Source organism: Ambystoma mexicanum, chromosome 4p, assembly GCF_040938575.1.
Source record: "Ambystoma mexicanum isolate Mex_15411 chromosome 4p, UKY_AmexF1_1, whole genome shotgun sequence".
Classification (NCBI taxonomy): Eukaryota; Metazoa; Chordata; class Amphibia; order Caudata; family Ambystomatidae; genus Ambystoma; species Ambystoma mexicanum.
The window spans coordinates 149,869,539-149,941,627 of NC_090927.1; positions in this window are offsets into that span (position 1 = coordinate 149,869,539).

Genomic DNA, 72,089 nt, shown 5'->3' on the forward strand with positions numbered 1-72,089 from the left:
TGATGATATTGGTTTTATCGCTGTTGAGACACAGCCCATTTGCTGCCATCCAAGCTTGGCTGGTTGTGTATATTTGAAGGAGGGCTGCAGCATCCTGGTCATATATGCCTGAGAGTGGTAGGAGGACCTGCGTATCAGCATAGTTGGTGTAAGCTATGCAGAGGGAGTCTAGTCTGTCAAAACGCGGTTTAGTAAACATGTTATATAGGGTGGGAGCTGTGCAGGAGCCTTGGGGAACTCCACATTGGATGTTGGAGGGAGCAGCGTTTGCCTAGTCTGTGAAGACCTTCATGGCTCTTCCTTCAAGGAGAGATTTGATCCAGGAGGAGGCCTTGATGGTGAAGTGAGCTGCATGCGTGAGGTGGGAGGTGAGTCTTGTGGTCCACAAGGTCAAAGGCGGCCGAGAGATCCGGGAGTAGGAGGAGGGCAGTCTTGCCTTTGTCCATGATTGGCTATTTGATTTTTAAGATCCAGAAGTGCAGTTTCAGTGCTGTGGCCTTTACGGAACCCTGATTGGCTTTTATCAAGGATTGTGTGGGTCTCTAGGAAATGTTGGATCTGGTTGTGGGCTGCTTCATCAAGGATTTTGAGGAGAAATGGGACAGTGGTAATGGGCGGTAGTTGTTAGGAGCAGAGGGATCTAGGGATGTGTTTTTTTTTTTTTTTTTAGAAGCGGGCAAACCCATGCTTCTTTGAGACTGGAGGGGACAGTACAGGTTTTGAAGGAAGCATTGATGAATACCTTAATTAGAGGAGCAAGGCAATCAGCACATTCTTTGATGATTTTCGGAGGATAAATGTCTCCTTTGCATGTCGAGGGTTTGAGCTTCTGGAGGAGTTCGAGGACTTCAGTTTCTGAGACGTGGCGGAATGAGAAGGAAAGGTTGGGGGTAGTTTGGGAAGGGATGCTAGGCATGGCATGGGGTGGGGTGGTTGACCTTGGGTTGGGCTCTGAATTGGGCTTGTATTTCTTTATTGGAGTGTTTCAATTTTGTTGAGCAAGGCTGCCTATATGCTGGTGCACCATGCTTCATCTTTAATGATTTCATCAGAGCTGGCAGAGGGGGTGATGAGGTGGTTAAAGATGGAGAACATTTCCTTGGATTGTGAGTTGTATTGGAGATCCTAAGGTTAAGGGATTTAGATGTAGCTTTGAATATGGCTTCTTTATATTGCAAAGATAGTTTTTTAAATTCCTCCTTAGTGGAGTTGCTGGGGTTGGATTGCCAGTTGGTTAGGCCGTTACACTTACAGGTACGTAGGGCGTGTAGTTCATCTGTGAACCATGAGTTGGTGTGCATAGATTTTTTTCTTTTTTTGATTCAGTATGGGCTATGGTGTTGACAGCTCTGGTGAGGGTGTTGGTGTAGATGTCTGTGAGTGTGCTAGGGTCATTTGGGAATGGGGGTTTACGTTCTGAGAGTTCCAGGAAAGGACGAAGGTTGTCCGTGGTGAGTTTATTTGAGCTTCTGACCTGTGCTGGGGGGGGGATAGGAGAGTGCTTAAGGGGTGGGAGTGGTGGGAATTTTGAATTGGATGCAGTTGTGATCTGTCCATGGGTAGGCAGAGTTGGAGATGAGGGTGCAACCTTTGCAGTGGGTAGGGCTAGTAAGCCTTTGTATGAATCCTAAATCTTTTAGTTCTTTGGCTAGGGCTGTGGCTGCTTTGTCTTTAGGTACGTGGAGGAGATGTCCTTGGAGCTCTGGTGCTGGGTCGGGGGGCCGGTACATTAGGTGGATATTGATGGTACAGTTGGGGGACAGGGATAGTTTGGCTGAGAGTGGGTCTGTGTTGCCTTCCCATGGCTGGTTGCAGGGTCTGATGGACAGTGCATCTTTGGTGATGAGGGCTACGCCTCCTCCTTTACACATCAGTCTATCTTGTCAGAGAATGGAGTATCCGGCTGGGTGGGTTAGCGAGATGGCTGGGCCAGACGCATCCTGGGGCCATGTCTCTGTGATGGCGAGTATATCTAGGTCCTGGGTAGTGATAAGGTCATGGATTTCTAGCGCATGAGCGGAAAGGGAGCATGCATTTATAAGGGCACAATTAAGAGTGGGTGAAGGACTGTTCTATTTATTACCGGTTGTGAGGGGTGGCAGATTGTCAGATGGAGTGTGAGATGTTATAGGGGGTTCCTTGCTAGGTTGAGGTGTGTTTAAGTGAGGAGTCTTAGGGATGAATGCCGGGGGCCTTTGGAGAGGTGTCGGGATTACTTCTTTGAGGGACGTGGGGGCCTTTGAATGTGGTGGTGTACTTGGTAGCATAAGTGTGGTAGGTGCAAGAGCTCAGTCGGAGGTTCCTTCTGGTCGTGAGACTGGGAAGGCAGAGTGGTGGATATGGTGCAGTGCGAAACCTGAGCCTGGTGAATCTAGATGCTGAGTCTGGAGGCTGAGCGTAGCAAGGGTGCTTCTCCAGGGAGACCAGTCATCTGGGGACGAGGGGGGTAATGTGGGGTGGTAGCAACGGAGGCTGAATGAAAGGTTACCATGTTTGGGAGGGATTCGAGGGGGAGGAGGTGGTGAGCATTAGCACAAGCAGGAGCTGTCCATTGATGGTGGTGTGGTATGTGTGCTGTTTTGCAGGTGGAGCTAGTGGAGCTATGGAGGAATGCATTGGAGGGACTGTGCCAGGGAGCTAGATGCGTACCTCAGTCTTAGGACAGTGCTGGCAATGCAGATTTAGGGCATAGGGAGCAGACTGGTGCATAGGGATGCAGCACAGATCAGGTGCACAGAATGTAGTCTGGAGCAATTGGAGACTAACAGTTTAGCACGGATGCAAATTAGCAGAATGGTGTATAGCACAGATCAGGGGATGCAATGCTGTCTAATGCAGTTGGTGGCCAACAATTTAGCACAGTATGCAATTCAGCATTGTGGTGTGCGACACAAATTGGGGGCATTTAAGCGTTCTAATGCAGATGGTGGGCAACAATGTTGCAGGAATGCAATTATTTGCAGGGTGGTGGGCAGCACATTTCAAGGGGCACTTGGTGCAGACTAGAGAAGTAGTAAGGCTGCAGGTCATGGGCACAGGATGCACATAGGTCGCTTGGTCAGTGTTTAAAGGGAGGGCCTGATAGTGAGGACTGGGCAGTGCAGGTGTGAGACGTGGATATAGGCATGATGGCCGGTCCGCGTCAGAGCCTAGCCAGGATCAGGAGGAGGGCTGTTATGTTCCAGGAAGCGGTGGTTATGTTGTAGGATCTTTGCCTAGCTAAGATAATTAGGACAATGGGCAAGGAGCACACAATGGAGGAGAGGAGAGGAGAGGAGCTGGGAGCATGGAATGGGATAGTGGCCAGGTTTGGGGGTAAGGGAACAGCGGATGAAAGGCTCTACTTACAGGAGCAGAATGGCAGTTGAGCGGGCAGAAGGACCGGCCGATGGCCCGTCACGGACATGCACAGACAGGCAAGTGCCTTTAAGAGGCGGGCCGGCTTGCGCCTTCCGGTGGGATCGGTTCGCACTTGTAGAAGGTGTGCGCCAATGATCGGCATGCTGGTTGTTAGGCAACCTGGAAACAAAATCTTGTGGCGGCCATTTTAGGCAAGCTACGTTAATTCCACGTTGGTGCTGGCATTAAATATACTGCGAAGCGGAGATTCACTGCCTGAAAATCATGAAAGGAGGCATGGGTGGCCTCACTGGCAGTAGAGGGCCATTCCTATCGGCAGGGCAACTTCTTGTAAGCTCGAGATCAGCTTAACGGTGTCTATGCTGAAGCGTGGCTGTCTCCCTCCTGCAGCTGAAGATGCAGCGGCGATGGGGTTGGGCTCCAGCCCACCCGGTGATTAGCTGGTGAAGAAGTGCAGGCACGGACAGACAGGCTATGCACATCCAATCTAGCAGCTCACATATCTGTCCACACTGAAATCCCTGACCTAACTCAACACCTATGCCATTAGTATACAGCAACAACCTACATAACATTTTGGTCCAGCTAGGCAAACATTGAGTCTCTGGCACTAGCACTCTATGCTACACTACCAACAGCAGCTGCCCACACGCTGGATCTCCAGGCTGCGTACTGGAGCCTAGCCAGCCCATCTAAGTCCTAAGCTGGCAAAATGCACACACGCTTCATAAAATGAACTCTTAGAATCTCCCACACATGGACCTCAGTCTGCAAGGGCGTTCCAACCACAAAGCACATTGAGGCCATACAAATGGGGAAAGGGTGCTATATAAATGACAAGTACAATACAATACAGTGTTCATGATATATCTTCTGAGAGGAAAATACTTTTGTCCTGTAGCCTCTTTGATTGGGAAAAGCAAATTCAATTAAATTGGCATATTTCAATTTAACATCTGTCTACTTCCTGTTAAATCGCTTTCCATTACATATGTTAATGAGCCCCTCCCCCACCTGTTAAGGCCTTATGTCCAAACATGCAGCAGCCGCAACCCTTTGGATAACTGTAGGTGGCAGTGTCCAGGGAGCCTATCAGACTAGCATTCTATTGCCTAATGGACACTGACAATGGTGATGAGTAGGGTGAGAACGTTTCTTCTTTTATAGCGATTCATGGCGGGTTCCACTTGGTGCAAACGGTGCAGTAACTGTCATGGGTGCCGACGTGACTTTTGATTCAGTATCAACATTTTGTTTGTTCACTTTCAGAATCCTTAACCATAATGCACAGTGGCATATGATGCAGAGGTGGGGCGGAGGAAACGCTACCCTTTGTTAGCCCACACCCTACATGTCTGATCCAACAGGTCCCCCACTATGGGAAGGGCCCTGCAGTGGCTTCTGGATGCAAAGAGATCAGCACACATCTTCCAAAACAGAAATAACACTTCATGATGTATTGTGCGCCACCCTGGTGTAGGCCTGTTGCTTGCAATAAAATGAAATGCACATTGATAACTGTTTGCCATGATGGTTAAGGAAGTAGCTCAGTGTGTTAATCGCTTGTTACATAGATCTGTATTCAGATGCCAGATCAGAGTATCAATTTTTGTCTAAAATGGAGTGCGGCAGTATTTTCCGAGGGAAGACTATCGGTTCCATGTGTTAATTCCGCCTCAGCAATGTCGCCATATTTTTGCGGTGAAATTCACACATGGACCCTGCGGGGGACACCCCCGCAACCCACGCATCATTTTCTAATGTGCGGGGGACACCCCCACTCCCACATAATATCCCCCCCAAAAATACCACCTGCGGCGAACCAAACGGCCATATCTATGGCAATATTTTTGTTGGGGATATAATGTAGTGATACCAGAATATCCTACTCATTTACTGTTGCATTTACTCCTATGTGCCGAATGCACCAGATTATAAATGGTTGGTTGGTGGTGTTCATGCCTATTCATGGATCCCCGTAGGACACCATTGGGGATTTAGAGCATTTACCACAGGCAGTAATTCGTTCCAAGTTAAAACCTGCTTTTCTTTTTTCATAATTTAGTTGAAGTAAATTAACAACTCTGTAGAGGGCACTACAGTGATAGAATACCCTAGGCACTAGGGCAGAAAAATATGAAACCGCAGACGAATCAAGCGGTACTTCCTGGTACTGCGGACTGGCCACTGGGCCACAAGAACGTGGGTAAATATTTTGTTAGATGATAAAGAAAGGTACAAGTGTTGGAGTGAACCATGTCAAACATGATTTGGTGAATCAATGATTTAATTCAAAAACATAAAAGTGCAATGGGAGGAATACAGATGTATATACAATTAAGCCAATCCATTTCAGACCATAGTAAACAGTTCCAATATATATATATGTATTTTTTCATTAGTAAAGTGCACACAAACCCATAGGCATCGAGGCGCTGTTAGAGGAATCATGTTGCATGTGGCCCAAAGTCAATGAGCAGGAGTACACAGGTGTATAGACAATTGCATATGGAGTATACAGAACATAGGATCCTGAGGGGATAAATGTCAAGGTATACAAGATTTAAGCAAACAACCAGATTTTGAAGGCTCTACGGAATGCCCATAAGGATTGCTGTCCCCTCAGAGCATGTGGGATTGAATTCCATTGGTTAGCTTCAATGACTGGAAAGCTTGTCTCTCCGGCATTGGTGTGTTTAAACTTGGATTGAGCTAGTCTATGGAGTTCTGGTAGGCCTAGACGAGTGGATCTTAGCAATTGCGTGAGCCAAATAGGGCAGGGCAGATTTGGAGATGCACTAGATGTGATTGTGTGTTTTGAAAGTTATTCTTTCTTGGAAAGTCGGAGCCAGTGTACTGCTCTTTGTGCGGCCGAGAGGTGTAGAGATCTAGGAAAGTGCAGGGCAGCTTGCAGAGCATTGTTTTGAATGGTTTTAAGTTTTTGAATGCTGTATGCAGAGGTACGGGCAAAAAGTACATTACAGTAGTCTAACCTAGCGCCAACAACTGCGCATGTGATCGTTAGACTTAGCACAGATGATGGTCCGACAAGGAGGAGTTTGGTCTTCTTGTCATTGAGACAGAGGCCATGGGTCGCCATCCAGGTTTGGATGGTTGCGTAGGCTGTGCTTAGAGTAGCTGCGTTGTTTCTCTAGTTGCCAGAGAGGGGCAGGAGTCCACCTCCTGGACTCCCTCGACATGGTATACGCTATGGCGAGGGAGTCCAGGAGGTGGAAGGGTCAGCTTTGTGAATATGCTATATAGTGTGGGGGAGACGCATGATCCTTTTGGTACTCCACAATTACATGGGGAGGGAGCAGGCACTTGCGTTTTAAAAGAAGACTTTTATTGCTCTACCTTCCAGGAAGGAAGCGTCCAACATGCTGCTTCAGGTGAGAAGGGTGGTGCGGTGGTGAGGTAGTTGCAGAGAATGTTATGGTCAACCAGGCAAAAGACAGCGGCTAGGCCTAGGAGGAGAAGCAGGGCAGGTTTCCCCCTCATCCATGATCTCATCAATCTGGTTTTCGAGGTCTAGGAGTGCTGACTCTATGCCGTGGCCTGGACGGAAGCCTGACTGTCGGACTCCTAGGATGTGGTTTGCTTCCACCTGGTATTGAATTTGGACATATGAAAGGGGACTGTGGTGATAGGCCGGTAGTTGTTGGGTAGAGCAGGATCAAGTGATATTTTTTTAGGCGGGGGAGAACCCAGGCTTCTTTGAGGCTGAATGGTACCCTACCTGTCGAGAACAATGATAAATGCTGTGATAAACGGTGCCAATGCTTCTGCACAATCTTTGGTGGGAGGGCCAGACCATAAAGCCCCATTGGATATGTATACATATACAATCAATGAACAAGAAACCTTAGACTTCCTAAAACGCTTGAACCTGTCAAGATGCACACACGTGAACTCTACCTGGGAAACAAAAAGAAGTATGCATGCAATAATTCACACATAGGATCAAGATCATCAAAACGTGTATGTTCCAATTATGGACGAGCAATGAACCTTTGCAGAATAACAAAACCATTGTGTAATGTATACCATTCAAATTGACTGGTAAACAGCTAGTAAGTAGGTCGTAATATGGTAGCTGTAGTCCACGTATAAACCACTACAGTCCTTCAGGGCTTTTATGCGCCACCATGCGGAACTCCATAATAAAAGGAAGATGATGAATATAAAATATGAATAAGGAAATTAATCCCAATAGTAGATGTACTAAAGCGATTAGCCATTCCTACTTACTGAGACTTCTTGGAGAGTGCTTAAGTAGGATGTGCATGGAGGATCAAGCCTATGTTTACTGAGGGTATAAATGCAAAATGGACCACGTGAATAGGGTACGTGATGTAAGCAGTGAAGGGCAGTCGGGTACGAGTGATTTGATTAATTTGATTAGTTGGTTTTGAGATAAGGGAGAGGAAGGCAGGGCTAATCTTTCTAAACATGGAATGCCCTGTAATGGGGAGGGGAGGGACAAGTTATCCCTGCCTTGCATTCTGCTCATTGACACAGCAATGTTGGAATGTCCCCCCCCCCCCGTAAACCCGCACCACCAATGTGTGCCCTGCACTAACAAATAGTTGCTGTCAGGATTCTGCCAGGAAAGAGGATTGCTGGGGAATGTCATCTAATACTAAGTTTGGCTATATAGGACAAGGCTCCTTGAAGGCAGGACAATTAAGTTGGGTGATATGAGCATAGAGAACGTCCACACTATCACTGATTGGGGATTCACTTCTCAGCTTTAGCACGTGGGCCGCTCAAGAGGCCAGGAACGGTGACTCTTTGGGTGACTGTGCCAGTGTCAATACAATGCATAGAGAGTGGGAGAGTAACTCTTGCCAGAGTCATGGCAACGGCAGTGGGGCAGTCCATCGTTTTTATGCTAGGATCTGGGTCATGTGTAATCCTCTTTACTTGAAAATGTGTGCTTCTTTGTCATCGATTGCTGTCCTGTGGGGAACTCCACTAGAGATAATGTGGACAAAACTAAGGGTACTCTGGTAAACTAAGGAGAGAGTGGGTGTCTATGCCTTCTGTTTTTGTGTTTTTGTCTGTGGAAATCCCTCCCAGAACATAGCATGCTTTTCCACATGAAAAACTGCTAAGACTTGGCCTTACACCTTGAACTTTTGTGAACTCTTGACTGACATAAAGGTTTTACAGAGCCAACACTTAAGTAACACACAAGGCTAGACTTCTATGGTATACATTGCTCTATACACATGAACTCATTAAATTAATTTATGATTCAACTTTTTAATGATAACCGTTCAGGCAATCCTGAAATACAATTGCACAGATTAGAACTGAGCAACCTTTGAATCTTACATTTATTTGCGTTTGTTTATTAGCATTTTCAAGAGTAACAGTAACATAAAAAGTCCCCCCCCCCCCAACAGGACGGCCCCCCTCTTCCCGGTCCCTCACCCTCCTCTCCCCAGTTTCAGATGGCCAGGCAAGTGTCCAAACAGATAATGCTAGAGATATTATCAATGAATTCCCAGGACACATAGTTTTTGTGGGCAGTATGGCTCCCGATAGTTTACTTTATTATTTGTAGAGCGCACCTAACCCTGAGGTATCTGGGCACTTGTCCTCTTGCAGGATCATAAGGACCGCCCTCCACTCTGTCAAGAACTTAGCACTTACCCCCTGGAGGGAATAAGTCTGCCATTCCATGGCAATGAAATGACACACTTTAGCATACTAGTCTTGTTCGATCGGGGGCTCTTTTGCCTACCAATGTTGCGCTATTGTCCGATTTCAATAGTGTTTAACCGAATATTATCCGATTTCAATAGTGTTTAAACAATTAGTTAGCACTTCAGGGGCTGGTTTGGGAAATAAGTGAACATCTGACGGGTTTCTAATCATTGTGCAAGTGAAATGTGCATTGCATTTGTGGATACAAGCAAAAAGGGAGAGAAAAGAGATCCCGATCCTGTTATGGGTGTTGAGATAGAAACAAGACTGTGCACTAGTTAATTATGAAATAAAACACCAGGCTATGTAGCTCGGTCATGTGCATTCAGTGATGGACGTGCGCTTGGATGGAAACACAATGGGCCGAATGAAGCAGGAATTGATAGACCTTACGATGCAAAATGGACAACTCCAACTTGAGAGTATCACACCGGAATTGTATTGGCCCATGATCTGACACATAATTACACTTGAGCACGATCTGGAATGCTCAATCCCTATTGAGCGCTGCCAGGGTTAATATCGCGTAGGCCTTCCTCTGGGGTTTCGGCCCGGTTCAAGGTTCGAGACCCGCCAAGCCCAGTATGCTTTCTTTCATGTCTCTCTTGAGCTGACCACCAAAAATGTTCTTCATATTGTCATTGATTGCCTCCCAGTATTTCACTAGTTTTGGGCAGCCCCACCATATATGGGCCCAGTCCCCTCATCCCCCACACTGCCGCCAGCAGTCCTGAGAGGATCTTCCACTGATGGAGTGCAGCCGTGCTGGAGTGTAATGCCTCTGGATCATGACTCTGTACCATACCTCCCTAGTTTGAATCACCCGTGTGAGTGTCGGGATATCCTTCCACAGCTGTTCCCATTCCTCCATTTCTATGGGCCCCCCGATTGTTTGCTCCCACCTAGCCATATATGAAGTATGTGCACTAGGGATGCTAGATATTTATAAATGTTGGAAACTAATTTATCTCCCGGGTTGGTATTGAGATATTTTTCAAATAGCTTAAGGGACTGTGTCGCAGCCACCTAGTTGGTGGGGTAGGTTAATCAGTGTCTGAGCTCTAGGTATTGTAACCTGTCGCCTTCCCTCAAGTCCAGCTTCCTTTTGCACTGTTCAAGCTTGAGTCTTAATTTTAAACTAAACCGTCTAAACACGCAGGATTGTATACACAAGTAATAAATGAGATGGTAGTCTGGCAAAAAGACATTTGAAGCCTGTGGCCCATCACGACCCATTTCCCCGTTTTGTATTCTTATTAATGCAATCAAATAACCTTGACCAATCTTGATGCTCCTCTGTGAGTTCCCATGGGGAATATCTGAGCACATGGTGTGATCTCTTGAAGATAGACCAGGTAAACACTTTAAATAAAAAGTAAAGCTTTTGGTTGCAATACTGTGCAGTAATGCAACTCTTAAACATATAGTGCCTGCTTCTGATGTTGTCTAGAAAGAAGTGTGGAAAGCAGACCTTCTCCCCTCCAGTTTCCAGCCCCACCTTTCTCCGGTGCGTGGAAGGATTGGAGGGTGGACGTCCTGCTTTCCAGCAGCAAAAGCTGCTAAACTCTTTTATTGTTGCAGCACTGTGTGCACCAGTGTCACTGTGCAAACTTCCGTAAAGGCTGCCACTTTTCTAATTTGATTAAGTCCGTTTGAGCCTTCTGTAAATAAGAAACGTGATGTTGGCGCCTGGTAAATGCTGTTCTTATTAAGAGAAAACATGCATAGTGTATGTTAACGACACCTCACTTGTTTTTCGTAAATGCAAAACCAGTGTTCTGCAAAGAGACCACCCTTGCAGAGCATACCCTGCATTTCTGATGGTTACTACGACCATTGTCAGCCCGTAAACCAGGCACATACAAAAGCCCAGGCTGTCCTGTCCATTCCCCACATTGTTTCTTTTTCTGAATATGATGCATTTAGGAAATGTGGTATTCCTGCTGGAACACATTTCTATTTTTACACTGATCTTTTATTACATGTGTAACACAGAGAGAAATTGTAGTAACAGTTAAACTAAAATTCCTCCTGTGCAAATCCAACACCACAGTTTACTGGCATCAGATTAATGAGCTCTCCTTTTACATAGTTATTCAAAGCCACACAGCCTCACTGTAGTACAATTGCAAGGTAGACAAAAGGGATAGCTCAGAATGTGTGCAGTTACTAGCATGTGTGTTTTTATCTAATGTCAATGGTGGCTCTGGGGGGGGCTTTGACCAGTGGTAAGGCCCTGCTAAACTGTGCTGAAAGGCCCGAGCATATCTAAGCCGCCCCTCCAGAGCCACCATTAATGCCATTAGAATACCAGTCAGAAATCATAGGTGAAAATGGCCATATTTGTTGTTGTGGGAAACTGCTTCATGCCTGCCAATTTTCCAACAAACCCACCCCCGTACAAATCAGATGTCCGCTCAACATAGTGAACGCGAGTCGCTATTTCCACAGCTTTCCAATGGGCATCCCGGGAACCAGCCTGATGGTTGTGGCGAGCAGTAGCAGTGGTAAGTGCTATGTGATGGGAAGTGTGGTGGGCGCTGAGTGTGTACTTCAGGGCACAGGGAGAAAAAAGATAGCAGACCTGCAGGAGAGATGCCAGTTCCTGGAAGGTGGAGTCTTACTCTGATGTAGCCCGCGTTCCTGGCTGGTGCCTCTAGTGCAGGGTCTTATTTATATACAGCAACACAGGACTGTCGCCTGGACATGTGCCACCCAAGCAAATGTTGCATGCTTATGTTTAGGAAGATCCTCGTTGGAATGGGCCATACAAGCCACCCTAATAGAAGGCAAATGAGTTCCTTTTGAGAGTAGTCTGTTGTGCAGCACTCTATCAACCACTTCATCCTCTTTCACCTGGTGGGACCTGGAGGCTTCTCTAGCACATGCTATAACTTTTGCATGCTTGGAAATACAATCTGTGCACCATTGACTGCTTTGCTTTACAGGTGAAATGGAAAATGAAGGCTTGCACAGATTACTGGTGATAAAGCTGCACGCATGTGATGTCCAAATCTCTGGAAATAAGAGCGGAATTAAGTGTTGTGGTGTGTAATTGGAGAAGATTCCAGTGTCAAGAAAAATGTTGCGAAGAAAATGATAAATGCAGAGATTCCATAGGTTTAACATAGGATTTTTTTCTTTTACAAATTCACATGTTTGTTCAAATTACAAAATTTAAATTCTTTTTAAAATTCATGTGTTGTGTTCAAAATTTAATCAGAATAAACACAAGCATAGGTGTGGTCTACAAGTGCAAAACTGCAAATTAGTCAAAAAACGCAATACAACATAACACATATATTCATAGGAAATATTGTCAATACTCCCTTAAATAACCATGAAACAAATCTAACATCAACACATAATGACACACACGCCACACATACCACAATTAAACTCACATTCACGACATACAACAACCAGTGATACTTAAGTACTATATATGGACTTGTGCGAACAGCGCCTACAGTTGTCTGTAAGGCACTTTGTCCTGAACATCAATTCAGGTCAACACGAGGTAAGCACCATAATATTCAAAACACATTGTGCCACTACTTTATAGAACGCAGCTAAAAGATGAATTTGCGTCTACATATAGTGCTTCATAAGGAACATAGTCTTGATGCTGGAAATATCTATACAGCTTTGTCACTGTGACTAGCCTACTTGAGTTTCATCACTCTTTGGAGGTTATTTGGTGGTCCTTGAATGTTGACAGACCTGGCCTTCTACAGGGCAACCAACCACTGTTCATCAGGTGGAGTGACTCGTTCAGAAACATCTTGAATGTCTGCTCTTGTTGAACATTCAGAGTCTGGTGTGCTTACATGTATGTTTCTTTGTGGGGGGAGGGGGCATGGTGCCTGTGACTAATGTATTAGGGTCTGATTCTTTGGCGGGGTGCTCCCTCCCTCTGTTGATGGTGCCCATGGCCGATCTATTGTTTGGGATAGCCTTCTTGAACCAACACTAGTCTTTCCTTAAATATCCAATAGGCATAATATTATCTGATTTCAATAGTGTTTAAACAATTAGTTAGCACTTCAGGGGCTGGTTTGGGAAATAAGTGAAAATCTGACGGGTTTCTAATCATTGTGCAAGTGAAATGTGCATTGCATTTGTGGATACAAGCAAAAAGGGAGAGAAAAGAGATCCGGATCATGTTATGGGTGTTGAGATAGAAACAAGACTGTGCACTAGTTAATTATGAAATAAAACACCAGGCTATGTAGCTCGGTCATGTGCATTCAGTGATGGACGTGCGCTTGGATGGAAACACAATGAGCTGAATGAAGCAGGAATTGATAAAGCCCTTACGATGCAAAATGGACAACTCCAACTTGACGAGTATCACACCAGAATTGTATTGGGCCATGATCTGACACATAATTACACTTGCTCATGATCTGGAATGCTCAATCCCTTTGCAAATCATTTCTCACTGATGATTTTAGCTCATTGTTTTGTTCAGGTCTTCATAACATGTTTGATGGGTGAATGGGGAGCATAGATAATAAGTGTAGTGGAAGAGGTGTAACCGTAGAGTGGATTGTATCTCGCCTCCTTCACTCCCCCCCAACCATGCTGGCTAGGGGTGACCATATTTCCAACATCCCTCATTGCTTATGATACACATTGGGGTTAAAGGACGTCATTCTGTTTAAAACATGCCACTTCAAAGCGCTAAAAGGAAACAGACATTTGTTTTAATTAAGCTTATCACCTGACACTGAGGAGCAAGAGTATAGTCAATATTTTTACAGATAGTGGTACGATCAGATGTCGCTAGTTTCAACAATGAACCCACACATCGTCATCCCTTTTTATAGATCCCGATAGGTGCTTTAAAGCAAGTATGAAGGGTATAGGAAAAAGTGGGTATCCTTGACACATTCCCCTCAAGAGTCTGAAAGAGGTGGAAAACAAGACTGTGGCCCTCATTACGACCCTGGCGTTGGACCATGGTGCTAATAGCCATGGTCCATGCCGGTAACTTACCGACTCCACCATGGCGGAATGGGGAATTACCGCCCCATTCCGAGGTTGGCGGGGTGGTAATTCCCCATGCCGCCATGGCCCTTCCCCATTCCCATTTTTGCCCCATAGGGCTCAATGGGAATGGGGAAGGCGCTAAGTACGGTACCGCAAATTGCGGCACCGTATGTAGCACCAAGGTCCCTTTGAAGGTTGGTTTTTAACGCCTGTAAAAAGCATTCGTTAAAATCGCCCACCCGCAAAGGGACCTCGTAATCAGGCGTTAAAGGGTTAACGCGCCGCCACCTTTTACGGCGCCATTAACCCCTTAACGCCAGGGTTGTAATGAGGGCCAGTTTCTATAGTGTGATGCTTGGAGAGATGAGCACATGACCTTAATCCTACAGATGGAGACATTTAAAACATGCCACTTCAAAGCGCTAAAAGGAAGCAGCCATTATAGTCTATCAAATGTCTTCTCTGCATCATGTGTCATTACCAATTACTTGTCAAGGTTTTGTTTTGTGTATTCTATAGTGTTAGAGAGTAGTCTAAAATTGAAGTGAGGTATCGCTTAAGAAATCCCATCTGAACCGGTTTGATTAAGGCTGGGAGAATTTGTTTTAACCTTTGCAGCACTCATTAGGGATAACTAATAGATTAATATGTAAACAGAACAGTCATTCAAACTTCTTCCAGTTGCCATTAGCAACTGCTAAAGGATATTATTTTTTTTTCTTTCCCTCTTTTTCATGTGTGAAATTTGTGAGTCTGGCAGTTATACAGTGGAGGTTGCAAGACTGTTCTGTGAATGTAAAGTGTGACTGATTATATTGCCCAGTAGATGGCAGTGCATTTCACATTGAGCACTATGAATGCCATGCATTGCTGTATCCAGGGAAATGATGTAATAGGTGAAGATGGAGTGGGTGGGACTTCCTGCAGGAGAAAGAAATTGGTTTTAAGAGGGTTTGACTGCTATGCTCTCACTTGGTTAAATCCTTAAACATCCACCAGATTATTCTGTTTTTTGGTTTGATAGCTCATTGAAAAGATAACTTAAAGCCAAGCCTGTGGTTGCAGCAAGTGCAGGTTTACTGATTACATTTTTGGGCACAGATACAACATTTAGTCATAGACTTGACGCTGCTTTTCCAACTTAAATTTCGACCCCTCAATATAACAGGGTGGTGTTTTAATTTTTTATAGTGAATTTATTTTGCTCTTGTATTGTAGTCTCTTCTCTGATGACTCATAAGAATAGGAAGGTCATTTTATTATCAATCGGAGCTGAAGCTACTAGTACAGTAAAGGCCTATTGCAAGCAAGGGATTTCCATATCTGTGATTAGTTATGGACATGTCCTTTACATTGTTTGATACATTACAGGTCGGAGGCTCTTTAGTAGTATTCTATATTTAGATATTGGTAGTGCTGAATATAGAATCATACTGTCTCGATGCACCAATCCTCTTTTGTTTTCCAAGTGAGCATGCATTTGGAAAACTCCCGACCCTGTGCGTCTTCCCATGGCACGCATTCCACCTGATTAGTGAGTGACTGTCTATCTGCTGTTTTGGGGTTTTTTCTCGTGAACTCCTTAGCAAGCAAAGCTACCAACTTCACATTATTAATATTGTGTGTACTTTAGTTCTGTGTTTTGGGTTTTTATTTACTCTGTATTACGGGGAGAGATCTGCTGTGTTTCAGCAATCTACTCATGACTTGCTGGTAGAGTTGTCCTGATGGCCTCTGACATTTTGCACCATTAGATCAGTAACCATGGATTTCTAGACACTTAATGGTAGCTCACTGAATCCATGTGTGCATATTTTATTTTGTTCTTTGAAGTTGAGTAAGATGTGACTAGTGACGGCAAACAACACTTGTTTTCTGACTGCCAAACAATTATACTATTTGTGAAAGAATTGGAAGAAAACAAGCACATGTGTGAAGTTTGCTGCTCGTTATTCCACTAACCTACAGATTTCATGACAACCACTTCATGCACCCTTGGAGGGGCAGTATATGTACCAATTGTTGTTTTCCTGCAAAATATCCCACTTCAAATCAATGCTGTTCAAATCTTCTAGAAATATAACCAACCATTCATTTCACATTTTTATTCAGCTGTAGTTCTGGAGGTTTTTTAATGAATTTAGAGTGTTCCATATCATCCTACAGGCAATATTGTCAAGTTCACATCTACAGGGGTGCATAAGGGGATATATTGAACATCCTCAGTAGCTAATAAAGTAGTTTCTCTGTAGTTGCACTTTTCAGAGAATAGGCCTAGAGAGCCCATGTCTAATCTACATTTTATAATCAGCGACATAAAGACACCTAATGAAGCCCCAAGTAATTTGCTCTCTTCTGTCAATGCCAGGCAGTGTCCACAGGAAAGCTTAGTACATTTGCACTCTGCTGAAGAAATGGTGAGTGAGCGGCTGTGCTCTGGGTAGACCTTAATCAGCCAGACAAAGCCACAGCCACTCAGAAGCTCAACAGAACAGTGGCTAATCAGCCAGCCTTATTTCACTTAGCTAGTGCTATTGGGCATTGGCAATTCTATGTAGGGGGGTGGCAATGGCTAGCACTGGTTTTGCTAGGCTTGCATTCTGTTGCTTATGAAAGGGCCACGGACTATGGCACGCTGCTTCATTACTCAAATTATGCAATTATGCATGCACAGCCCAGGCACTCATAGCCCAACATGTTCACATCTGTTCCATCAGTAGCTGCAGCACAACAGCTGCCCCATTCACATAGCATGATTGCCGAGTGGTGATTATGCCAATGCAGACTGTACACTAACAGCACACAAATGACTTTTTTATTTTAATGATTTTTATTGTTAAAATATTGATTTTGATACAGATATCAACAGGTTACAGACTTTGAATAAAACAAGAACAACAGAGAAATGACATAGTAATTGATTTTGATCCTTTGTAATAGTATTTCTATAAGGCTAAATCATTTGTTAAATTCACTTGCGAATGTAATATGAACTATAATAGATATAAGCCGCATTAATATAACATGTAGTTTAGAATTAATTATATCACAGGTCTGCAACGAGTGATTTATATATAGTGAAAATAGAGATTTGGGGGGAGACGTACAGGGAGACAGACTAGAGACATATAAGGATAAGGAGGGAAGAGGATAGGGGGGGGAATGGGTATATTGGGTTATTTCATCAAAATAATCTAATCATTTCAAACATTATCAAGTTCTAGCATTTTTGAATAAGTATGGCAATATGAATAATGATGCTAATATAAGAATGTAAATTTATGTACCATGAGCAGTTGCATTAAAACAGTTAAGATACCTGGTGAAAAAATACCATTTAGCATTATATTTAGGAATTGTGTTGTGATTATTGGCCATGCACATCTCTAGTTTATGAGTGTTACAAATGGTGTTCCACCAGATTTTGGTGGAAAGTAAACTAGAGTCTTTCCAGTTAGCCGTAATACATTTTAAAGCTATACAGATGAATAAGTCATAAAGTCTTGCAGAGTCAGATGGGAAATAAGTTGTAATGGCTATACTTCCTAAAAATATGTTAACAAAGGAAAAGGGCACATCAACACAGAAGATACATTTAAGAAGCTTCCAGATTTCCTGCCAAAATTTAACAGTAAATGAACATTCAAAAAACATATGCATATACGTGGCGGGAGATATACCACATGACCAACATTTAGCATTATAATTCGGATTAGACTTAGCCAATTTGGCTGGAGTAATAAATGCTCTGTGCATGAAGAAATAATAGTGTTGTGATATATTTGCTGATACCGATATTTGTTTGATTTTAGCAAACAGACGATGCCATATTTCATCTTCAAACATGAAGCCCAAATCAAGTTCCCATTTCAGACGTATAGGGCAAATCTTAAAATTTGAGGTGAGCATATTGTAAATTTTTGAGGCTCGAAATTCACCACCTGTGGTAAGGTGCATTAGTCTAAGGGCATCAGGAGTAAGAATTTCATTTGAAAATTGGGCAAGTGCATCAAGGCAGGAATTAATTAAGTTGTTATAAAATTGAAAGTCTTTCTTAGTAATGTTAAAAGTGGTGGAGAATTGCTGAAAGGAAAGGACATACGTGTCATCTATAATCTGTTGGACGAATCTGATACCCTTTTGAATCCATGTTTTGCGGTTAAGGATCTTGTTATTAATTACTATGTTCTTATTATGCCATAAAAGTGGGGAAAGATGCTTACTAGGAGTTATAGTGTGAGGAAAAAGAAAGGTTTGTAGAGCAGATATTGAAGCTTTAATAGGGTCTGAAATCTTTTTAGTTGAATGTTTGAAAATGTATATGTAGTCCGTGATTTCGTGTGGTAAAACTACTTGTTTTTCTAATGTACACCAGGTTGGGATATCAGCGGATATAGGATCAATGAACCATTGACGAGATTGTTTTATAAGAAATGCATGATGATATGATTTAAAGTCAGGGAATCTCACTCCCCCCATATCATAGGGGGCTTTCAGTTTTGTCAGGGCAATTCTCTTACTTTTTCCTTTTCCCCATAGAAAATTAAGTAGTATAGAGTAAATGGATTTGAAAAAGGAAAGGGATAATGGGACGGAGAGAAGTTGCAGATAGTATAGTATTATGGGAGTGAGCATCATCTTGATAGTATCTAAGCGCCCCCACCAGGAGAGGTATAGTGGAGACCATTTGGATGTTAGATCTTTGAGGGTGCCCAGTAGTGTTTCAGTGTTGAGTTTGATCGTGTTTGGGATAGTTGGGGCAAAACGAAGACCTAAGTATTTGACTGAGCTATTGCACCATTTGAGGCCAAAAGTGACGATATCATGTTTAAGGCAGTATGGATTTAAGGGCATAATTTCTGATTTCTGTGTATTTAATTTATATCCTGATACTTGACCGAATTGTGATAAAATACTCAAGAGATTGGGAATATGAAGCTTGGGGTTTTTAATTAATATAAGAATATCATCTGCATATGCAGCTATTTTATTTATTGAAGCACCGACTTGAATTCCTGGGATGTTTGTGGTAGATCTTATTGATTCTAGAAGTGGTTCAAGAGAGAGGATATATAGTAATGGTGAGAAGGGGCAACCTTGACGCGTTCCTCTTAGTAAGTGAAAGGAGGAGGAAGTTTGACCATTTAAGTAAATAGCCGAATTGGGGGCAGAGTAAAGCAGTTTGACCAGTGAAATAAATTTTTCACCACAACCATGCCACCATGCCACCGTAGGGTTTGAAACATAAAATTCCAGTCGACACGATCGAAAGCTTTTTCCGCATCTAATGCAATGGCCGCATAGCCTTGTGTGTCTTTTTTGTCATTGGCAGCAAGGTTGATGGCGTTTAATAGGAGTCTTGCATTAGAGGATATATTACGTCCTTTTACATATCCTGTTTGGTCTGGTTTAACTAGACTTGGGAGTGAGGATTCGATTCTATTGGCAAGTATTTTGGCAAAAATTTTGCTTTCAATATTGATAAGGGAAATGGGTCGATAGTTGCTTGGAAGAGTAGGGTCCTTGTTAGGTTTTGGAAAAATGATAAGCAAAGCTTCAGAAAATGATCCCGAGGAACATTTTTGTGAGATAAAATATGAAAAAAGGTTTTTGAGCTTAGGTGTTAAGGATTGAGAGAATGTGTTATAGAATTCTGTGGATAGTCCATCAGGGCCTGGTGCTTTTCCTTTTCCGAGGCCATGGATGGCTTTGGTAATCTCGATAGACGTGATGTCTTTTTCTAGATGAGATAGATCAATGTCAGGGTAGGTGGTTCTACTGATGTTGTTCAAAAAGGAATCAATGTTTTCTCTGGGAATAGCGCATTCTGGAGTATATAGTTCCGTATAAAATCTTCTAAAGCATTCCAATATTTCATCAGGCCTATGATGCATCTTGCCCTGCTTATCTTGAATGTGAGAGACTTGAACTTTTTCTTTTTTGGTTTTTAGATAAGAGGCTAACATTTGACCTGCTTTATTAGAAGTTTGATAGATCTTAGTTTTATACTTAAGAATGGTTCCTGCCGCCAACTCAGTAATTTCTTTATTGATTTCAAAGCGTATCTTAATGACTTGTCGTAGATTGGCTGAGTTAGTGTCAGTATAATAATGTTGTTCTGCAGAAGTGAGTTTAGAGTAAAGATCATCGAGATGTTTTTTCCTGATTTTTTTTATTCTTGCCTGATAGGGCCATTATGTGGCCGCGAAGGGCCGCTTTGAAAGCATCCCAATTATTGACAGTGGAGGTATCTTGATCTTGGTTTTCGTTAAAGTATTGTTGAATGAAAGCGTTGATGGATTGAATAGATTTAGGATCATTTAAAAGAAAATTGTTAAATTTCCATCTAGGAGAACCCTTTTTCATATCTGTAAGGGAGAAGGAAGTAATGACAGGAGCGTGGTCAGAGATAATGATATTGGCAATCTTTGAGTCTATAATGGTTCCCGAAAGAGTTTTTGTAGCAAAAATATAATCAATACGTGACAATGTGTTGTGTGGGGGAGAATGGTAGGTATAATCCAAATGTGAAGGATGAGATATCCTCCATGAATCAATTAGTCCTGTCTCTCCTAGACAATTTATAAAGGATTTGTGAGTTTTGTTGGGTTTGAATATGCAACTGGATTTTCGATCTAAGAAGGGGTCAAGAACCTGATTGACATCGCCACACATTATCAGGTTGACGAAATCATTTTTCAAAATTATTTGTTTGATATTATTCCAAAAGGAGGGATCTGGTAGTGTAGGTCCGTAAATGTTGAGAATTGATAATTGCGTCGTGTCAATTTGCAGTTTCACCCAAACCCATCTACCATTTGTATCTGCATCTTGGGCAAGGATTTTGTAGGGTTGTTTTTTGCTAATAAGTATCGCGACACCATTTTTCTTGGATAAAGCTGGGCTAGCAACAACTTCCTTCACCCAAAGAGATTTGAGTTTCATTGATTCTTTGAGGGATAAGTGTGTCTCTTGTAGACAAGCTATTGTTGGTTTAAATTTATTTAAGTGAGATAGTACTTTACATCTTTTCATTGGATTCTTGCAACCCTTAATATTCCATGTTATGCATTTAAATATCATCTAGCTGGCGGAAATTTGATATTCATACATCTTATAGCTATCCTACAAAAATACACATATACCATTGTCATTCGATTGAAATAATGTATACACCAATATTTGTGCTGAAGGAAGGAACATTGAGGGTCAGGGAAGGGAGATAGGGGTTTGATCACATCTTGACCGGTAGTATACCATGACGAATGAATGAATTTGGGGATCAAACAGGACATGGGATAAGGAGTTAAGGGGATATATATATGGGGGATAGGAAACGCCTACCGAGTCGCTAACTAGGAAAAAACGACTTCCTGTGGAAGATGGACCCAAAAGAGCGCCCACCCCACATAGTTAATATCAATGTAAGTTCAAAGCATTAGGTAATTAGATACTTATGAGTGTAAAAGTCAAGTGATGGGGAACCAGTTTCAAGTAGTAGATGAATTAGAGGTCGCCGCTGGAGAAGAGATGTCCATGTTTTCATTTTTGATGGATTGTATGAAGAGCCTTAGGTCAGCGGGATCATCATAGACTGCAGAGCGTCCTTCGTATGTGACTTTAAAGGAGCAAGGGTGGAACAGGCCATATCGGACATTAAGTTGTTTAAGGGCAGGTCGGAACGCCAGAAAGACCTTTCTTCTTTGGGCTGTACTTCTAGCCACATCCTGCGATATAAATAACTTACTACCATGCCAGATTAGAGATTTACGTTCTTTAGCTGTGGAGATGATGAGTTGCAGTTGAGAGTATTCTAACAAGTAAAAAATGAGCGTTCTTGGTGGCTGACGAGCTGAGGGAGAGGTTGAGGGTTGGCCAATCCTATGGGCACGTTGTATATTAAAAGTGGTTTCCAAAGGCAAATGTAGTATGGCCGGTAGGAATTTTTGTAGGAAGGCAATGGGGTCTGTGCCCTCAGCTCCTTCAGGCAGGCCCGAGATGCATAGGTTGTTACGCCTACTCCGATTTTCCAAATCTTCGTTATGCTTTTGAAGTTCTTTGATGGATTTCTCCATTTGTGCAACCTTGGGTGATAAATCTTCAAGCGCGCCAATTCTTTTCTCTGCCTCATCTACTCTGTTGATAACTCCCATCCACCTTTCATCTAGTTGCTGTAACTTAATGTTAGTGGTTTCCATAAAGGGTTTGAGTGCCCTAATTTCAGCCAGAATGGTTTCCATTGCGGAGTCTGAGATTCCAATTGGAGGTGGGGAGTCACTTTTGGGTCTTTTTAGAGTAGTTGAGGAGGCGGTGGCGTCTTTGGTAGAGGTTCCATTTTTTTGGTTTGCTTTGCTGGTTGCCATATCTGAGAAGATGATATATGTACGAGTAGTTATGGCGTGTAATTCTTTGTGGAAGATAATTATGCTGACGAGTAGTATATAATTATTACATCCATATTACTCCCAAAGCTTACCTCTGACCTGGAGAGACCAAAACGTGGAAAAGCCCAGAATAATAAGGAATATACTACCGAAGGTTGCAATGGATTTGTTGTTTAGAGCTGTTGTCCATAGATAGAGGTTTGGACCAGTGGAGCTGTAGGTATAAACTGGCTGTGTGATTATAATCCTGCTTGACAGTACAATATCGGTAAGTTGCAGCAAGAAGGCAAGGTAGTGATTAAGGTTAAAAGGAGAAATGGGTTTTTGTAGAAGGGAGGTTAACTGACGTGCTCAGTATTGTGATTTTCTGTGTGACTTTGTAGAGTAGCCTGTTCGTCCCTCTAATAACTTATAGCTTCCTTAATAAGGTTGGAGATCCATGTTGCCACTATTATACATCAAACTTTTCAGTCTTTCTTGTTAATTTTAAAAGTTTTTTTTTTTTTTTTTTTTCCTCCTAAGCCTTTTCCTTCAGTATGCTATTATATAAAATGTTAATATGTTCACTTAATAGCTATTTCTTACTGTAATGATGTTATTTTATCCTCCAGCAGGTGGCGTTCTAGTGGAAACGTGCTTGAAGTTTAGGCCCAGCCTGCGGTGTCAGCTGATGAAGAACGCCGCCCCTCTCCTCACGAGGGGCGGTTCGCGTTCCGACGTCCTTCCGATGCGGAAGCCCTTGATTGAAGCTGCAGCGTATGAAGCCCTTCCTGACTCCGGAGCCGCGGAGAAGTTCCACCGAGTGCGAGCGGGATGTTAATAATGCTCAATATGACGAAAAGGTAAGTTTTTTATATATTATTATGTGCCCTAATGCTATTTTATTTTAAAGTGAGGCGGAGCCGATCCTCTAGGCGGCCATCTTGCCTCGGCGCCTAGCCACGCCCACACAAATGACTTTTAAATAAAATGTTTTTTATTTTTTTTGACGTGATACCAAAAATCAGTATACATTCACAACACACTATTAATTCATGCATTCCACATAGAATTCCACTTCAGAATCTCCATGACCCTCAGAGAAGAGCTTGTTGGCGTTGAAGTATTCCATCCTTAATCTCAAGCCACCCAACGTTGCAGTATGTAGACCATCATTTATTTGACTTTTCTGCGGGAGAGCAATAGTGGCTCACAAGCAAAGTTGATGCACGCATTCTAAAGGACGTTTCAGTCTGTCATAGTCGACATGCGATGTGTGCACTAATATATATATATTTATATATATATATATATTTTAAATGGCCACGGTAGTGGCCATGTAGTTATGGTTAAGTTGCTGTTTCCATAGGAAGAGCACTTTTTGGGCGGCTTATAACTTCGCTCCCCCTGGACGAATCCTCACCAAACTTTGCAAAATAAGTATATGGGTCACTCTGAATATTTTTGCAAAGTTTGGTGAGGATTCGTCCGGGGGGGGGTGGTGGTAGTTATAAGGGGGGTCCCAAATTTTTTTTTTCCATAGACTGAATGGGAAAAAATGTTTGCGTCTACAGTCCAAAACGCTGGACGGATTTTCACCAAATTTGGACCAGGAGCAGCGGCTTGGTCCTGAAAGTGTGCTTTTGCAGATTTGGTGAAAATCCGTCCAGTAGTCTTTTAAAAAATGAACAGAAAGTAGGTCATAAAAAAATTAGTGATATCTGTGTTCGGTCTGCGGACACACTTCCCTGTTCGCTCCGCGGACAGTGTCCTGATTGGCCAATCAGGTTGAGTGATGTCCGCGGACATGCTACGTGTTCGCTGATTGGACGGTGTGGAGCGTGAAGCACGTCAGATTTTTGGTAGCGCCCGCCATCTTGGATTCGCGGACGTCCGCAGACAGCGCGGTGAAACGTGGTTCAAAATTTGTATTTAGTACTGTGTTGGTGTGTAGGAGTGTTTGGGGAGGGTGGGAGAGTATGAGATAGGTTGAAAGTTGTGTTTTTTTATGTGGTAGACATTCTTGTTGTGTTCGATTTGTCTGCGGACATCACAAGTGTTCTGAAATGTTCTAAATAAACTGAATGGGGGGTGTTCTGAGGACTCAATATGTGTCCGTTTTGTTCGCAAGCAAGCTGAAACTGTTCTGAGAACACTTGCGGTGTCCGGAAATGTTCGTAAATAAACAAAATGGGGGTGTTCTGGGGACGCTGTCCGTATTGTTTGTTGTCAAGTTGAAAGTGTTCTAAGAACTCTTGCGGTGTCCTGAAATGTTCGCAAATAAACAAAATGGGGGTGTTCTGAGGACGCTGTCCGTATTGTTCGTTGTCAAGTTGAAAGTGTTCTAAGAACTCTTGCGGTGTCCTGAAATGTTCGTAAATAAACAAAATGGGGGTGTTCTGAGGACGCTGTCCGTATTGTTCGTTGTCAAGTTGAAAGTGTTCTAAGAACACTCATAATGTCCGCGGACATTAAAAGTTTCCATAGGCCATAGTTGAAATGTTTGAGTCTTTGGGTGTTATATGCTGCGGTGGTTGTGGCCAGGGCAAAGAGTGTTGGGTGCATGGCCATTTGCCATGCACCCAACTCTCTATGCCCTGGCCACAACCACCGCAGCATATCACACTTATAGTTGTTTATAACTTTGGGTCAAAAACAAATTTATAAGGAACAAAGTTATAAGATACTATGGGTGTGATATGCTGCGATGGTTGTGGCCGGGGCATAGAGTGTATAATATACTTACTGTTTGGTTTAGTAACTGGAGTACATGTATTTCTTGTTCATTTCTGTGCTAAAAGAAAATAGCATGTTAGTATTAGTATTTTGTAATGACTTATTACATTGTATAATCAACATTTTTGTTTTACCCTCATATTTAGTAGATTATAAACCAGAGTACTGTGCAATTTGCTCAGTTTCTGTGTTCGTTGCTAAAATCATTGGGTCTGTGGGAGAAAAAAAATCCATGTTCGATTAAAAAAAAAAAAAAAAAAAAAAAAAAAAAAAAATCTTTTTCTGTTGTGCTACAGTTTATTTGTTTGTTTCTTTTCAGTGTTCACTTGTTGTTTCTGGCTAATGTTTTATACATTGGCTTGTTGCATTTGTTTGGAGTAGTAACATATTATTTATTTGTTTGGATATTGTAAAATTTTGGAGCAGTTGGATACCAGTAGGCGTATTCTAACTGTCTATTTTGTGCTCTAATTTAGTGGTATTCATTTATCTGATTAGTTGTTGTACAACCTTTGGGCAGTTAGATAGCTTTTGGAATATTCTAACAGTTTATTTTTTTTTTTACTAATTTTGGTTTTAAGAACATTAAATAAGCGTTTGTAAGATTTGCTGGTAATCTCTGCTTTAGAGTAATGGTACTATCATTACATTCAAACCATCCACATTTCTTTTTTATATATGCAGTGTAGTGCCCTGAATTGGTTGTGGCTCCTGTGTGGTAGATTATACCTATTGTTGTGAAGGTTTTCTTACCAAGTTATATTTGACCATGTGTGAATCCAGTCAGCTTGCAGTTGTTTTTAGTACCATCTGCATTGTAATGTAGAATCATTAGTATTACGTATTTACTATGTGTTTGTATTACTAACGTGGAGCGATTATCCGAATTGCAGGTAGAACATAATCTACCATGGTTTGCATTTTGTACAAGTTGCTGAATTGGAATGGATTCACAATTAGGTAGTGATATATATACAAAGCGTTCATTGGGGATTTGTTCTTGTGTCACATTGTTGCAAAGAGTGCATGTATGTTTCCACATGTATGAAATCTGGAAGATTTCATTTATAGGTATGTTTTAATTTTCCAGTACTTTTAATAAGTACATTAGAATTTCTTGTGGATCTTCCTGTGAGTTTATAGTGAATTTCACCATTCCAGCACAGTAGTCCAATTCTTGTCTTATTCCATAAACACTATATGTGTTATCAGGATTGTTTGTTGCATTTCTGTGAAATACTAACATTTGTAAACACAATGGGTTGTACTGTGTAAGTAAATGTTGTCAACAATTGGTGTAAATTGAAATAGATTAGTCATTGCTACATTTGCGTAGCAACTTACACCAACTATATCTGAGAGTTTAAATGGACTAGGTAGTTCTGTATCTGACTGTTTTTTTTGGAGTTTATCTTCCTTCTTTGAAGAAGTACCTGGTTTACTTTCCCTAATTGATTCTTTTTTGCTTGTGGTACTTGATGAAGTATTAGTTTCTTTTACTCTCTTTGGAGGATTTGCAGTGACATCATGTTGCATTTCTGTTCCATTTATTTTTTGTTTTACTTTTTGTGGAACAGAATATGTGTTTAGATGGGGTGTGTATAGTGATAGAAGTCTATTGTATTATAAAAATGCAAGGAATATCTGCGTTTACTTTACTAGTGTACGTAAGTGTGATAGTGCTACATAGCTCATGCCTTCTTTAAAGACTGTGTTACCAATATCTATCATTGCTTTGTCTAGGGATTGCTTTGCCTTGTGATTTATGAATCGTGACTGCGTATGCAAGAGTTAGAGAAAATTGTTCTCTGCGAGCTGTTGAGCGTTCTATCCTTTTTACTTCTGACAGTTTGTCAAAGAGAATATTGACAAACTGAATTTTGTTGTCAAGTGGGTATGTTTGAAAGCCAACAACTGTACCCAGTGCTCCATTAACTAATCATTGGTCCACGTCAAAGTTACGTTTAAGCATTACTCTGCAATTTAAGGATAATTTTAATATCTTTTCTAAGCCTGCTGTGTTTGAGATTGATTTTTCTAAACTATTTAGTCTTGTTGTGGCTTGGTCACACATGGGTAGTGTCATACCATGTACATCTAGTTTGTGTGTGGCGCTAATTTACATTATTGGTTGCATTTCTTTATTTAACATTATTTAATTGAATTTGAAACAGCTTGCAAGAGTTGGCATTAAGGCCATACAATTGACATTTTTGTGGGCCAATTGTTCCATAACATCTGTAGCACATGCATTATCGCCATAAAGTGCATTAATGTGCTGGGTTTTCAATATTGCTTCTGCTTCTTTAGAAAGTATACCAACTCTGATACTTTTTAAGATGTTGGTATATGTGAGATCTGCATATTGCTGCATGTTTTCTGTTAATTCACTGTATGGGAAATGTTGCCAAAGGTTGACATTTCCAATGCTGCCAACAGTTTTACGGCAGAGTTTGTGTCCTAATGTTTTAAAAATAGGCTCATCTTTTACTGGTGTCAATTGAAGAAGATCTCCGAAAACAATCATGTTTTCCTGCAAAGAGCTCTTCATAGTTTGTTTTGAGCACTTCTTGTAATCTGAGGTGAATCAAAGCCAACATTAGGTTGGAGACCATGCTCACTTCATCTATTAGTAGCATTTTCATTTGTTTCAATACTCTGCGTAGTTCCATTGCAGCTTTTGCAGAAAGTTTGTAATAGTCTAATTTGTTTTGGTGTTCTACTGGCAATAGTAGTAATCGGTGTATCGTGACACCACCTATGTTGTAGGCAGCTAAACCTGTGGGGGGCAGTGACAACAGCTGACAGTTTGTTGTTTGTCAATTGTTGAAGGAACTTAGTGATGATTTTGATTAGGAATGTTTTGCCAGAGCCAGCTTCACCACTGACGTACAGTAGTATAGGTTTATAATTATGGCAGGAACATTCTTTATTTTCATGTTGTACACCATGTGCAATTTGTTTTGTTACTTCTTGAAAAATGCTACGTAGCTCATTGTTTAGTTTTGATTGTAGTATAGTTAAGTCTTCTTTATCTTCATACTGACACCTGGTGTTTTCTACTTCAATCATAGCTAATTCTGCCTCATTTATTATTAGTGGTTCTCCCAGTGGTTCTTGGCTTCCTGTTACAGAAGGTTGACTACTGTCAGGAGTTTCTTTATCTAGTTGGGCCTGGAGTTCTTCTTCGTGTTGCTGTTCATTGTGCAACAAAGTTTTGTACTGTGTAAAGTTTACATCGGTTATAGTGCTTTCATTTGCTTTGAAAGCGTCTTCATATGAGTCATAGTTATCTAGTATTTCTTCTTCTTTTCTCCATGGTTTAAAGAATTGTAGCAGGGACATGTAATATACTTCTTTATGTTGAGGAGTCTTTAATTACAATTTGATATGATTAATTAAATTTGGTTTGGTGAGTTTAACTATGGTGCCTTCACAGTTTGTCACTCTGTATTTACCTTTTTTTTCATCAGGTTTTATATTATTTTCATGTGTGTAGTTTTGGGCTATGTGGTATAGACACATAGTTTCCAAAGTATTACTTCTGTTTGGGTAGTATGTGTCCAATAAATTGTTCTTTAAAATGTCTTGGCTGCTGGGATCACGTTTGGCTATTGTTTCTATATCTTCGTATGATTTTAGAACTCTTTTTCTAGATTTAGCTGGACCAAGACTTAGCCATACTATATTTTCAGATTTACCATACAATGCAGTACCAGTTAAACAATCAGCTGCTTCATATGATCCACATTCTCTATGGGAGAGCATTTTTATGCCCAAGCTGTATAATTTCTGAGACACTGTTTTATCTGATGACAGGTCATTCCAGAGGTCTTGGAGCTCTGTCTTGTCTGCTTTGGTTAAGTATGCTGTGACATATCGTGCAACTGCAGTAGAATTGTCTGCAATGTGCTGCACATCTATGTTTGCATTCCATAAGTGGGCAATGATTGCATTATAATCATTGATAGATTTTTCTTCTTCTTTTCTTTTTATGTAATATGTATTCTTAGGTGACTTACCTTTAACACTATGTCTAACTGAAGACATGAGGTTGTTCACTTGACCTGTATTTGTAACTGGTCTAGGGAAACCAAATCGGCATTTGGTGTAGTATTTCCCTTTGTTTTTGTATTTGCGACAACAATATTTTCCACATTTGTGTCTTTGAAATTGTACAATTTGTGCATGAAGATCACTATTTGTTGCGTCCAATGGAATTTCACAAGTGACATATTTTTCAATAAACTGTAAAACAGTGGCATCAATGTCTTGACCAAATTTAGGAGCATCTTTAATCCATAAAAGCATGTGGATATGTGCTGCTCCTCTGGCTTGGTATTCTTTTCTCCAAAAGAAGTGTTGCACTTCTCCAAGGGGAGGAACAGTTTTATTACAAATAAAATGTAGCATAGCAATGAAGCGATGGTGAAAATATCTTGAAACAGTAACAGGATCCAAAGAACAAAGTTCTCCAGGTGTTAGTATATCTGTTTGTTTTTGTTTGATATGCGTAGGAAATCATGTAAATCTTCCCATGCATATTCTGCACAACTTACAGGCCGATTCATGTAATTCCTCACAAAAGTGTTGCACGCGGCTGGCGCACAGCGTGCCCGTACGAATGTCTGCGCCAGCCGCGTCGATAAAATCAATTTCCGTGCACAGCGTATTCATGGATTCTCGCCTCCAAAAGCAGACGTGGCGCAGAGTGGTGCAACGAGCCTGCAGCAGCGCCAGTTACGCCCCCAAGAACGCCTTCGGGCAAAGAAAAGCCATCAAGATCGTAAAACCATCGCCAAGGGCTGCGCCAACCCTGGACCAGTTCACTGGACTGGCAAACAGCAAACGCAAAGCGGGGAAGGTGTATTACGGGTTTCGGGAACACGCGTGCGCGAGAAGTTTCACACGCGATTCGGCAGGGTACATGTATTACAGGGGTGCGCGAGAGGTTTCACACGCGATTGGGCTGGGTACGTGTATTTCAGGGGTGCGCGGGACGTTTTACACGCGATTGGGCTGGGTATGTGTATTTCAGGGGTGCGCGAGAAGTTCCACACGCGATCGGGCCTGGGGGAGCGTGTGCGTGTATTTCAGGGGTGCGTGAGAAGTTTCACACGCGATGGGTACGTGTATTTTAGGGGTGCGCGGGAAGTTAAACACGCGATTGGGCTGGGTGCGGGTATTTCAGGGGTGCGCAGGAAGTTTTACATGCGATTGGGCTGGGTACGTGTATTTCAGGGCTGCGCGGGAAGTTTCACACGCGATTGGGCTGGGTACGTGTATTCCAGGGGTGCGCGGGAAGTTTTACACGCTCGCCTACAACTCGTATTCATGGAATCGAACGTGGCCAATCCGGAAACACGTACGCCAGCAGGAAGTAGGCGTACGTCCACCCGCACAGCATAAAAGTGCACGCAAACAACAAACAAGTTCAGACGCCAGGATGAACATACTGTTCCTAGCAGCAGTGGCCGTGGGATACCGCAGGAGGAGGAGGAGGATAGTCAGGGCCAGAATTTTTACACCCAGAACCAGCCTTTTTGGGATGCCTGATGACCATGTGTATGGGAGGTACAGGTTTCCACCTCACATAATACTCGACCTGGTCAGTGAGTGGGAGGATGACCTCACGTCAACCACCCTGTGCTCCCAAGCACTCAGCCCCCTGGAGAAGGTCCTCAATGTACTGCACTTCTTGGCCACTGGATCATTTCAGCGGACAAGTGCCATAGTGGGGGGGGGGGTGTCACAGGCCACGCAGTCACGCTGCCTACACCAGGTCTCGGCCATCATCACTGCACGCCCATCAGTCTGCAGGCACATATACCTGCCCAGAACACCTGCAGAAAGGCAGGCTGTCGCCCAGGATTTCTACAGGGTGGCACAATTCCCCAAAGTGCTAGGTGCCATTGATTGCACCCATGTGGCTCTACGTCCCCCCCAGGGCAACTGAGCACATCTATCGAAACCGTAAGCACTGGCATTCCATCAACGTCCAGGTAGTATGTGATGCCAAGAGAATCATCACCTCAGTATACGCCAACTATCCAGGGTCCACCCACGACAATTTCATCTACAGAATGTCTACCCTAAACCGGGACATAGAAGCTGGGCGGCATGGCGATACATGGCTGCTCGGTGAGTATAAATGCCACTGCGCATGCATGCATGTCAGATACTGAGTAATGTCACAAACCCACTAATGATACCCATCACCACCTCCCCAGGGGACAGTGCCTACCCTCTCAGCACCCACATGATGACGCCAATTCGGAACCCCACCACGCCACCCCAGGTAAGATACAACACCGCCCACATTGCAACCCGGGGCATCCTGGAGCGCACATTCGGAGTGCTCAAGTCATGCTTCCGCTCCCTTGACCGTTCTGGCGGGCAGCTGTTATACGCTCCCACAGTAGTGTGCAGGATCAAAGTGGCAGCATGTGTCCTGCACAACTTTGCAACACGCCGGGGCCTGGCCGTGGACATGGTGGTGCCCCCACATCCCTAACCACATGCATGCCCGCTGCGCATGGGAGGGGAAAGGGCACGGGGTGAGGCAGCCCGTACGCAGCTCGTGGCTAATTACTTCACATAAAATCACACCCCTGGCTGACAATCAATGATGATTGTAACTGACAATTATCATGTGTCAATGGACAGTCAACTGTCACAACCATACCAGCCTGAGATTGTACATCTGGAAGTGTTGCATTGTGTGCTTCCCTACCTACACAAACACCACCAATGCTGTGTTCAAAAGACACACTTCTATGCTGCTAAAATCATTACCCCCTTGCAAGATACAACATGACAACAGTGTCATGTCACCCAACCCCTCCCCAGCACCGCCACCCAACACACCATGGCATGACGTGCCATGTGAGAGCAAACAAAGTCATCCCCCAAACATGACACGTGTCACAAAGTACAGTGTCCCTAATGGAAACTGGCCACACACAATATGCCCACATAAATGTAGAAATAACACACATGACCAAATACTTACCACAATACAATCGACATAGCATAGACATGACAGTACTAAGGTAAAGGATACGTAGTCTTACAACATGAGAATGCCAGCACATCCACCACTTCCAACTGTACAGTGTTGTTGCCACGCACATCTGGAAGTCCACTGCTCGCAACATGAGCTCCATCTGCAAAGTGGACGGCCTTGTGAAGACATAAGGAATGAACCTGCAAATTAGGAGGGAGACATAGATGCACAAGCACACATCACTACACCATGCAGTGCACAATACAACAATATGCAGTAGGAATGTATACACAGCATTGACTACAGACTGCCCACACATGTCGTGGGAGTCCAACGACACTGTGTAAGTCACTGTCACTTGGGCACACCCTTTGCAAGCCCATGGAAACGGGAAGCAGGAGGGGTGTGTGTCTCACGAACCCAAGCATCTAACCCAAACTCAGGACAAGCCTGCATGTGCCCAGCCGGAATACAGTGGATGCCCATGGGAGCCACACAAGGCAACACATTGTAACAAAAAATCAAAAATCAAAAATGGCCATGTGTGGGCCAGGGGGGGGTGGGGGAGGCCACCCAGAGGGTCCGAGGACAGGGTGCCCACCAACAGCCACCTCCATGGGCTCATGGCCTGCACGGCTACTAAATTGTGGGAGATTCACTGCTGGATTCACTCTCCTCAACCTCTGCTGCTGCTGCCACAGGAGGTGGTGGTGCTATGGGAGGCAGCCCATGCAAAGCCCTAGTTTGGTCCTCCACGGCAGCAAGCATGCGGGTGTGGAAGGCCTCGTTCTGGAGGGATATGGTGCGGAGATCCCCATGCAACACCCGACGTGTTGCCCGGACCTCCGCCCGAGTTGCCCGGACCTCCGCCCGAGTTGCCCGGACCTCCGCCCGAGTTGCCCTGGCCTCCGCCCGAGTTGCCTGCATCTCTGCTGAGAGCGTACGGGTGACGCGCTCCAGCAGCTGTTCCGTCCTGGTGACAGTGGAAGCCTCAAGGTCCACAAGAGTCTGCCTGAGGTGCCGGACCTCTCCCCTCAGGGCTTCCCTCTGTCCCTGGGCATCTAGAGAAATTGATTCCCTCAGATTGTCCATGGCCGCCTGTCTGTCCCCGCCAACATGTCCTCCCTGACTGATTGGCAAATGGAGTCTGTTGCCTGCTGTAGTAGCTCCATCTGCCTTTCTGGGGGGACAATGGAAGTGGCCACCCTCTCCATGGCTTGAGCAATCATTTCTGATGATGCTGCCTGTTGTTTGGCCATACCGTATATGGATTGCTCCAATGGGGTATTGCCCGGTGGCGGACGGCCACCGCGTTGGCGGGCACCACACCTGTCTGGGGCAAGGCGAACTGCGCCTTGCTGTGTCGACACTGCCTGAGGCTGCAGGACTGCATTTCCCCTCTGATCTGCTGGCCCAGGAACAGGATCAGATGTTGCGGAGTGTGGCCCTGCATCCGTAACCACCACAGGCGCACCTACCAACACTAATCATCATATAAAGGAGACAGAAAATACATTCCCCACTCAACAGTGATCTTTACATATCGTGTGATGCTGAAAAACCCTATTTATACCAATAGTCTTGAAAAAATAGACCTAGTACTTATTTGTTTTTTTATAATATCAAAAATAGTTTATTTTCTTTTATAAAACTAACTCTAAAACAGTGTTTTCAGTAAAAAGGACCCCACAACACAACATACAGTGGATACATTTACAATACAAATTACTAGTTTCACTCACATCCATTCCTGTAACATGACAATACAATACAATACATCAACATATAAAATTTATATAATGATTTAAACATTTTCAATCACTGAGTGTTATTAACTCAGAATAAACCGTCCCGACATGTTTCAGTTCCTCTTGGCACCAAATGCATGAACCTTCTTCAGGGGAAGACACTTTTAATTTTTTCTCCACCATGTAATCCAGGGCCCCAAAAGTACTCTTCAAACCGTACTCCTCACAAGTAGGATTGCTGCAGTGTAGGTGTGCCTCAGTGCACCCAAATGCCCTCCGACCTCTTTCAATAAGTCTGATCCTGTTCTATAAATGGTTCTTTGGTAACCATGAACCTGATTCCAGCTATTACGCCATGCCACTACTCCTGCGTGGTTGAAGAGATTGTTTACATATTCTTCGTCGCTGTTAAATTGTCCACAAAATTGTAACCTGCACTGGGCGCCTGCTCTTGGTAGCGGAGGAGGAGGGAGACCGGGCGAGATTGCGGGGACCGGGGCGTCCTCACCAAGAGCAGGCGCCCAGTGCAGGTTACAATTTTGTGGACAATTTAACAGCGACGAAGAATATGTAAACAATCTCTTCAACCACGCAGGAGTAGTGGCATGGCGTAATAGCTGGAATCAGGTTCATGGTTACCAAAGAACCATTTATAGAACAGGATCAGACTTATTGAAAGAGGTCGGAGGGCATTTGGGTGCACTGAGGCACACCTACACTGCAGCAATCCTACTTGTGAGGAGTACGGTTTGAAGAGTACTTTTGGGGCCCTGGATTACATGGTGGAGAAAAAATTAAAAGTGTCTTCCCCTGAAGAAGGTTCATGCATTTGGTGCCAAGAGGAACTGAAACATGTCGGGACTGTTTATTCTGAGTTAATAACACTCAGTGATTGAAAATGTTTAAATCATTATATAAATTTTATATGTTGATGTATTGTATTGTATTGTCATGTTACAGGAATGGATGTGAGTGAAACTAGTAATTTGTATTGTAAATGTATCCACTGTATGTTGTGTTGTGGGGTCCTTTTTACTGAAAACACTGTTTTAGAGTTAGTTTTATAAAAGAAAATAAACTATTTTTGATATTATAAAAAAACAAATAAGTACTAGGTCTATTTTTTCAAGACTATTGGTATAAATAGGGTTTTTCAGCATCACACGATATGTAAAGATCACTGTTGAGTGGGGAATGTATTTTCTGTCTCCTTTATATGATGATTATGTTGGTTATCCCCTAACCGTGTGAGAGAGGGAATGTTAAAACAAGGGGGACGGTAGACCTTTGTATAGATAGATGCACCTACCAACACTGACATCCCCATAGTGGGCTGTACCCCTGGTGCAGGTGGGTCGGACAGAACAGTATCCCTTCCATGAACACATACCTGCGAATCCACATAGGTCTCATCCGAATCAACACCTGAAAAGAGTTCTGGGGAGGTGCAGCCAGGGACACCCCTGGACAGTATGGCCTGCAGCAAGAGAGGGTTCTCCCCTACCACCAAACCACGTCCCCCACTGGTGCCTGGTCGTGCTTCAGATCCCTCCTGGGCCTGCACCATCTCCTCTCCCTCAACAGCATCAAGTGCGTCATCCTCTGCAAAAACATGAAAGACAAAAAATGGAAACAGGCATTAGCACCATGGCACGCTATTAGGCCAGACAAGCTACAGTACCAGTACTTGATTTACACATGTCCCACATGACTATAACCCTCCTATGCATGCACTGTCCATGAGTTGGAAGGGGAGGAAAATGTCAGACACTGATGACACCAAGATGGAAGAGCAACACATTAGCTGCATGCTGGCTAGCAGTGCCATCACACATTGGCCTGGGAGTGGCATGTCCAATACACATACATGACACTTGCCATCACACAGATGGCATGTACCATAGGAATGTCATATATGTGACAATAGGGCAGAGTGATGCGCAGTAGAACCGGGTGAATTTCTACAATCAGCCTGAATGAACACAGCTAAATACGGAACAATGTTTTTGCAAGATGCCACTTCAAGGGCAACTGGCGCGATGTAGTGCAAAATGCCTACTCTGGGCAGAAGGGATACTGTAATACCCAAATCCCGGGGCGCCGAATGCATTGGATGAAGCACATGGGTGGCCCAAAACACTCAGGCACACACACCCTGACCTGGCACTCAACCAGAACCCCTCCCACAAACAACATACACATGTATCGCACACACATGCATGTGCACTCACCGGACAATTCCTCGTAATCTGGCAGTTCTCCCACACCTTGGATCTGCTCCTCTGTGACGTAGGTCCCAGCAACATGCTCATGTAGAGTGCGTTCAATGTCCTCTTGTGGAGACCCACCTCCAGTCACCAGAGTTGCGGCATGACTTGAGGCCAGCTTTTTCTTTGCCCTACGCTTAAGGTCGTTCCAGCACTCGTTGTAGCACTCAACAGCTGTGCGCCTCACAAACCCAAGGGCACTTATGCTGTCCGCGATGGACTGCCAGTGTGCCTGATGTTGAGCAGGTGTGATCCTACACCCTGAAGTGACCAACATTTCGGCGTCATGTTCGGACACATACTACACAAGTGCATCCAGTTCGGCGTCATTGAAGCTAGGCTTCCTTGGCGTGCCGGACCGTGTAGCCGTGTCGGGGTCATCAGCCTGTACTGGAAGAGCACTCTTCCTCTTTCTTTTTGTGGGTGGTGGGGATCCGGAGTGCCCTACGCCGCTCAGGACACTAGAGGCAGGAGCACCGGTGGACTGTGTAGTAGTAGTGTGCAATGGCACACTGACCACATGACTTTCTGCAGGCATTAGCTGAAGTGTGATGATGGCAGGGGGAACCTCAGTCTGATGTACCGGGACCAACACTGTCCTGGCTGGGAGAGTCAGAGCTGGGGTGGACGGAGCTGCAGCTGCCCCTGCAGCCTCCCCACCCCGCCTACTCGGGGCAGCAGATGACATGGCTGCCCCTGTACCACGTGGCCTGGTGACACTGGCTTGCGCCGCCAGCTGTGGCCTAGACTTGGCGACCTGGAAGTCAGCCTGGGAGTCACCCTGTGCTAGGTCAGGTGCCACAACGGGTCGGTCCAACAAGGGCTGAGCAGGGATGGTGTCTGCCACGTTTCCCTCAACCATGGGGGGGGGATGTGTGTCCCTGACTGGTCCTCCACATGTGGGGGAATAGGGGTAGTCTGCAAATCCTGGCCACGTCCCCTACCACGCCCACCACGCCCACCACGCCCACCTCTTGAGGCTCGGCCACCTTTGCCACCCTTACCACTTGCTCGCCTCCCAGCCATGGCACTGATGGAGTTTTGCGTATGGGAGTTGCAGTAGACAATTGTCCTGGGCAATTGGGGGTCAAAGGGGTAGGGTACTAGATGGAATTCGTACCCAAGTGCTCTAGCAAGGCTGTATGGAACCCCTGGGGAAAGATGACGGGTCACGCAACGCACAGGCACCCCTAAAACAGAAAATGACGTGCACGCGACCCCTCGTAGACCACGTGCGTGGGAAAAGGAACCCGCACTACGCTGTGGCACCCAGAAACACAAAAATGAACGTATGCATGTCACACGCAGCCTACAATGACCTCTGAAGGGGTACGCTACACACGGGGCTAGCACAGTTGGTAAATACGTGCGCGACTCACCGTCTGCCTGGGAAAAGAGCGTGAAAAATACGCGCGTGTGCGTGTTGGCAACACCCCCGCCAAAAGAAGATTTGTACACTGTCTGAGGAGACAGGACAAAAGGAGAAGTCAACGCTGTTTGAGGAAACAGGTCGAAGAGAAAATCAGAAAAATACTGACAGAGGTAACGGGGAGTACGAACTAGAAATGCTGTGAAGTAAATCGTGTGTGAACCGACAAGAAGTACAGATTTCATGTACTACACGTACCTTTTAAACCACACCACACGTCCAACATCACTTCCGCGTATACGCACTGAGGCCCTATCCTCCAATGACGCGGGCTGACACTCGGACGTGCAGTTTTTGGTCTTGTAACATTCCCCCGGGTACAGGGAGACGCCTGCGCGTGTCACGTCAGACGCGCCTGCACTGTCAGGGCCTCTGGTCCAATGGAATTGCGTACACAGGCCAATCGCGTGTGGAACTTCTCGCGCACCCCTGAAAGACACGCGCCCAGGCCAATCGCGTGTGAAACTTCTCACGCACCTCTGAAATACACGCACACGCTCCCCCAGGCCCAATCGCGTGTGGAACTTCTCGCTCACCTCTGAAATACACGGACACGCTCCCCCAGGCCCGATCGCGTGTGGAACTTCTCGCGCACCCCTGAAATACATGCACCCAGGCCATTTGCGTGTAAACCTTTGCGTGCACCCCTGAAATACACGCACACGCTCCCCCAGGCCCGATCGCGTGTGGAACTTCTCGCGCACCTCTGAAATACATGCGCCCAGGCCAATCGCGTGTGCAACTTCTCGCGCACCTCTGAAATACACGCACACGCTCCCCCAGGCCCGATCGCGTGTGAAACTTCTCGCGCACCTCTGAAATACACGCACACGCTCCCCCAGCCCCGATCGCGTGTGGAACTTCTCGCGCACCCCTGAAATACACGCACCCAGGCCATTTACGGGTAAAACTTTGCGCGCACCCCTGAAATACACACACACGCTCCCCCAGGCCCGATCGCGTGTGGAACTTCTCGCGCAACCGTGAAATACATGCACCCAGGCCATTCGCATGTAAAACTTTGCACGCACCCCTGAAATACACGCACACGCTCCCCCAGGCCCGATCCCGTGTGGAACTTCTCGCGCGTGTAGAACTTTGGCGCACATTTTTTTCCTGCGCAGGGACGCTACCGCCTGCTTTCGTGTGGCTGATATGTATGGGCCTGTGCGCGTCTTTGGCCGTGCACTGTTTTTCCCTATTCGATACAAGGATTCATGTTGTAGGCGAGCGTGTGGGCGTTCCGCGCACTTGCCTCCTGTACTTCCCCCGTGACGCCCACATTTTCACGAGTTGTTCCCCATTCTGCGTGTAACGCCCCGTGTTACGCCTACTTTTGTTATGTGCGCCGCGCTATGTGCGAATTCGCTGTGGCCTTATCGCACGGCGTTCGATGACCTGTGCACCAGCGTGCACCGCGCACTTTTTCAGCGCACATCCCACATTTTGCGTGTGCACGGACATCCATGAATAGATGTGCGCTGTTTTCTGTGCGAAAATCGCACTTGCACTGCGATTTTCGCTATTTCACTGCGAATCGCACGCGTGTGCCGTTTTTTCAGCGCACATTCATTCCATGAATCAGCCTGTTAATGTCACAAACCAAGTGGGTGGGCCAAGGTTTCTGATCATACAACGTACATCCCTATGACGCTGAAACCAGTACTCTTTAGTATCACGCATATTTGCTAATAGATTTGTAATATTTGATTGTAAAACCTCATCCTTTTGTTGCACTTTTTGTAATAATTGTGTAGCTGTCATATTTTGAAAGTGTGATCCTGACTTTAATATGTGTGCAACTCCATAACATAAAGTTGCTAGTTCACTTTCAAAGAGTAGGTGGAATATGTATTCCACATTTTGTCTAAATCTGGGATCTTCAGAATACATCCGTAATGAGCGGTATTTTGAAGCTGATATTTGAATAGGTCTATCATCGTACCTTCCTCCTTTGCCAGTAGGAAAGAGTAGAGGAAAAGCACATGCTTCTGTACTTTTTTCCCATATGCTGATTGGTGATCCTTTTGTTTGACGCATTTGGTACGTTTCCAGTGCATCTTCTATGGTGTCATTAGAGTGCAAAGGATGAATTGTATAATGGTCTAAAGTATTTGATATTGTAGCAGGATCTAGGAGCTCAAATTGACCAGCTTCTTGTGTTTCTTGAATTATTTCAGTTGTATCCTTCAAGTTTTCTTCAATATTAATTTCTTTGTAATATTCATTATTCTCTTTAAGATATTGCAAGGCTTGTCTAACTTTATGTAAATCTACCAGCTGTTGCCATATTTTTTTGTCTTTTGTAGGTACTCCATTCACTAAGAATGGAGTACCTACAAAAGCCCCCCCCCTTTTTCTTCCTGCACTTATCAGACCTACCCTGTCTGCAGCCTTAAATTATAGATTGCTGCATTGGACGTTGTACTCCTAGAGTATGCACATTTTCTTTTAGATCTAATGGTAAATAAACTACTTTTCCACGAATGCCTTTTACCAATTCAGAGGGAGGTAATTTTGCTGTTTTTGGTTGAAGGCATATTATTGCTTGAAATAGGTGCACTGTTTGAATTATGATGCTGTCATATAAATTAAGTTGTTGTGGGGGTTTTGGTTGTGGGTATAATTCCAAATTATTTGTGATAGCACGTGAAGGAGTTTGGTTGTTGTCAAGTTTTGTAGTGCAGTAACTGCAAAGTATTAAGGGGTCAGTTATTTCATATTTGTTTTCTGCTACAAGGTAGAGAGCAAATGCAAACCATTTAGAATCTTCATTGTCTTCTATTTTGATAGGTCTACAGTTTTTGTGTTACTTTTATAAAAAGTTCTGCAGCAACATACACACACATGGTTTGGTACGTCAGCTGATGTACTTTAAAATTTTAGTATTTCTTTTTTGTATGTGTTTAGTAAAAGGTTGCCATGTGTAGAATTGTTGCTAATTTGGTTTAAAGCTATTTCATTCTGTAAGTGGCTTTCACTTCCAAAATATTTTTTCTGGATATAGTCAATTTCTTCAAGTAGGTCTTTTGCTGTACCATGTAGAAGAATGTTATTTAAATTTGTTAGTGCTAAAGCAGGACTTTTAGCATAGTACAGTTTATAGACTAGATTTCTTATAGTTGAATGATGTGTTGATATCCTTTTGATATCATTGAAGGTGGTTTTACAAGTAGGTCCTATAATGCAGGCCAATGAATGTCCTTGCAGTCCTGTGTACTTGCGCACTGGACAGGTATCCATATTTTGCAGTAGTTTAATTTTGATTTTGTCTTTGCTTTTTACATATTGATTGAGGAATTGGCGTAAAGACTTGAAAGATTGTTTAGGAATGTTACACATTGACGTGCATGGCCATTTGTACACTAGATTTTCTGATTCAGTTGAATGGAGGGGTAATTCTAGGTTTTCAGGGTATATTTTTGTAAGGAGCACTTCTTGTTCCGTTATGGTATTATTCACTTTTTCATAACCTCGAACACTGCTATGTATGGCAATTGTATTTGTTTGCTTTTGTTTGTACGCTTCTTCATTAAAGTATGGTTCTGTGCTCGTAGTGTGATTCCATTCACCTCCGCAGATACTTAAGAAGTTCTTTCTGTTTTTTTCTTCTTCGTTTATTGAGAAGTCTTTTTTGTAATTTAGTTATTAGTTTTGTTAGTGGTTTCATTTTGTTTAACACTAAAATACATAACTTTCTTTTGAGAAGAATAGCACTGTCTATCAACGCTTCTAAGATTAATTTCCTACGATAGGTTTTAAGCATTGAATCTGATTTCTCTCCTGTTTTTATAAGATTTTGAAGGACTTTGTGACGGTACATTTTGGCTAAAATACTTTTCTTGGTATGCTTACTTTGCAGTATATCAAAATTTAAAGAAGCAGTTTTATCTGTAGTGATAGCTGATTTTCTGTTAATTGTTTAATGGTTTGTTTTACATTTTGATAGAGGAGGCAAAGTTTTTGTACTTGAAACTTCTTGTGTTTCACTAAATGACTGTATTAGCTGTTTTGTTTCAACTTTGTTTTACAAATTCTGCTAGAGATGGATGCTTATGTTGGACACTTTTATTTTCATTTGCTCTACTTCTGCGTTGCTTTCTACGGACTTGACTTTTGGTAGGCATTCTTTAGGGTCTGTTGAAAAAAATAAAGAAGGTATGGGTTGGGGTGTTCTGCAATGTATGTGTGCTGTGTGCATGAGTGTGTGAGTAAGATGGTAAAGATGTATGTAATGGTATGTGATTGTGCATTGGGAACTACAACTAGAAGGGATGGGTATTCTTGAATTTATGTGCTACTAAACTGGGGTTCAGATGACAGAAAAAAGTAAGCTAGTGGTGTGGAGAAGTACAAACAGTAAATCTAATGTATACAATTAAAACAATTGTTTGTTCTATAATATCAAAATTATAGCGGTTGAGTTGGGAAATTTGTGTGTCCAAAAATAGGAATTTGTGGGCCATTTTGGCTGTAAATTGCTGTTTAAGACATGGGACAGAATGGTGCACAATCTCTATTTTTAGGCACAGAAATAGCATGAATTAACCTTACAGTGTGTTTGAGTAATAATACAAATATTATGATGATATTCTACTTACTTTTTTTCTAAAATGAACAGGTTACTACTTAGTTCTTCTTTGTCCTTCAAATTTGCTGCTTCTTTTCAGGAGAATGGTCTTCACTGCAATTGTAAAAGACAAATTAGTAATTGTGTTTGTATATAGCACTGTTTTTAATTTAGAAATTGATTTTTTTAATTGAAATCCTCGGCGCCTTCCTCAAAACCATTAAAACTATCTTATTTACATAAGATACGTCATACCAGTTCAATACATATGATATGTTTTTAATGAACAAATTGTATTGCAATGACTAACTGTAGCAAACAAAATATCGTTACTATGTCTTGTGAAATGTATAATATACCAGTGAATTTCACTATTTGTGTAACTAAGCTCTTCCAGGTAATAGTGCCTCAATGTCATGCTTAAATTAAAGTAATTAAATAAATGAAGAAAAAAAAAAATTATGTAATTGTATAAGTATTATTTTTGAGATTTAAACATAGTGTGCATGCATGCAATTTTGTTTGAATAAATGCAGTCTATATATTTCATTTAAAAAATGTTAGTTTAATATGATTTGAGGGTGTGTGTGTATAAAGAAATTAAATAGTATAAAGGTCTATAAGTGACAGTTGATTTTAGGAGATTGAAAAAAGACAGATTCATTTTACAGATTACACAAGCTAAAAATCAGTTTGAAAATGTGTTCATGTACTGTACAGAAAATATGCATACCTGTAGTTTGTGTTCATGCATATGGATATGCATGGATCTGCAAGTAGAAATCTTGGAGACTTGTACAGTATTTCTTGTAGATGGTGCTTGCCAATTTTTAGGTGTATCGACCCACGTTCAAGTTATTATGCTGCAACATTTGGTGCTGTGGGCTTAGAAAATCCAAGATGGTCGAAAAGCCCACATTTGCGCCAGAATCCAGGAAAACTGTGCAGTTTTTGCGCACACCAAAATGGTCGCTTGACCTGCTACCCACCAGTGCGAGCGTGATGGGCCAGAAGCGCCATGAGCGAAATCAGTGCAAAGGAATATGGTGCTGTTCAAAATTTGTTTTAATTAATGTCAAACATTTCTAAAATCATGGGCACGAAACCACCAAACAAAAATCCAACTTCTGGTTGGGTGTCCTACATTACTCTACTGCAGAAGCCACATCAATACAAAGTTAGCAAGGATCATATGCTATCAAGTAAAATCCCCTTTTAGAAATGTATTAATTCAAGACAGCTCCCAAAAATGGGTGAAGTACCGGTGCATGACACTAACTGGCGCTAGCGATCTAAACTCTGACATGAGACCTGTATTTCAGGAGCTGTAAAGCATCCTAAATTAGCTGAGACTTCAAAGCCTTGCTGGTCAATTAGAATTCTTAACACCTACTCTTCCGAGGCCCATACTAGAAGGCAGTCTGATTTAATTAAAAGTTCAAGAGGTCTAAGAGGCCTCTGTCAATGGGAAGTCTTCACACCTATCCTTCCCAGCAACAGCACAGGAGATCACATGGTCGTGTTAACCAGATGCAGATGGCACCCTGGTCTGCTGACCTCAGTCAACACAATAGACTCTTTCTACTGAATAGGACATGCTGATTTGAGGTGTAATTGTCAACAGTTGCTCTGGGGGAAGGCAAGACATTTGATCTGAGTCAAGCCAATCTCCTGGGGGCGGACCAGACTCAGATGTGAATTCCAATGGAGGCAAATGTATGTTTTTTTTATAAGCTTCATACAATATTTTATAAGCAATTTAATAAATGTACAATTTGGAGATTCTTAATATGAAAAATGTTGCTACAATTTGAGACTCAACTCAACTCGATATGATGTTCTGAGACTGAACCCTGTGATTTATTAATATTACAGACACTGTGGTTATATCAGAAAATTGAAAACTTATTGTAATGTGCCCAGACAGGAGGTGTACCTCCGGGGAAGATTTGATGAAAAACCAATATGGCGAAACCCACTAAAAAGCACAAAATGTTGTCATTTCTGAATCCAAGCTCTTAGAAAGACCAGGCTTGAATGGAAAACTGTCTTAAATTCATCTGTGATGTGCACAGGTATTATGAACCACTTGTGTATCTGGGAAACATGTTTGATTATGAAATATTGGGTTCTAAGTAAAAGCAAAGGGGCGTTTCTTCAATAGATTGTAAAATGGTAGCATCACTCTGACTCACAACTCAGTTATCCAGTCAGGCGACAGAGAATCCTCTAGCCTATCAGAATTCTCAGAGGGTTGGGCATAGAAAGTCAGCCTTCCCACCCGTTTTAAAAAGACATAAAAAGAGCCACTGAAAGCCAGGTAGAGACATTCACTTCCACTTCAAACTGATTTCTTGCGATGCACTTTGACGGACGACTCCAGATTCCAGAACTTTGAAGCAGAGGGCATACTGCAAGCTGAACTCTTCTCAGTTGGCCTTACAATCTTGCAAAGTGATTTTACCCCAGACTTCCATGGGGCACATCGGAATAAAACAGCCGGGATGTGCTGTTCGCTTCTGGCCCAGAATCCGTGCCAGAACCGAGACCCAGAAAGGAGAGCTGTATCCAGAACCAGAGAACCAAACCCAGAAAGCAGACCTGTATCCAGAACCGCAGACCAGACCAGACCGCTGTGCAGTGCCGATAGCAGAGCTGACCCAGATAGCTGTGACTTCCACCTGCCAGAAGTCCAGTCTAAACCTGTTGACCAGATCTTGACGGCCTATTTCAAATGTATAGTGTGAGTATCCAGCCAGAACTGTGCAGAACCAATCTTAGTTTAACATAATCTAATTCTTACCATTTCCACCTATCTAGAACTGCATCATAGAAATCGTGTGTCCACTCTGTGATTTCAAACCTGTGAAAGTGTCATTTGTCATTTGAATCTTACTTTATTTCTGAGAATCTACCTCCACTAAACCGTCTATATCTTTTAACTTTCATTTTAAAGCGAAGAACCTAAGCTTTCCAACAAGCCCAAAACCGACTTTCTATTCCTTATAGTTTATCCGTAATCGCGATCGGCGCACTCGGAAAAAGTGTCGCAAATTGAAAACTAGCTCAATCTCACCACACGTTAAAAAATAGCTGTCTTTTGCTTGCAACTGCTGAAATTTGGTTTCAATCTGATAATGATTCCTGAATAATTGCTAGTGTTGACCTGAACTAATTCAAAGTAGCTGTCACCTACCTTGAATCTCCTATAGGGAATTAAAATCATTTTTAGCATATTTTTCACTTCATTGCAAATCACATTTAAAAGTATTTCTGCCTGTTTTAAAAGCATACCGGTTGCTCTAAGCTTGCTAGGGGGGAACTGGAATTTGTATTGCATTTGATTGTATTCCTGAAAACTGTGTGCTACCCTTCCATCTCTTTATATTGCATAGGGGGGGGGGAATTGTCACAAGGAAAAGTGATCATATTATCTCTTCTTGAAACCATATCGGTTTATATCTGTGCTACATTCTTCCATCATTGCATTTCTTTGAAACCATAAAAGTATTCTCAGCTACCTTATACTTTCTATGCCAACTCATAAGTAATTAAAGAAGTGTGCTAGTGTAATATTATCCATTGTTGATCAACATTATATTCATAAGTGTGCTATCAAATATTAATGTATTCATAAAAGTGTGATATATCTCGTTTAAGTTTTCAATAAACCTTTTAATTTGCAAAACAAACCTACTTCTTGGCTCAGTGAGGTCAGGGGGATTCAAAGAGGGGCGTTATATAAGGGTTTATCATCCAGATTTATGAACTTGTCATACAAATATATAAATAAGGGCTTCCCTTGGGCATCCCAGACTAGGCAATGACTTAGTTGGAGTGCTTTTTTGAAGTCACTTACACAATGATATGTCACTTGTACTCAGAGATTCACAGTACATTTGCAGTGCTGATCTATTAGTTTGCGGACATCGGGTGTTACATCCGTGGATTTTTGGGTTCAGAAGTCATGCAAATGAGAATGAGCACTGAAAGGGATTTGTCAGGAAAGTTTAATGGGTGTGTTGTGCCAGGAGAAAGTTTCTCAGATACTCTTTTTGCTGAGAGAAGAACCGATAGCTATGGCTGTGTGTTTCAGAAAACAGATTGTTTGGATTTTGGGAGACTTGTGGATACATTGGTTTAAGGTGCATTCAGAAACCTGTGGAGTAGCTGTAGATCTTGGATTTCCACATGTGGAAGTACACTGGCATGGAGTACGTGGAATGAAGTGGTTGGACTTGTTACCTCTCTCTGCTACTTTGGAGACAGAGCAACATCCAGATATAATCATAATTCATTGTGGAGGAAACAGTTTAGGACATGTGTCTGGAATTCCTTTGCAATTTGCAAAGAAAGAAGGACTTGGTAAGGTTATGGACATGTTTCCGAGTTCTTCTTCATTTGGGTCCACAAATGGAGAAAGCAAGGCGCAATGTCAATAAAGCTGTTTGTGCCTTTTTAAGAGATTTTGGCATGTCCTCTTTTCACAGGGAAAATAATGTTTTGTAGTACATACTTTTTTCGCAGAGATGGAGTACATCTAACTTATGCTGGCAATCCGATTTTTCTAAGATACATACAAAATGCATTGCAACCTTTTTTAGAATTACAGCATCCATTTTGAAGTAGGTGTTGCGTATTTATAATTTTTGACATATAAACACCTCCCAAAGGCTCTTTTCAGAGCCACCACTTCCTCCCAGAGAAAATTGCAATGGTTATGATAGGGTATCACCCCAAATTCTTAGATGTCCGTGGTCTTCTAAAAAATACAAAGGGCCCTGCTTCATTTATTTTCACTTCTATTTTTTAACTGTGAAAGGCGGCTCTGAAAAGAACACAAAAAAGGTTAAAGTTTCAAAAAGTATGTAGAAACTCATGATTAGTATGTGGGACTTGTGCTATGGTGAGTTTTTATTGAAAAATATTGTGGATTACTTGAAAATGTACTTTTAAATTGTTCGGGGACACGAACAGTGTCCACATTCAGAACACGCAATCAGCGTGGACGTGGTCACATGATCCCTTCGCGAACATGTCTGTGAAGGAAGCGCCTGTCCGAAGGACACCAAATGCACGGACATTGGTTTACGCCGGCGCGTTGATGTTCTACGGACACTGTTCGGGTCCTGAAGTAATTAAAAGTGCGTCACACATCAAACGAACATTTCTGTACACCGCGTGTGTTCTAGAACAGTTTCAAATTGCTAGCAAACAGTACGGACAGGTATAGTGTTCTTCAGGACACCTCCATTTTTGTTTATTTACGAACATTTCAGGACACCAATTGTGTTCTTAGAACAGTTTCAACTTGCTACCGAACACTACGGACAGTTATAGTGTTCTTCAGGACACTTTAATTTTCGTTTCTTTACTTACATTTCAGAACACCCACGCTGTCTGCGGACACCTAAATTGTTTTTTTTTTTTTTTTAAAAAAACAGAAACTGATTACAACACTTATAAAAATGTAACTTTATTTAACATATATTTTATGACAGAGAAGGTGAGGCAGAAACGGAAACAAGAACAGGAGAATTAGGGGTTTCAACATGATTGGTATCAGGTGAAGAAAGGATGGAAGTCTCATCAAAATGTTTTGGGTTATGGAGAGGGTTTGGGGATAATTGACTGGGAAATGGTGAGGGGGGACAAGTACATGTGGGACAATGGTATGAGGTTTTTGTTTTAAAATGATCTTCAACAAAAGTTTTCAAATGATTAAAATTGGCCAACAATAAATCCATTTTTTTCTTTTATGCTGTCAAGAGTGTTATCCATAACAGTTTCTTCAGAAGTATTTTCTATTTTGGTATGCTCTGTACAAAAAAATATAAAAAAATGTATATAAAATAATAATAATTAAATGGTTAATATTGTAAAGTGTTTACCATTAGTTTCACTATCTTCTGACATTTCCTCATGTGGGAGATGCTCTAGCCATTCCAGAGTACTAGACATTTCTGTGAGAAAAAAAAGATAACATATTTTTTGTATCTAATACAGAAAGTTTATAAATATATGAATAAAATGAAGTACACTTACTATTTCAGGTAAGATATGTTCTAAGTACTCTGTAGGTCTGGTCTTGTTCTTAGTTCTGTAGTGTCTGTGAGGTAATTATGTTGAAAGCCAATTTATCTTCTTTTGGTATATTCCATTTTAGAACATATTGTATTTAAATGAATGGTTAGTGCGTTACATATATGGGTTACATTTCTTAGGTATTACTACATATAATGTGTGTGTGCTGCTTTTTGAATTAGTTAAATGTTCCTATGTTATGATATAACAATCAAACATACCCCCCCCAGAGTTTTCAGGTAGTGGTACTGTTCTCCGAACATGTCCGCGGACATTAAGAGTTTGTGGACATCAAGTTCAGTAGAAGGGGTTCAGTATGTTCCATATTACATGTACATAAAGTCAAGGTTATTACTGTTAAGTTGCGCTACTAAAAACCTATGAAATTCAGTGAAAAAACTTTGTTAAAGGGACGTTATGGTTAAGTTGCGCTACTAAAAACCTATGAAATTCAGTGAAAAAACTTTGTTAAAGGGGCGTCATGGTTCCAAGTAAAACCGAAAAACCCTTGAAATTCGTCAGTTATGGTAAGCTAAGCAACCATAACTCGCGCCACCACCATGCACTGCTAAGCCTAACACCCATGACATCAAAGATAACATCACAAATGTCATTGATGACATCACTGATGACATCACATGTCTGACTCCCCCTTTTTTCCTTTCCTGACATATAAAGGCCACATGATTTTCTTCAGTAACAGTCAGGAACTAAAAATTGTAAATGTACTATATTCGTAGACTTATCCTTCAAGTATATTCTTACAATAATTCCCTTATGGTCCAGTCATATCAAATGAAACATATACATAGGGGAAGACACAACCTTGAAAGGCAGCAATCCTTTCTGTGCATGAAGATAATCAGCAGAGTTATCAGCACTTTCTGATAGTTTTGATGTTTTTTTATTACTGTACTTTCCCTGTATATGCTCATATTTTTATATGTTGTACTCACACTATTTTCCTTAGGGTCCAGACACATCATGTGATATATATAGATAGGGTAAGTAACATCTTTGAAACAGAGCAATCATTTCTCTGTATAAAGGTAATCAGTTAGGTTATGAACACTTTCTGCTACTATTCCTGTTTTATTTTCTTACTTCAATTCCCTTGCATATATTCATATTTGTATGTGGTGTTGTCTCTTTGTGATTTGTCTATAATAATGAAATTATGTAGTAAGTGGGTTTTATTACCTACTTATCACAAGTTTCTCTGTACGCAAAACTCTAATATGAAAACAGTTATCATTTCACTATTCAACATGGCAAGTTTATGAATATTGCACCTCCATCATGTATGCTGCACACAATGCCTATGTTTCTACATGAGTACCTTAGTATTCTGGATTTAAGTTAATAATAGAATGCTATTTATATCAATGCTTAGCTTAATGCACTGATTAGCACTTGATATTTATTCCAATAATCCTTGACACTTTTTTTATTAACATTACACTAAGAATCCCTTGTACAGACTTTTCATGAAAGGTAAATGCACATGTGATGTCATCAGTGATGTCATCAATGACATTTGTGATGTCATCTTTGATGTCCTGGGTGTTAGGCTTAGCAGTGCACGGTGGTGGCGCGGGTTATGGTTGCTTAGCTTACCATAACTGGCGAATTTCAAGGGTTTTTCAGTTTTACTTGGAACCATAACGTTCCTTTAACAACGTTTTTTACTGAATATATATATATATATATATATATATAGGCAGCAGCAGTGCAGTATTGTTTCGTGTAGTTTAGAGTAAGAGCGTGTTATAGCTAGATGCTAACACTGGAAGCATCTTAAGTTGAGGAAGTGATGTGATAAGGATGATCTCATTTGGGGAAGTGGGGGGCCTGGGAATTTATCCCAGGTGTCCTTGTTTCCACATCCACAGTTTGCAGTTTGGCAGCCGGATGCAGTGAATCCCATCTTTAGTTCAATCAATGTACCCATAGCAAGCAATTCTTTCTCTATATCCTCTCGCCATCACTGATCGATCCACTGAACCCTTTCTCCCCCTTTAGAGTGCCCCCCTGCCCTGCTTCCCTCCCCATCATGGCGCTGCTGCTACCTCTGCACCCTACATGTGTAGCTCCTCATTGTGTCCCATGTATACAGCTATCTGTTGCTTCCCAACTGGGAATGTGATCTCTCCTTCTATTTATCTTTTCAAGGCATAATCTAGTCATCATTTCAGTAAAATGTATGTGACGAAGTCCCCTACTTTCCCTTGCAGCTCAAAAGTGAGGGGGCGGGGGTGGTGGTGACCAGGACTGGGTGCAGCCCATAGCTGATGGATACTGCACCAAGAGGTGTATTGGTGATCCCCTGACAACTACCAACTGGTTTTCCACACTAAGTTAAGGGGCAGTCACAGGAATGTTCACCCCCTCTCACTGCCTCTACATGAAGTCTAACAACATTTCAGAGTTCCAGACGAAAGAGATGTATTTGTTTTGCTGGCAATGATGATGGAGGAACCATGTTGCTTAGAACTCAAGACCAGACCCCCAAGATATTGCAGCATGAAATAAAAAATGCTGCATGCAACAAAGTTAGAATTGTGGCGCACACAACTGCATTTTATAGCACTTATTTTGTGGAAAATCCATAATTTAACATCTATCTTAGTCTAAAACAGAGAACCCGAACAGTAGAGAGTATTGGTAATTGAAACAGGAATGTTTGAGGTGATGTGGGGAACTTTTAACAAACCTATACTTAGTATTTGAGTTTTCAGTAGCTTCATTTTCTGAAACTTGGCAGTTTTGTTGCAACCCCTCGTTATAACAAGAAGCAAACTCAACATCCCATTGCTGCTGGTTGTAGTGAAAAACGCACTTGGATTGTTTTCTTGATGAGCAATCATCGCCTAGCGGGCAAAACTATTTTGTAAATGCTACTACTCCTCTCTGCTCAGCAGAACCTATTATACAGTCTTTTTATGCCCTCGCCACTTCTGATAGTGCAGGTAGATGGTCAGCCATCCCATGCCACAAAGGGTCTGTCAATTATTACAGAGGCAGATGCACAAACTGCCTCAGGACCTACAACTTCAAAGTACAGAAGACACTCCTGATCAGGAGCCTCACCTAGTTCTGTGATTGCAGAATAATCATTTTAGTCTTGCGTTAGAATGCTAAGGCGTGCTAGATTAAATATGCGTACCTGTTTTATTACGATTATCGCAGGCTGACCATGATACTTGGCTGACCATGAGGCCTGCCTTGAGCAGTTTTGTCTGAATATGAATACATGCAGCTCCTTCTCCTGCATTAAGAAAAGGCTGCAGCGACTCCAAAATTCAGCACAGAATGTTTGGTAAGGTTAATGTGTAGGCCATCAAGATAATCAAACACCTTCATGGCTACCGGTGTCTGACTCTGAAAGATGTCTGTTAGATACAGGATGCTCTGGCACTTGTCAGCCACCATCTCCAGCTGAACTGTGATGCAATTCTTGCTGTTGCCACTGAGTATCCTCTGAAGGTTTTTATAAGGAATCCGGGGGTGACTTGCTGAGATGCACCCCAGATTCCACAAAACCAGCATATGTGTGGAGATGTTTGCAGTGATGCTGAACAGCAGCAAGGCAAGAATTTCAAAGGGTACCGCTTGGGTCGGGTGCCATTTGGGGTTGCTTTCTGCTACCTGCCATATAGATAACCCTGCAGAAGAACATAAGACAAGCATTCAGCTCAACACATGGTTTTCGGAAAGACTCCCCAACTTGTTTGAGGATGTGTGCCAAGCATGTGATCTGGATTGAGTTTGGATACAGATTTTTTAGAACAGTTTTGTATGCCTTACGCATGTATGCAGCATTGTCTGTGTTGAAGCACAGAACATTTTGGAATGCAATGTGGTAGTCAGTGAGAACCCTCACAACTGCCTGTGCAACAGTGGCATGGTTGCACTGCATGTGCGTATTCTTTTGCTATCCTTCTTCCGCACTGCCCCAAATAATATATTGAGGACACAGCGTCCTTCAACATCCGGTGTCTCATCATATTTGACACATCTCTTGATTTTTCAGTTTCTCCTTGAGGTCTTTTTTGGGCTGCATGTATCTTTCAGGTAATACCTCTTGTAAAGCTGGTGGCTTCCTGGGATGGTGCCACCATTGCAGACTTTGTCATGGAGGAACCTGTGCAACACAGGGTGGTCACTCTTGCTTAGCAGGATATTTAGGGTTGTACAAACTTTGATCCAGTCATTTATTAGATCTTGATTGGCTGCCCTAGCAGCTGTACCTTTTGCTAAGATCGAGGTAACAGGTTTGCCAGGGGACGTTCTGAGGTTGAAAAGGGCTCAGCATCATCTGCACAACACTTTGCGTGCTTTTGTGACCGCACATGTGTATCACCAGTGTATTTTTGGACGTGGTTCGCCACTACATTGCATACGAACCAAAACATGACTCCACTATCTGCTCAGGAATGGAAAAATATTTTCCTGGCGGAATACGGAAAAGATGCCTCCTTGCTAGGCTGAACATTACATCATTTTGCAAGCAGAAAACCAATGATCAATCTGTTCCCTTGCTGCTCCAATATGGACTGTGCAGACTGTTGGCGCAGTCAGGGATGCACAATAAATTACCTGATCATTGCATTGTCATTGAGCAACCAGAAAACAAATTAGTTCCCAAACGGCACCCAACAGCGTGTGGCTGCCTCTTTTGGTATGCGTGTAGAGCAGGCTTGTCCAACCTTTTTGAATGGAGGGCCGAAGCATTAACTTTTTGTCACCCAGTGGGCCGGCGAGCCAAAAGTCAACAACCTCACGCAAAGCAGTATCATATTAGAAAGCAATATTGTGTGACCTTTGACACAATAGTATCACAGACAGTGATGTGCCATGCAGTCCCAAAGACAGCTTTTGGTGTCCGGGGCAGTGAGTATCTAAGGGGGCCCCTCCATCATAATTGATCAAAGGTCAGTTGCTTGTGATTCCTTTCAGTGTGTAGGTGTTAATATGTTCCTGAACTAATGGGAGCGACCGAGCGTAGCTATAAGGATCTAAGGATCTAGGGAGGGTTTGGCGGTTGAAATGGTGCATTTTACAGCAGAACAGCATACAAGAACATTTTACAACACAACACATTTTAATGTTCAATGTGTCCACAGTGTAAGACAGCACTGTCACTGATGTAACATATTTTCATGCTGGTTTTTCCTAAAATATGCCTATGTAGCAACATGTTTATGCTGGCTGTGCCCAATTTAAGCCAGCATTGTCCTGTAAACGCATGATTACTGCTGCCTGGGCAGTGTGCCCAATACATAGGCCAACTTATCTCTGTAATACACATTCATTACTTCTGTGTTAATGAAAGAGGCAGAATCTAATTCAACAGATAAAATGTGGAAAATGCGATCACCCAAAGGTGAAACTAATTGAAGAAAAGCAATGTGAGCACAATCTTAAAGTATGAAGTACTTTTTTTATTGCATGATTAGTAACTTGTTGATAACCTTTCCTGAACAGGTCAAACCCCGCAATCAAAAGAGAAACAGAAGTAAACAAAAGCCAAACAGTGGACACAGTACGTTTTATACTAGAGCTGGGATAATTTGCTCCAAATACTATGTGCCCAAGATTGCCAATTCTCCAGTCTTGTGCATATTATTATGTCTTAAAAAAGCTTTCAGCACAGTTAAATTGACTTCAGACTCATAATAGTGGGTATTTTGATTAATCTGGAACCATAAAGGCAAAAAACAGAAAGGATACAACCATTTAAAGTTCTCTAATAAAAGCACCCTTCAATCCACCACAACTTCTTACATGCAAAAGCTGTTCAAAATACAACAGCATGAAGAAGTCTACACTATTCTACTAACACTGCAACTAACTCTGTTTTCAGTGTGACACTTGCATTGTTTTTGTTTGCACAAGCTCTCAATGTCTGCTGGCACACTTGATGTGGCAATACAGAGTATTCCAGAAATGTGTCCAATTGTCAAAAGTGATCTTGATTTTGTTTTTATGCTCTTCAATTTTGAGAAAAGCTATTCACAGCAGTATGTGCTGCCAAAAAGTGCAATGAGCCTAAGTGCATGATTTGACCAATCTGAGAGAGTCCCATGTAAATTATTGATTATAAAATGTTTGCAGATTATGTTCTGAAAAGGCTCTCTATTATTTTGGATGTCAATTGATTCCATTTGAAACATGTCAGGGGCATTGCTGACATTATTACCAAATGGATCTGCAAACAGCTTCAGCTCATCACTGTGCTCTCTAAAATCTAAGAATCTGTTCTTAAATTCATCCAAAAGATTCCAAATCGGTGCAGAATACTTCTCATGGTTGATGCTGTGAGCAGATTCTGTTAAGTGCTGTGAAATGGGCGGCATCTTTTTCATGCAGCTGTTTCTGAAACAATTGCAGTTTATGCACCTGTTCACAAACTGATCCGTCACTTGCAGTTTTATATTCAGGTTCGAAAGTTATTGTGTTATGTCAACAAGGAATGCCAAGTCATTCAACCAGCTATCATCATCCAAGAAGCTGACATCTTTCCCTTTGTTAGTCATTAATGTTTTAATTTGATTGTGCTGTGACCAGAATCTGGGTAGTGTCTGCCCTGCTGAGCCAACGAACTTAGCAGAAGTAAATAACAACATCATGGTCTGCTTCTATCTCAGCAAGAAATGCTTGGAACTGTCTATGATTAAGCCCTTTTGACCTTATGAAATTCATTGTAGAAACAACCTTTTCCATCACATGCGTCATCTCCAGGGCCTTTGCGCACAGTTGTTCCTGGTGAATGATGCAGTGATAAGTGTTGACATTCTGAGGAATTAACTTTGCCAGTAAACTGACAAATCCATTGTGTTTGCCGATCATAGCAGGGGCCACATCAGTTTTCAGGCCACAGAGTTTGTTCTCTGGCAGATTGAATTTCAACAAGACACGTTTCACTTAATTGAAAATGGGCCTCATTACGACTCCGGCGGTAGGCATGCCGGAAATACCGGCAGGCTGCCGTTGGACCGGTACTTCCATTCCGCCTCCGTGATTGCCGGAATCACTGGGGCATTACAACCCCAGTTACCTGGTAATTCTGGAGGCGGAATTCTGTAAAGCCCCATTCGCATGGAGTCCCAAAGGACTCACTGGGCATGGGGACCATGGAAACACTGGTTCCGTCTATGACAGAGCCGGTGTTTCCATGTTTGCCTGCAGGCGGGTGGTGTTACTTCCGCCAGGTCAGACCTGGCGGGAGTGACACCTCCCGCCTGCAGGACTCTGAATCAGCCGGTCTGGAAACAACGATGGCAGCAGATTTACGGACACCATTGTTTCCGGACCGGCTGCCTTGTAATCAGGCCCAATGTCTTGTCCCATTGTTTTGGCTTTGATTGGACATAGGTCAATTGGCAGTTTTTTCTTTGATATAAAGAAAGTTTTGAAACCTGTATTTGTGCCCTTTGCTATTTCTTTTTTGTTGTGTTTCAAAATAAAGAGAGGAACTCTAGTTTGCTGTTTTGGACAGTATTTATTATTACTGTTATTTCTTCAGTTTCATTTCTAGCGGCATGATGTAGATGGAGCGGGAACTTCCATATTTGTATTTCTATGAGATCGCGGTCACGTGCGAGATTACTGTCACGTGACCGCTTTATTACGGGATCACGTACTCATCGGACATTGATGTCACGTGACCGCTATTCGTCCATGTTGGATTGGGATGGTGTATAATAAGGATTTCCTCACTAGTAATTGGATAGAGCTGATTATCCATACATTTAAATATTTTTTGTTAAATATAGTTAATGAACGACATATATTATAGAAGAATACTAATTTGCGTTCTGTTAAATGTTTAGTATAATTATAGGACGTGTTGGTCATGTTATCTCGTGTCCACTAAGTACTCTAATTTGTTTCATTATTGTTTATCATACATGTTAAATGGACCCTATTTTGTATGTTTGTGTTTGGGCTAACTCACATTAGTATGGTGCACTACAGAAGAGACTTTATAAGCATAGATAGACAGTTATACATTTTCTTATTTTTGGTAGAGCACTTAAGTCTTTTTGACGTTCTGTTGATGTTTCCTCTCTGGCAGAACAATAGTCATAATAGCAGTAAATTATAAAATGTGAATAAGTTCAGTGTCCAAATTTAGGCCCATATGGCAGCTGTCCAGTGTGCAAATCCAGTATGCTTCTCTGGATCTGAGAATTTTTTCCAGATTGCCTCCTCTTTGTGACTTGGTTATCATCTCAATTCCAAAAAACTTGATTTCCTTTATTGGTTGATTTGCATGTTCAGACATATATAATGATAGCCTAAAGGGTATCTGATATTGTTTTAGCTGATAGCTCTCAGATGTTCTTGTATTCTTGTTTTGAGTTTCCTTGTCGTACTTCCTACATATACTTTGTTGCACATGCATGTGATGACGTAAACTACAATTTTGCTGTTAGAGTTTATGAAATCCTTAATCTTGTACTTCTTGCCATTCGGTAGACTGATACTTTTTTCCCATTTTCCGAATGGGAGCAGCTAATGCATGTCCCACATTTGTAGTTTCCTTTCAGTGGCTTTTTGTTCCAAAGTTGAGTTAGACCTTTTTCTTTGGGAAGTGAAAAGTGTGAATGGCTCAAAATATCCTTTAGGCTTTTTGCTTTCTTAAATGATATGTGAACATCATCCTCAATGTATTCTGATAGATCTTCATCAAGTTTGAGAATGTGCCACTTCTTCTTCAAAGTTTTTGGGATTTCTTTAGCATTTGCGCTATATGGAGTAATGAATCTGAGTTTTTGTTGTTCTTTAATGTTGTTGCTTGCTGATTTTTTGGTTAGTAATTCCGATCTTGATTTACTCTTGGTTTTTTCATAGGTTTTGGTAAAGTTTTTTGTGTAGCCTCTTTTTAAAAATGTGTATATTGCCTTATTTGCATGTTTCTCGTATTCAGATGGTTCTGAACAGTTCCTTTTTATTCTCAGGATTTCGCCATAGGGTATGTTGTTGATAACATGAAGTAGATGATGGCTTTTTGCATGCAACACTGTTTCTGGCTGTTGGTTTTACGTATAGTGTAGTTTGTATTTTGCCATTTTTGACTTATATTTGTAGATCCAAAAATTGGATAGAGTTAGGACTTTGGTTGGAAGTGAATTAAAGGTTATATTAGTTGGTATTGAGATATTCACCATAGTTGTTTAATGTTGGCATGTTACCATTCCAAATAATGAGAATATCGTCTATATAGCGACCCCAGTATATAATGTTTGTTAAGGTAAAGGCTTCATGGGTCCAGGCATGTTTTAGTTTGAAATGGCCAACATATAAGTTGGAGTATGATGCAAATTTGGCTACCATGGCCGTCCCCTGTTTCTGTCTGTAGATTTGGTTGTTAAATAGAAAAATATTGTTGTTTAGTGTGAAATTTAGCATTTCTAACATCATCTCGTTTTGCCTGTAATAAGAGACTGATCTTGTTTTTAAAAAGTAGTTGGTAGTTTCCAGGCCTTTGTCGTGTGGTATACTAGTATAGATAGAGGAGACGTCCAGTGTGACCAGGATGAAATCCATTTCCCAATTGATTTCCTCAATCTCTTGTATAACATGTTTGGTGTCCTTGATTAATGAAGTTAGACCAAGTACTAGAGGTTGCAGGTGTATATCTATGTATTTGGATATAGGCTCTGTAATGGAGCCTATGCTCTTGATTATCGGCCTGCAAGAGGGGAACATTTGATATGGCTTGTGAATTTTTAGAATAAAATATATGGTACCCAGTTTGGGAAAGTTGTTGCTTAGAAAATCTTTCTGCGTGTCTGTCAGTAGATCCTGTTCCGACCAGTTTTGAAGCATCATAGTCCATTCCGTAACAAGTTCTATTGTTGAATTTGTCTGTAATTTTTCATAGCAGTGTTCCTGGTTCAAATGTTCTTGAGCTGCTGTGGTTTTCATAATACTATGCGTCTTCCCTTTTCTGCAGTTTTTATGGTTATTTCTGGATTCTTTCGTAATCTCTCGATTGCTTGTTTTTCTTTCCATGTAAGGTTAGGTTTTTTGTTGTGAGATAGTTTGCCTGCAAAGTACTTTGATCTTTTGGACATAGGTCAAGTAGTTCCTCAACAATTTGGAATTGTTTGGTCACTCCTCATACAAACATTGCCAGTTGGGCGGTAACACTCACATCTGTGCTTTCATCCACCTCCAAGCTGTAAACCTGACAGGCACTCAGTCTTATCGCCAGTGTGTCTGCAATGTTTGATAGCTCATCTACTCGTCTAGCAATTATCTGATGTGAGACTGATTTTCTCACCATTGCTTGTTTGTCAGGGACTGACTTCAGGCTACCCACAGCAAACCGCAGAGATTTCCAGATGCATGCAGACGCCTTTGAGAACAAGCACTACACCGTGACGATTGCACTTCGTACAGGCTCGTGTTTGTAGATGCACAAACATTGGATGACTACGCAAGTGAGACTGGTTGTAAACTGAGACCTGGTTTTCCCTGAACGCTACCTTTCACATTTCTAGCCCATCCTTCTAAGGCCCCCGGCTACCTGACAGTGTTCCTATACACTGCAACTACAAGTCTAATCCACATGTATGCCCGAATCAAAAACATAAAGATTTATAAAGGCAAGAAGAGTTGTATTCAGCGCTCCATCCCCAACGGCACATCCTGCACTTCGAGTTCACCTCTGACTTGCTCTGACCTGCTCCCTAAAGGCTGTGCCCCCAACTTTGGGGTCCAGTTGTTTTTTCGCCCTGAGGAAGGCATTTCTTTGATTTCACCGCCCAGCAGGTGGCTATGTTACCGGAACATGTTGTGGATGTCCATTCCAGTTTTTTGAATTGTTTACCAATCACCCTACCCCCTAACATCAGCACGTAGGCAGACCTGCTCTGTGATCAACTAGCCAATAAAAAAATCTGGGATTTTGGCACTTTGATGAGAAATAATTTCTTTGTTTCTCCATTATTTACTATGAGAGTACTTTATCTAATATTTCTTGCTCAGAAATTGTTGATTTCATTTTCAACGATTTCTCTCTTTCACAAAAAAATGTTTGTTTTGTTTTATGTTTTTTTAATAATCTCTATACTATTTCTATTGCAAATTTGCTAAATTGTTCCAACATGTGTTTTTGTGGTGTTCTAGTAAAACATTTTTGTTTTCACAAAGTTAAATATGATTTAGCTATTTTTCTGAAATTGAATACATTTACACAGTTCACATGATACAATCGCTTTGATTGCTTTCAGAATTAAAGATGGCCCAAATTACAGACACTGTGATATCAAAAAAGATACACACAACATTCTCAGTTTCTAAATAATTGAAATTTGTCTTCCAGTACGGTGGAGTCTATTATTTTTGTTTGTCAGGGAATGCCATAGATGTAAATATTCCCAAGCAATCTTTCACAATTTCTCCATGGAACAATGGTTTCCCTCTCCTATCTATGGTCTCGGATATCAAGTAACTTATCTCGGTTGCTGCCTCAGAGTTCTGCCTGGCTGATTTTAAAAGAAAGATTGTCCGATCATGCTCTGCTTTAGTGAGTTGACCCGATCAATCCTAATCTAGCCAATCAGGTTCTCAAATTCAATTGCATGTTTTGTAGTATAATGCTGCTTAATGTTGTATTCCTTGCAGACAGCTACTTTTTCCTGGCGAATCAGACACAGGATGTTCCCGTTTCTTGAAACACAAAGAAATCCTTGTCAAACTAGACTTGAAAACACACCATTGACCATCAACTTTTCTTTTCGTCTGATTCGCCATCTATTGAGAGTTGGATAGGTTTTTATTCATATGAAAACTCCTTTGGCACAGTCCCATAACATTAAAAACAATTCAAACTTTGTAGTAATAATGTTGTGGTTTCAATATAGGCACAACATTGGCCCACACTGTACGGCACTAAAAAAAGCCTCATTCATAGTATTGTTCCATAAATATATACAATGACTGTAGCGATGCAGTGTTTGGCATGTGATATACACGACAGATGGGTTGGGTGTGGACACAGTCTGTGGCACCCTTGGGTTGCTACTTAAATAAGAATGAATGCAAAGGAATGCTCTTTAATCACACGTGGCAGGTAGCCAGAGGGGGGGCTGAAACCCTAAACTGCCACTGGAAAATTAGTAATTGCTCTGAAAGCTATGTGCTAAACCCAGAGGATAGTGCCCTTACCTGGTGGTGGGCAGAGAGGGAGGTCAGCAATAGTATCAGGTAAACCGGAAAAGGTGTTGCTGAGGCAAGCTGATCAAGTTGGAGGTGGCCTCGCTTACTCAAAAAATAAAAAATGATGTTGTTCTCCTCACCAGGCAAAATTTACTATGTTGTGCTTGTGGCCAAGGTCGAACTGGGACAAGAAATAGGCCTGGTCACCCAAAAAAAAGTGGCCCACCCATTGCCTCAAAAAAGTGCCCACCCTTTGCCTCCCGACCCTCGACCTCTGATGACATCACCAGAACACGACCTTTCACCCCTTGACAAAACAGGAAGTACTGTGACTCCAAGCAGACGTCCAAGACCAAATGATACTATGATATTGTATAGCACCTATGCTTAAGCTCTTTTATACAACTCATTTATCGACCTAAAAAGGAAAAAAAAAGAAATTGGAAAGAAATATATATATTTTTTTCAAATTATTTTTTTCAAACCGACCAAGGCAGGGCCAGAAACCAGCCCCAACACCCCAGGGACGATTTCAGCCCGGCCACGGGCCCAAAGGCAGAGGGGCCAATCCGACCCTGCTTGTGGCCAGCGTGGTCCCGCTTTGCAGTGCTGCAAATTAAAGGCAAGGCTATTAACCAGGCACGGGGCAAGTGGGCATGGGCATTGGCACGCTGAAGAACGATGGTCTGAGAAGGTTTGCCCACAGAGTGGCTGTGCCAGAGTTTGAGACCAATTTAAAACCGCAAACTCCTTTTTGTTTTGCTGAATTATGTTCATGCCACAGACTGCCTGTACCAACATGCTATTCTAGTCACATTCACATAAACACATATGCCAAAGAAAAACCAAGTGGGCACTTAAGCTCCTACCTTCGGATGTGAAAGAGTACACATAATGTCATTATATATTAACTCACATCAGTGGGGAGGGGGCTGATGTGGGCATTTGATTTTGCTGAGGCAGATGGGTGATGGAAGTCTTCAACATAGCAACTTTAAAGTTTTACTGTTTTAGTGCAAGTACATTTTACATGCATCTGTTTGCAGAAACACTGAGTAAATTAGTAAAACTTTGTCGCCAGTTTCACCGATTTTGTCAATAGCAAGTGCACACATCAGCCCCTTGCTGGGGGGCACCCGGGGATGCACCTAGGCTAAACTGTCAGGGAGTGGGGTGGGCTAACCCTTCAAATGTTGATGGAGGTGCTAACTTCAGAGAATGTCAGCCAGGGGCAAACTTACTTGTCTGGGGGCATCTAACTTCTTTACACATTCCATTGAGACTATTCTGGTGAAGCTTCAATGTTAAAAGCTGTTAACTCTGCCCTTTACCCCTGAAAGCAGTAAAGCACTGTGATAATAAAAATGGAGCAGTTTCTACATCAAAGCCACCAGCTCGCTCAGGCTCTGGTAATACAAGGCAGAAAGACCATATGAAGGGTTAATGGAGTCGATCTGGTCCAATGGACTAAGTGACAGGTCATTGGACCAATCACGGAGTGACTTGGATGGTAATGCAACTTTGACAACAAATGTCTATTCTTTGTTTCTATTTTTTTTTCTGGTTGCCAGGAGATGGAGGAGGATTTGAAGGGCGACGGTTTGAACTGGGATTATTAAGATACGAGAAGCTGAAGCGTGTTGTGCCGTTGCACAGAGTTAATTTCAAGTTGTGGACATTAATAGTATAAGCGATCGTTTGAAATCGCTATTGTGTTCTTCCCTTGTACGGGCGAGAGAAGCGGAGGGGAGGCAGAGTACGCACAAAACTGAACAGCTGATCGAGCGTAAATCAGGCCACGCTGAGCCGAGCAGCTGACCGTTCATTGAGAAGCCAGAGGGGAGGAGTTTCCGTCATCGATGGATGTCGGGTGGTACAGCTGATCCATCCCAGGAAACCCCGAAGGAAGGTGGCGCTGTCAACGAGAGCCGCGGAGGAGTGAAGCAGCTGATACCCCGCCGAGAAAGCAAAGGGGCGGAGTTTCGATCAGCGGAGGCCACTCTGAGGAGAAGAGCTGAAGGCGAGCGAAGACAGGAGAGAAAGAGTTGTGGTCGAGCGGAGCCACAAAGGAACATACAGTGATAACCGGTAAGAGAGAGCCCAGATGGGGATATTAGGATGCCACGAGCCGTAATGAGGGGGAGGAGCTAACCCGAATTGATTAGTCAAGACACTATAAAAGGAACAATGGTGAAACGATCGTAACAGAGGAAACGAAAGTATAGGATGGGGAGTGAATGCGAATTAGCATATGAGGAACGAAAGTAACAATCTACCTCACGAGTCATCCCCGAAAATATCGAGACAGATTGAAGTATATAAGAGGAGCTGGGCTATACTCTCTTGAAGACATTAAGAGACAAAGAGACTCTTATTCCGGTAAATACGATGGGGAAGTCATGAAAGACTAAAAGATTATAATTTTTACCAGCCACTAAAGACACCCCTCTTCCATATAAGAGAAAGAGTTATTACAAAGACTGTGAGATAACACGAAAAGGAAATACAAACTGAACATATGATAGGGAAGAGGCCCAAACGGTATTATAATCCTGAAAGAAGGGGCGAAACTAAGATTAACAATGACTTACCTGAAGTATGTGGACCCGCTGATCTGGATGACCTCTGTCCACACCAGAAGATACATACAGAGAACACCTGTATCCTTTTTGTTTTGGGTGTTTGAAAGAAAACATAATAAAAATTAGAACAGTTATGCTTTGAAAATAAGTTACCTTGGGAACAAGCTAAAGTTCAATCTCCTTCTAACTGTGTTTATTTACTACTATTGGGCACAATCACCACAATTACCCACTTAAGGACTGCTGTGAGAATGAGCAGTCATCTCCTGTGCCCCTTCTGCCCTTCCAATCACTCCCCTGGCATGCAGGTGCTAACCCCACATCATGATTATTAGTTAAGAATGTATGCATATGAATGGAGGTGTTAACAGTGAAATGCTTTACGTTAGTAATTGCAGCATCTTTGTCAACAGCAAAGTCCATGTGCCATTTAACATCTGTGTAATTTCTGTCAGGCCACTGCCAGACATTAACCACAATCCTAATGCTTTTGTCAGATAGCACAAAATACAGTGACTGTCACAGGAGAGAGGTAAATATCCTGAAACGCACCTGAACTAAGAGCAGCTAGATATGTGCGGATAAAGGTTCATTCCGAGTGCACAATACATTGAATCGACAGATGCATAAACTGGAAAAAGTTCTGGACTGGAGTGGTGGAAGGGGAGAATGTCGCGCTGAATAGACAAACGAGACAGCAACAAATGTTGTCAAAGCACCAGAAGAGAGCCTAATAAACATATTACTCAGGACACAGCTGGAGTATTAAAAAGAAAAGGTAGATCAGTAGTCTATGCTTGCCTACCTTGTAGGTAGGACGTGACGTATAGGGGCAAGCGGGAAGCCTGCTTCGCTCCTAGAGCATGAAGTATGCATGCTGTGTAAAATGAAAGAAAATAGTAGATAATTAAACTGTTAAGGCTCAAAAGCAGAGTGTGCCGTCGGTGTAAACACACGCAGGAAAATAGAGCATTGTGTCACACTGCAGATTTTGATGCCTACATGAGCGAATTGCGTAACCACCGTATACTGTTCCACTGCTGCAACAGCATCTGGCAGGGAGCATGTGCACCCATAAAGGCATGCCATTTGGGCTGTAACCTTTTTTAAAGGAGTTACGGTGGGTAGGTGTAAGTATCTTACCATGCAGCTGCACATGAATGTGAAGCTGAGAAAGCACACGTTCTCCACTCAACCTCCATCTCGGGACCGGTGAAGTGGCGAAGATCAACATAGAAGCGTTTGTTAAACGCATCCTATGTGGCGGCGCATATGTCGTCACGCCGGAGGGTCTGCTGTCACAGACCGTGAGAGCGTCTTTGACTACTAGTACTAGGAAGGTTCGGACAGGTGCCCCGGTCAGCACATAACCGGCTCATGCCACTCCACTTTCCAAAGAGCTTCCCCTCCCAGGCAAAGCCCAAGGTTGGGCGTCGTCCTTGCTTATCCCGTAAGGAAAAAGGTGCACATGGCACGGGTCAGGGCATAGTGTGGCAAGTTCCAAAGTGCTTTTGAGGCAGCGGGAGCATCGCAGCCCAGGGAGAATCACAGCCCAGTCACGGCAGGATGTGCTCGGAGGAGAGAACGCTCTCAGCTCCCTGACAGTAAAGGAATGGGCAAAGGGGTTGCTTGCTGGTGCTGCTGCCCGCGGCCTCTTTTCTGCAAGCAACCTGGCCTTACATCACCCATCAGACGCCAGGGTGGCACCTCTGTGTGTGGCAGCCTGCTCATCCCCCCAGGTAGTACTAACTTACCACTGTTGGAGACAGTCAACTATCAATTCTGGTCAGGGGTGGGGCAGGGCAGCCAAACTCAAGGCAAAGATAACTAGGCCTCGGTGTACACCGCACGTGGCACTGTCAGGCTGGGCTGCTGGCTCAGGCAGGCTCTGCCCTCGGCTCGGCAACTGTGAAGTGAGAAGGTGTAGCTGTGTGCCCATCGCTCCATTCACACACATCAAGATTTCCATTGGCTGAGAAACAGCTAATGGATACTGTTACTATGCAAGCCAATTATTTATTTATTTCCACTACGTCATATGATTTCCTACCCTGAAACTAACATTGCAGCCACAACGCTTGCTGCGTATAAAATAAATGCACTGATACAAAACTAAACATAATGCTTTCTCGGTCCTCTTGGGGGGGCTACGCAGGCCACAGAAAATGTCTTGGCGACCCGTATGTTGGACAAGCCTGGTCTATACCCTATGCCAGTACAATCAGAGCATAATCAGGTGAGCAGTGTATTTTGAGTCTTGTGAAGGCCCAAATGTCCAGCAGATGGAGTATGCTAGTTGCATCACTGCCTACCTGAATTGCTTGGGTACCAAACATTGACAAGTCTTGATTTACACTGATTCCAAAGACTAGCACTCCTTTCATTCTCAATGAAATGAAGAGCATTCAATGTTCTGTTCCTGGTTTCTTTCACCAGGGATTTCTGGGACTGATCCAATAGGGTATCTTTTTTCTATGCTGCTGCAAACTCGACAGAAGCTGGATTAGGGAGGTTTGGTTAGAAATGTCTTCTCTTGTGCTTCTGTCATCTCCCTGAACACTGCCTCTTCTAGGTCTGTAGCATCTCAGCTGTACCATAGCTTGCTCTTGCTTGAGGATGAAATAGAATTTCTTTTTTAAGGTCAGCAGGAGTACCGTCACGTCCCTTTCGATAGTCTTGGTCAGTCGCTTCCACTCCAACCCAGATGTCCAGGCCACTATTTCATAGCTCTTCTCCATTATTTCTGTCTCCTGGCAACACAAACACATTCATTCTGTACAGTTGATTTCCTCCCAACCCCTGCCAAAGCGCACCTGCTTTAAAGTGAACTTAAATTTCATCCTTGAGTCTAGAGTGGCATCCAAGTCTAGGAGCATGTCAGCAGAAAAGGGGTGCAGGCCCATCTAAGACATTTAAATCTAACCAGATTCTGACCAAAAACAGTTATAACAGCACTTTTTTTGGATCACTTATTATTTTCATTATGAAGATGTTTTTGGAGCATGAGAAACAGCAGCTGCTCAGCAGACCGCAGAAGGAGCAAGCAGAGAAAATGGAGCAGTCTCAGGAGCGGCTGACCCAATTGGAGGAGCAGCAATGCACCACCAGGGACCTGATGGCAGAGCTGGAGAGGAAGTGCCAGCAGGAGGATGCTCTTTACTCATCATGGACGCTTTCTTTGTTCTCTGCTGGAGCACTGGTGTCAGGTGAGAGTGTTGAAGAGGGATGGGGAATGCTACAACCGGCTCCCCCTCCCACAAAATTCATGACACAGAAGAAGGCCAGGAAACACTGTAATCACTTATTCTATTTTGGACGAGTCCCCAACAGACCAACGGTTGACAAGTATGTAGAGAGATACCTCCTCAGCCAGCCATACATCCTCAACCAGCCCTACAGACCAGGTGCGGTATGTATTTACCCCAGCGTGGACGAGGAGCCCCAGGCTATGACCAAAGACACCTCACTCGACAGTCTCGATTAAGGCGCCGAGAAGCAATGATGCTGACATCGTTAGGGACACTGCGACTTAGCAGCGTTAGGCACGAAGCACACAGGCCATCCGCACGACACAAGCACACACTCAAAAATATGAAGAACACAGGCGTACTGTTCTATAGTTAGAGGACAGCCATACTGTCATTGCTTTTATTATTTTTGCCACTAGCCAAACCCAGCAAAGCAGAAACCGCAAGAAGCAAGCGATCCTGAACAGAGCTTAGAGATGCCTACATGCAAATAACATATGGAACTGCAGGAGCACCTACGGGTCCTGACAGAACCAGGCATGACTAACCTATTGAGAATACAGTATAGCATGAACAACTGTAGAAACCACATAACAATGGTTTAGGAAAGGCACAGCAGGCCACAGGCTTAACAGCAAAACCTGAGCTGAGCTGAATTCAGGCTGGACAGAGAGCAAGATGTATGAGACAGAGCCCGCTGCCAAGGCCACAAGATACGGATGACATTCCATTCCCTGGATGACAAAAGCACCAGCTACAGTAAATACAAATAATTCCTCCTTATTCAGAGCTGCACAGCTCAGAATCATGGTCTCTGACAAGTGACCCGGCCGGAGCAGACACTGGGCAGCGACCAGCACTGGGAACGAGAGCCGATCTCAGACTACCAGACAAAGGACTGCCACAAAGATGCTACAATGTGAGACAAGTGTTTCACCCAGCAAAAGAGCACTCTCATAGACTGAGGTGGTACACACAAGTTACAATGCAGACACAGTCATTCTTATTACCTTGAAAAGGTACATCGCGAGCTGAGTATCTTTGCAGATCCCATGCTTGGGAAAATCAGCTGTAGCATGCCACAGTTCAGCATCCTAGGGGTGGATAACAACGGGCAAGAACCAATGGTAAGACCCCTACACTGCATCATTGTTATAGATAGTGACTTGTGGATGGACCAAGCCAGCCACCTGACATGAGTCAATTGAATAACATGTATAGTGTCCACTATAGGTGGTAAGAGGCACAGTATCCATTTAGAAGGGCTAGTAGTTTTTTGGAGAAAGGCCCAAATAATGATGAAGCAGTGACGAGATTTTGCATCAAAACTGGCCTGCGAGTCAGGAGAAGTTGAGAGGTGCATGGATTGTCTCTGTTCCTGTGCTGATCCCGGTTGGTTTTGTTTTTAATAAACCGCAGTTTGAACTTGCTGATGACTGAGTCTTCTGTGTATCCTGTGGAATGTGTTGCGCCATCTGAGGGTCTGCAAACTCTTAGTGGCCCTCTGGCATACCTGGGAGTTTGTCCCAACAGTGTCATCAGTCAGCATCAGGTTTACTTTTTCTGAGGTGCCAGCTCTCTTTTGGCTGACTCCAAAACATCTGTTTCAAGTACCTCTGATCTGGGGTGCCCCGGCATAACAGCACTTTGGAAGACAAAAACAAAACATTTCACCAATATAAGTAGTACTCGGTGCATTTTGGTGCAAGGGACACCTGGAATGGACAACTTTGCCAACTCACACAAGAAGCCAACATTTGTGCTCTCAAGATGTTTCAAAATAATGGGATGTAGTTAGTCAATCTGGAGAATAAACCAATTACTGACTGAAACCAGATATATCGGCATCTTAAAAAAGCAGTTTCCAGAACATTTAACTAATAGAAGTACTACCTGGTGCTTTTTGATTCAAAGGACTGCAAGCTCTAAAATGGAAGAAGCCAACTGTGCTCACATGATGATTCAACTCTGAATGCTGGAATGGAGGCAGTCAAGCGGGAGAATGAAATGCCAATTTTATTAACTATTCCTTGCAGACAGATTGAGAGACAACTGGCTTATTTCCTATGCTTCAGATTGTATTCTCTTGTAGCATTTTTGGCTATCGCAATCAAACCATTGTTTGGCTTCAATCTGTGGCAAGGGTGTGAGGTTTTATTGGTATGAAATTTTACTTGTATAATGGACAATATTTTTCTGGGCAGTTCTAAGCTACTTCTAAAATCAGTTTTGTTCTTTCGTATCATGGAGAGCACCCCTTCTTCCTAAGCATTTGAATGAGGCAAAACTAAAATCAGGTGTGCCCACACAGAGATGAGAGAAGAGTTTTCATCTCTTAAACCTCAGCCATACTGTGTCCATCCTTTGAAGAATCTCATTGTTGTCTTTATTTGACGAATCCCAGGGGATATGTTCAACAACCAAAAGCTGATACTCCGTAAACTCATTGTGTGAGGTATCTGTCACAATTCTTAAACATGTGGTTTTCTAGGTCTACAAAGTAGTCAGCAGACTCAAAGGAAACCATTTTCCTCCTTGTCACATCAACCAGCTTTGCATGCTTCAGGAGGGCTTCATTAAACAGTGTATGCAAAGCATAGGATGCTGCTTGTTAGGGAGAATTCTCCAGAATGGTTAATTTCCTTTACCTAGTGAGTCCCTCAGCAGCTTTGCTGAATTTCTAGGATTAATTTGTTCACCTGGTAAGAGTGTGAGCTTTTTCTCCCCACTCTTATGTGTTTTGCTGTGTGTTTAACATTATTGTGTTCATAGACTGTGGAGCTTCACCTACTCCATAGACATCAACTTTTTACTGTGTGTCACACAACACCTTTAGTGCAGTGACACAGGGTTGTCTTTTTCAGACGTCCCACTTTAAACTCCATTTTCTGGGACTCAGTACTGTCGCCCAGAACATGTAAAGTTGCCATTGACTTTATTAGTCTTTTTTAAATTCACAGACCCAGTACAACATAGAGTACTGGAAAGTGTTAATAGTTATCCCTTTGTGTCTGTCTATCATGGAACATTATTTCGTTCCCCTTTCTTTAAGATTCGGCTGGTGGCAGTGGTATCTACCATATTTTTCCCAGCCGTGGTATATGAAAATAGCCTTGCTACTGTTTTAGGCTAAGTTAGTAGCCTCAAACTTTAATCCGCTGGACCCCATTTACTTTTATCTGGTGCCTTTTGGGTTTATTCGCAATTTCATTTTGTAAAGTTCTTTCTTGTGTTTTATTCTGCGCGCGAAACCAGGTTTGGCTCCTTTGTTCGCCGTCCTTTGGCGGGTTTATGCACAGAAGCCCTCCTTAGGCTCCTGAGAGTTTGGGTAGACCGGATGTGAGGGAGGGGTTTTAGGACCCCTGCACATGATTCCCTTGGAGACCGAAGTCACACTCTTGTTTGATAGGCTAGGTGACTGTACTGCCAGGACAGCCACCCTGCTGTGTGATTGACAGCCAGGCTGTGTGAATGGGGGAAAACTGCATAAAAAAGCAGGTCTCTGGGACTTGGAAGGCAGAGTCGCCACTGGATCGAGAGAACCCAAGAGAAGCTGAAAGAAGAGGACCACTACCACGACTGAAACTCCCGGTGAAGCCCTGCTGCGAATCCGAATCTCCAAACTTCGATGACAGAGAAGATCTTCAAGGAATCTTCTTCCCTTGAGCTGGTGGGACCAACCACTTTGCCAAACACCAAGCAAGGCCTTACTCCCCTGGTCGAATTTGCTGTGCACAACTGCAGTGAACCGGATAGCCAGGAGGACCGGACCCTGTTTGGGTTTTAAGGAGCACACCTTTTATTTGTTGCTTTGCTCTACTGCTGGTTTCTTCCCTGGGCATTGCAGGACCTTCCAGTCTTCCTTCTTCGTGTCAGTCCGACAGTCACTTCAGGAACTGTGAGCCTGCAGGATCTGCCAAGAACTCCTGCCTCAGCTACAGCATTCTTCTTCTTCTAAAGGTACTGTTCAAACCCGGTTGTTCATTCAGTCCGACCGCAGTGAAAGTGTTTGAAATCTTTCGCCAATCCGAGGGCTTGTCCTTCTCTATTCTTTTAAGTAACTTTTCTTCTGATCAACTATGTTTCAAACTCTTGGCAAAGACCGCAAACTACTCTGAACTGTGTGATCATCTGCAAAGACTCTGAACCATTAACTTTGGCCCAGGCCTATTGATTTGAATCCTCATTGTAGCAAGCCTTTTCTAGATTGCCTTCCCTACTTGTTGGTGCTGCTTAATTTTGTATAACCTTGTCTTTTTTTAAATATTTTTTTTGCTTTATACAAACCTTTAAAAAGAAGACAAATACAACACATATAAAACATTTTCCACAATCCATACATTCCAAGTCTTCGCCCTCCGATCAGTTAAATTTCGTTTAGGTACACAGGTTCGAAATCACACATGCATAAATTACATCACTTTGGAGTTTAACTTTCATTAGGCTTTGTTTTTATAGGCACATCATTCAGCGCGTCCTTTATCACACGAATAAATGCCACTAGAGCGTATAAGACAGGTCGATTAGAGCCGTCGAATAAGGCTCTCCACCAATCGTCCTTTGTCAAGGTTTGGTATTTAGCGGTTATTGAACCAAAAATGATAGACCTTTGCTGAATAAACCCAGAACATGACATCAAGTGTTTTAAAGTCTCGATTTCAGACTGGCAGAAGGGCACTTTGAATCCAGGTCGGCATGTTGTGCCCAAAAACTTAAACATTCCTTGGTTGCCAGAATGTTCAGCCTAAAGTGCATATACAAAGCCCTGCTATGTTGGTCGGGAAAACAAGTAAGGTAATTTTGCAGCTGCCCATATACTCTAGTTTCCACTGGGACATTCTTCATGGTTTTCGATTCCGATCTTGCAGTACATGTTCTGATCCAGTCCACTCTCCACATCTTCTTTTTGGCCTTGTCTTACCCTCGCTTTTTAATTGCTGGAGTGCCATTTTGCTCACACTTCAATTTGAGCTTAAGTTATACCGAATTGATTGGGTGTTGTGTAGTATATTGAGAGTGTGATTTTTCTGCTGCTTTATTTAGTGAACTGTTTTAGAAATGATTGTGTAAATAAATATATATTTTTTTACTCAGAAACCTTGAGTCAGTGTTTGTTTGAACCATAGTAATTGCTGTCCTTTGTGTAACTTCTGATACTGCTCACTTTACTCTTGAGATAAGTCTGGCTGCTCAGCCATTGCTACCACTTTACTGTGTAGTACAGGCGTGTACCAAAGGTGCATTTGTACTGTCACTTGTAGTCTTAATTGTGTGTGGTGTTCCCAAAGGGTACTGCATATGATTCTGCCTAACACTGCTGCTTCAAAGACCATCCAGCAGGCTGCAAAAAAAACAGTGCTTGTCTCTGCCTGATATCACTGCCTTCCAGAAGTTTAGACAGAGAAGATTGTGTTGATGACCCAATGAACAAGCAATCATCTTGGTCTTGACTCAGCTGCCTTCATTATTAAAGGATAGTTCCGGGACTTTTTTTTTATTGTTCCTACGGTTCGGCCATGTGTTTTTAAGCATAAATCGGTAGATCGTAGAAAACTTTCCTATGGACCTTACCCGACTTTTCGTCCATTAACGCACTCGAAATCAGCCGCCATTTTGTGATAATCCTATCATTTCCCCCCATCGACCTGGCTCACCTGCGTTTGCGGCACTAAATCAAATCCCCCGCCCCCGAAACAGACTTTATCAAAACATTCATATTCCCCGCCTCTATCCGTGACATGACTGTGCTGCGTAGGCAAACGCGCCCAGGCGTCTTCTACGCGACTCCACACAGAACCCGGAAACCAACACA